At 39.6% G+C, this 72,089-nt stretch overlaps 2 protein-coding genes and 2 non-coding genes across 4 annotated transcripts in view; 2 read left to right on the top strand and 2 right to left on the bottom strand.

Annotated features, from left to right (window-relative positions):
* The window catches only part of LOC136151424 (chorionic somatomammotropin hormone 2-like), a 14,075-nt gene extending 1,231 nt beyond the window's left edge, over positions 1-12,844 (top strand). Inside the window, 4 exon segments of the mRNA XM_065912533.1 lie at positions 8,836-9,008; positions 9,958-10,065; positions 11,847-12,026; positions 12,653-12,844. Of these exon segments, the coding sequence (XP_065768605.1) occupies positions 8,836-9,008; positions 9,958-10,065; positions 11,847-12,026; positions 12,653-12,844 (653 nt within the window).
* LOC136152002 (U6 spliceosomal RNA) lies at positions 8,358-8,465 on the bottom strand. The gene has a single exon (XR_010660163.1). It is a non-coding gene; the product is annotated as a U6 spliceosomal RNA (small nuclear RNA).
* A 34,444-nt stretch (positions 12,845-47,288) lies between the features above and the next one.
* On the top strand, positions 47,289-61,906 carry LOC136151485 (chorionic somatomammotropin hormone 2-like). The gene is made up of 5 exons (XM_065912661.1): positions 47,289-47,463; positions 57,911-58,083; positions 59,035-59,142; positions 60,904-61,083; positions 61,715-61,906. The coding sequence occupies exons 1-5, from the start codon at positions 47,289-47,291 to the stop codon at positions 61,904-61,906; spliced, it is 828 nt and encodes a 275-aa protein (XP_065768733.1).
* On the bottom strand, positions 57,434-57,537 carry LOC136151999 (U6 spliceosomal RNA). Its single transcript, XR_010660160.1, has one exon. It is a non-coding gene; the product is annotated as a U6 spliceosomal RNA (small nuclear RNA).
* Positions 61,907-72,089: the final 10,183 nt, after the last annotated feature.

Here is a 72,089-nt window from a genome sequence, read left to right as displayed (position 1 = left end):
ATCCAACTCTCACATCCATACACGACCACTGGAAAAACCATAGCCTTGACAGGACATACCTTTGTTGGCAAAGTAATGTCTCTGCTTTTAAACATGCTATCTAAGTTGGTAATAACTTTCCTTCCAAGGAGTAAGTGTCTTTTAATTTCATGGCTGCAATCTGCATCTGTAGTGATTTTGGAGCCCCAGGAACAAAGTCTGACACTGTTTCCACTGTTTTCCCCATCTATTTCCAATGAAGTGATGGGACAAGATACCATGATCTTAATTTTCTGAATGTTGAACTTAAAGCTCACTTTTTCACTCTCCTCTTTCACTTTCATTAAGAGGATTTTTAGTTCCTCTTCACTTTCTGTCTCAAGGGTGGTGTCATCTGTATATCTGAGGTTATTGATATTTCTCCTGGCAATCTTGATTCCAGATTGTGCTTCTTCCAGCCCACGTTTCTCATGATATACTCTGCATATAAGTTAAATAAGCAGGGTGACAATATACAGCCTTGATGTACTCCTTTTCCTATTTGGAACCAGTCTGTTGTTCCATGTCCAATTCTAACTGTTGCTTCCTGACCTGCATACAGATTTCTCAGGAAGCAAGTCAGGTGGTCTGGTATTCCCTTCTCTTCCAGAATTTTCTACAGTTTATTGTGATCCGCACAGTCAACAGGTTTGGTATAGTCAATAAAGCAGAAGTAGACTTTTTTCTGGAACTCTCTTGCTTTTTCGATGTTCCAACAGATGTTGGCAATTTGATCTCTGGTTCCTCTGCCTTTTCTAAAACCAGCTTGAACATCTGCAAGTTCACGGTTCACATATTGCTGAAGCCTGACTTTCAGAATTTTGAGCATTATTTTCCTAGTGTGTGAGATGAGTGCAATTATGCCGTAGTTTGAGCAATGTTTAGGATTGCCTTTCCTTGGGAATTGCAATGAAAATTGACCTTTTCAAGTCCTGTGGCCACTGCTGATTTTTCCAAATTTGCTGGCATATTGAGTGCAGTACTTTCACAGCATCATCTTTCAGGATTTGAAATAGCTCAACTGGAATTCCATCACATCCACTATCTTTGTTCCTAGTGATGCCTTCTAAGGCCCACTTGACTTCACATTCCAGGATGTCTGGATCTACGTGAATGACCACACCATTGTGATTATCTGGGTTGTGAAGATCGTTTTTGTACAGTTCTTCTGTATATTCATGCCACCTCTTCTCTGCATCTTCTGCTTCTCTTAGGTCTATGCCATTTCTATGCTTTATCGAACCCATCTTTGTATGAAATGTTCCCTTTGTATCTCTCATTTTCTTGGAGTGATCTCTTGTCTTTCCCTTTCTGTTTTCCTCTATATCTTTGCATTGATCACTATGGAAGGTTTTCTTATCTCTCCTTGCTATTCTTTGGAACTCTGCATTGAAATGGAAATATCTTTCCATTTCTCCTTTGCTTTTCACTTCTCTTCTTTTCACAGTTATTTGAAAGGTCTCCTCAAACAACCATTTTGCCTTTTTGCATTTCTTTTCCATGGGGATGATCTTGATCCCTGTCTCTTTTACAATGTCATGAACCGCTGTCCATAGTTCATCAGCACTCTATCAGATCTAGTTCCTTAAATCTATTTCTCACTTCTACTGTATAGTCATTACGGATTTGATTTAGGTCATACCTGAATGGTCTAGTGGTTTTTCATACTTTCTTCAATTTAAGTCTGAATTTGGCCATAAGGAGTTCATGATCTGAGCCACAGTCAGCTCCTAGTCTTGTTTTTGCTGACTGTATAGAGCTTCTCCATCTTTCGCTATGAAGAATATAATCAATCTGAATTCAGTTTCAACCATAGGTGTTTTCCATGTGTAGAGTCTTCTCTTGTATTGCTAGAAGAAGGTGTTTGCTATGACCAGTGTATTCTCTTGGCAAAACTCTATTAGCCTTTGTCCTGCTTCATTCTGTACTCCAAGGCCAAATGTGCCTGTTACTCCAGGTGTTTTTTGACTTCCTACTTTTGCATTCCAGTCCCCTAGAATGAAAAGAGCATCTTTTTTTGGGTGTTAGTCCTAAAAGGTCTTGTAGGTCTTCATAGAACTGTTCAACTTCAGCTTCTTCAGTGTTACTGGTTGGGGCATAGTTTTGGATTATCATAATTTTTAATGGATTGCCTTGGAAATGAACAGAGATCATACTGTCATTTTTGAGATTGCCACCAAGTACTGCATTTTGAACTCTTTTGTTGACCGAGATGGCTACTGCATTTCTTCTAAGGGATTCCTGCACACACTAGTAGATATAATGGTCATCTGAGTTAATTTCACCCATTCCAGTCCATTTTAGTTCACTGATTCCTAGAATGTCGACATTCACCTTTGCCATCTCCTGTTTGACCGCTTCCAATTTGCCTTGATTCATGGACCTAACTTTCCAGGTCCTATGCAATATTGCTCTTTATAGCATCAGACCTTGCTTCTCTCACTAGTCCCATCCTCAAATGGGTATTGTTTTTTCTTTGGCTCCATTCCTTCATTCTTTCTGGAGTTATTTCTCCACTGATCTCCAGTAGCATATTGGGCACCTTCCGAGCTGTGGAGTTCCTCTTTCAGTATCCTCTCATTTTGCCTTTTCATACTGTTCATGGGGTTCTCAAGGCAAGAATTCTGAAGTGGATTGCCATTCCCTTCTCCAGGGGACCACATTCTGTCAGACCTCTCCACCGCGATCCATCCATCTTGGGTGGCCCCACACAGCATGGCTTAGTCTCATGAGTTAGACAAGACTGTGGTCCTGTGATCAGATTGTCTAGTTTTCTGTGATTATAACTTTAGTGTGTCTGCCCTCTGATGCCTTCTTGCAACACCTACCGTCTTACTTGGGTTTCTCTTACATTGGACGTGGGATATCTCTTTATGGCTGCTCCAGCAAAGCCCAACCACTGCTTCTTATCTTGGACCAGGGGTATCTCCTCATGGCCGCCCCTCCTGACCTTGAACGTGGAGTACCTCCTCTCGGCCCAGCCGCAACACTTTGGCCGTGGGGTTGCTCCTCTCGGCCACAGCCCATGACCTCGGTCGTGGGGTACCTCTCTCTGATGCAATCCCTGACCTCGGAAGTGGGATAGCCCCCTCAGCCGCCGCCTCTGATCTCAGACCTGGGGTAGATCATCTCTGCCATTCCTACACTGTTGCAACCTGGTGCTCTCTGTCACGACCCCTGACCTTGGGCGAGTGGCTGCTCCTCACGGCCACGCTTCTGCGCAGTCCATCATGCAGAATCCAGAGTCCGGGTTGGGACATTTTAGGGACTGGGGAAGCATTGGTTTCTAGAGATTTGCTCAGCACGCCTCCTTCTGCATCCTCTTCTGATGACAGAGCCTGTCGTTGATGGGTCTAAATTAGAACCTCAGAACATATTAATTTTTTATACATGAGAATATGTAACTTTAAAAATCACTACCTATTTGTCCTACCCTCCAGTCTTTGGCAATCATTTTTCTACTCTGAGTTCCATCTTTTTTCCTGAGATTCCTTATAATTGCGATCATAGAGTATTTTTCTTCCTCTGACTTAGTTAACTTGGTGTAATACCCTCCAGTTTCATCCAAGTAGCCACAAATCGAAGGACTTCTTTCTTTTTCTAATGGCTAAATAATATTTACCTATATATGTCACATCACATTGCTTTAATACATTCACCTATTGAAAGATACTCAGTTTGTTCCTATACCAAGGCTACTATGAATACTGCAATGAACTTGGGAATACAGATCTCTCTTTGAGACAATGATTTCAATTCCTTTGACTATATATCCAGAAGTCGGATAATGGATCACATAACAGCTCTCTCTTAAATTTCTTGAGGAACCACCAGGATATTTTTCCATGACAGTCGCACTGGTACACATCCCTACAAACAGTGCATCAGTTCAGTTCAGTTCAGTCGCTCAGGCATGTCCGAGTCTTTGCAACCCCATGCATTGCAGCACGCCAGGCCTCCCTGTCCATCACAGTCTCCTGGAGTTTACTCAAACTCATGCCCATCAAGTCAGTGATGCCATCCAAGCATCTCATCCTCTGTCGTCCCCTTCTTCTCCTGCCCCCATCCTTCCCAGCATTAGGTTCTTTTCCAATGAGTCAACTCTTCGCATGAGGCGGCCAAAGTATTGGAGTTTCAGCTTCAACATCAGTCCTTCCAATGACCACCCAGGACTGATCTCCTTTAGGATGGACTGGTTACATCTCCTTGCAGTCCAAGGGACTCTCAAGAGTCTTCTCCAACACCACAGTTCAAAAGCATCGATTCTTTGGCGCTCAGCTTTCTTCACAGTCCAACTCTCACATCCATACATGACCGCTGGAAAAACCATAGCCTTCTCCAGACGGATCTTTGTTGGCAAAATAGTGTCTCTGCTTTAATATGCTATCTAAGTTGGTCATGACTTTCCTTCCAAGGAGTAAGCATCTTTTAATTTCATGACTGCAATCACCATCTGCAGTGATTTTGGAGCCCCCAAAAATAAAGTCTGACACTGTTTCCACTGTCTCCCCATCTATTTCCCATGAGGTGATGGGGCCAGATGTCATAATCTTAGTTTTCTGAATGTTAAGCTTTAAGCCAACTTTTTCACTCTCCTCTTTCACTTTCATCGAGAAGCTTTTTAGTTCCTCTTCACTTTCTGCCATAAGGGTCCCATTTTCTCTATATCCTCAATAACATTTGTCATGTCTTAATTTTTTGGCACTAGTCATTCAAACAGTTATGAGGTGATAACTCTTTTGCTTTTGATCTGCTTTTCCTTTGATTATTAGTGATGCTGAACATCTTGTCATATACCTCTTGATCATTTATATGTCTTATTTGTGGGAAAATGTCTATTCTTTCAAGACATAGCATACATTAGGTTTACTATATTCTGATATACAAAACTCAGTTGCCTACCTGTATATCAACAACAAACTTTCAGAAAGTGGAACAAAGAAAACAATCCCATTTACTATTGCATCACAAAAAGATAAAAAACTTAGAAATAAACTTAAGCAAGGTGTTGAAAGATTTTATACAAAACCTTTAAGACATTGACAAGAGAAGTTTAAAAAGCATTAAAGATATGTAAAGTTAGGTGGTCGTTTCAATGTGTTTCTTGAGGTAGGATTTGTATTACTTTAAACTTCCCTGTTAGAACTGCTTATGTTGAATCGTATAGGTTTTAGATCATCATGTTTTCATTGTTCTTTCTTTCTAGGACTGTTTCGATTTCCTTTATTTCTTCAGTAACATGTTCATTTTTAGAAATGGTTTGTTTAATCTTCATGTGTTTTTGGTCTTTAATTTTTTTTTTTTTAAATTCCTATAGTCGTTATCTAGTCTCACAGTGTTGTGTTCAGAGAAAATGCTTGATAAAATTTCAATTTTCTTAAATTCACTGAGGTTTGATTTGTGACCCAAGATGAGAAAAATGTTCCACGTTCACCTGAGAAGAAAGTGTATTCTGCATTTGGATGGAATTTGCTGAAGATATCTATTAGGTCTGTTTGCTCTAATAGTTCCCTTTAGGCTTATGTTTCCTTATTAATTTTCTGTTTTGATAATCTATCCATTGGTAGAGGTGGGGTGTTAACATGCCCTACTATTATTGTGTTACTGTCAATTTCCCGTTTTATGTCAGTTAGTGTTCACCTTATGTATGGAAGTGCTCCTATGTTGGGTACACAAATATTTAAAATTGTTTTGTCTTTTTCTTGGACTGATCCCTTGATCATTTTGTAGTGTCCTTCTTTATCCCTTATAAAATATTTATTTTAAGGTCTATTTTTTCTGATATGAAAATTGCCAATCTGGTTTTCTTGGATTTTCATTTGCATGGTATATCTATTTCCATCCTCACTTTCAGTCTGTATGAGTCTCTAGGACTGAAGTGTGCCTCTTGTAGACAGCATATATATGGGTCTTGTTTTTGTATCCGTTCAGACAGTTCGTGTCTTTGGATAAGAATGGGAGAAGATAATAGCAAATAAAACAACTGATAAAGGATTGCATTCTGGAGAACAAGTAGCTCAAACAAGTCAGTCATCAAAAACAAAGGCAAGAGTTGAAAAAATAAACTAGTGAGACCACTTCAAACTCAAAATCTTCTGCATAGTAAAAGAAGCCATCAAGAAAATGAAATGGTAAACTATGGAATGAAAAAAAAGTTGTAAATCACATATTTCATAAGGGCTTCATATCCAGGTATATATAAGAGACTCATGCAACTCAGTAGTAGAAGAAATCAAGCAACCCAAATTATTAAATGGGCAAGTAAGAATAAGATTTTTGAGAAATCTGAAGATTAGATGGTAGATGACAGACACTGTCAGTTTTTCCTTCCAAAACAGAAGCCTGTGTCTTCCTGATATTGTTTTCTTTATTTCCAGTCTCCTGTTTGGTGATTGCACTTCACAGTATGCAACCTTTACTCAATAGCAATCACCCTACAATGAGTTATATGTGCTAATAGCCCCACTAGATATAAAAAACTAATAATTACATACTAAACCTCGAGGCATCAGAAATCCAAGATGATTTTCAGAATTTTCCACTCCATTGTTTTCTACATTCTGTTTCATAATTGAAACACCTAGTATAGTCAAGTGAGTAGGGGACCTCAATAATACATGCATAGTAAGTCATTTAAAACTGGGAGCATTACTGGATTAAAATATTTAGGGAATGTATTATTACTAATACTATTGTAATTTTATTCCTTTAATTCTCTGATATACTAGGTTGATATTTATTTAAAATAATAATACAGCCACTATGGAGAACAGGGTGGAGATTCCTTAAAACACTGTACATAGAAGTGCCATATGACTGAGCAATCCCACTGCTAGGCATACACACTGCGGAAACCAGAACTGAATGAGACACGTGTACCCCAATGTTCATCACAGCACTGTTTATAATAGCCAGCACATGGAAGCAACGTAGATGCCCATCAGCAGACAAATGTCTACAAAAGCTGTGGTACATATACGCAATGGAATATTACTCAGCCATGAAAAGTAAAACATTTGAATCAGTTCTAATGAGGTGGATGAAATGGAACCTAACATACTGAGTGAAGTAAGCCAGAAAGAAAAACACCAATACAGTATACTAAGGCATATATATGGATTTTAGAAAGATGTTATCACATGTGACACGAATGGCCAGTCCAGGTTCAATGCATGATCCAGGGTGCTCGGGGTTGGTGCACTGGGATAAGCCAGAGGGATGGGAAGGGGAGGGAGGTGGGAGGGGGGTCAGAAAGGGGAACACATGTACACCCATGGTGGATTCCTGTCAATGTATGGCAAATCCACTAAAATATTGTGAAGTAATTAGCCTCCAATTAAAATTAACAAAATGAAATAAACTAATAATACCAACATAGAGACACTTAGTACTCAAGTTACAGTAGATTGAGAAAGACAAAGTTTATGAGGCAGTGAAATCACAGAAAATTAGCAGTGGTATCAAAAGAAGGGGCAGTATTGCCTAGAAAGAAAGCAGAGTTCTCTAATTTTTTGGAGACAACACAAACAAGCCAGGTGGGAGCCAAACAGCTTAAGCTGTATACCAGAAACTTCACCAGAAGGAAAATCCAGTTCATAAAAGTATGCTGATGCTAAACACCAAAATCCAAACAGTAAGGAAATACAGTAGGGTGTATGTAGATCCTGAAAACTACTCAGAAATGTAGACATGGAAGCAAATATAATAATGATCATCAGAAAAATCAAAGCACAAAAGGGTCTGAAAAGTCAATCGTAATGAGACTTGATAGTCTGATAAAAAGAATAAGAGAATCAAATTAGAAAACCAAAATAGAAAGACTTGTGCACATGATAGAACCAGAGAATGCTCAGGAGAGAAAGTTTCGCACCTAGTGGACCAGCGAACAGAATCCTCAAGCATCAGGAATAAAAACCCTGACTGTGGGCTTCTGGGAACAGCCTCAGTTTCAAAGTTGGGGCACTATACCACCTAAAAGCGAATGCAGACAAGGATTATAGCTTGCTGTGACACTGAATCACAGACAATACTGTTTGTTAGTTGACTTTTCTCGTTCAACTATAAAGTTAATGAATCACAAATCAATGATAACTGACACCATCAGTTTCCAGTCAGATCATCTTTAGGCATACAATGTACATCTGAACCTGTTATATGATCCCCAAAAACATTTTTATACTTAAATTTATTGATGTTTAATTGAAGGGTAATTCCTTTACAATACTGCACTGCTTTCGGCCAAACATCAACATGAGTCAGCCACAGTTTTACCTGTGTCCCCTCACTCTTGAACCTCCTTCACACCTCTCTTTCCGTCCCAGCCGTCGAACTTGTTACAGAAAAATATAGAAGCCTTCACAAATTTGTCTGTCATCCTAGGGCCAGGGCAATGCTAATATTCTCAGTATTATTCCAATTTCTAATATCTGTGCTACCAAAGCAAACACACACACAACTCTTTAACAGAAAAAATGATCATATATTTTAATACTGAGTCCTGGCATTAAACTGTCTTTAAAAAATAGCCTAAACACTCTGGCTCAGAATTAAGTTCCAAATGCTTGTAGAGCACAGAAGTACTTCTGGGAGCAATATAAAAATGCACGGAGTAACCTACTTCTCCAACTATCTATCTGTGCAAATATCATCATCCATCTATATCTACACAGAGGGTGCTCCTATTTCCCCCACCCCAACTTCTACAGCACCAACTCCTGCTCAGACCAACAGGGAAAGAGATGGCTAACCTCCATAAGACAGATTTGATAACCTCAGGTGACTAGATCATCAGAATGGCTCATGTTTTTATTTTAGCAGGGTCCTGCCTGCTCCTGCTACTGGTCCTGTCAAATCTGCTCCTGTGCCAAGGCAACCTATGCCCGTCCTGCAGTCCTGACACCCCCCTGAGATCCCTTACAGATCTGTTTATAGATGCTGCCTGGTTATCCCACGACATCCATAACCTTTCCACAATGATGTTCAAAGAGTTTGTAAGTACTGTGGTGGTGGTGGTGTAGTAGCTAAATCGTGTACGACACTTTCCACCCCATGCACTGTAGCCCGCCAGGCTCTCCAAAGGAAATTTCACATAAGTGACTGGCCTATGCTATCCTTTAAACAAGAAGGTTGCAATAACACACTCTCTAGGTACAAGATGCTGTCTGTTCATAAGATGGTGAAATCGAAAAAAGGATCAGTTTTGTGAAATCTCAAAGATTCCTAAGAAGTGTGATGATTTTTTCAATTTCCTTTCATTCATTATCTTTTTTTAAAATTTCCAAAATAAATGAATTTGTATTTGTCATCCAGGAATGCCATAAGAGAATACAATAGACTCAGTGGAATAAACACCAGAAATTTATTTCCTCACAGTTCTGGGAGTTAGAAGTCCCAGATCAGGGCAGTAGCAAGGTGAGGTTCTGGTAAGAATTCTTTCTTCCCAGGATGGCTTCTCCATGCGACCTCACACAGGGTGGGGGGTGGGGAAGACAGACAGAGGAAAGGACACACAGACACAGAGACAGAAGAGAAAATTCTCTGGTGTTTCGCTTCACAGAGACACTAAACCTATTGGATGAGTGTTCCATCCTAAGAACTCATTTAACATTAATATCTCCTGCATTAGCAGGAATGTTCTTTATCATTACCATCCCTGGGAAGCACCAACTATTGGTACATATGTACTATATTTGTACATACAGTTAAAAAAAAAAAAGGATAATAATAAACAGAGAAGGGAAAAGTTTAAACTTAGAAGAGTTAGATGTGAAATCATTTTTATAGAGACAATGTATAGAAAAAGTAGGAAAAGAATGAATTTCAAATTTTGCGATGCCCCCTGTTAAAAAAAATTACACATCTATCAAACATAAATGTTCTTGTAATGGGTTCATCTACTGAATGCCCAACAACCCTAACTAATTGCCTGATCACTTTTAGGATGAAAAATATGCCCAGGGCACACAGTACTATATCAATGCCACCAAGAGCTGCCACACAGATCCCCTCCATGCTCCTGAAGAGAGAGAAGAAGCCCAACAGATGAACGTGAGTCTTTCACCTGGGTTTTTCACCAGATTAGTGAGACAGTATGTAGGTTACCAGGCTTCAGACTATTAGAGGTCATGGTACCTGTACATGTAGAAAAAGATGGAGGAACTGTAAGTCATTGAAGAGGAATTATATTATTCATTTGATGAAGCATGAGTGAAATCAAGGGATAACTAAAGATCTGTAGGAGCAAAACCAAGAAGAGATCTATAAACTGTCCAAGCACACGTTAGTTCAACCAATGCATCCGACACAGGATTGCAGCTACTTATTCTGTATGAAAACAGGAAATGAATGGGAACTTCCATGTGTAAAATATAAGACTGCAAAATTCATGAATATGTAAGAAACACACCCTAGTCTTGAGTACTCCCTGTTACTAGTGACTCCTACTTGGGAGTCCTATACTGCACCATTCGAGCATCACGTCTGCCTTTCTAGGTTCTCCTGATTCTGCTTCTACTTCTCTGATACGTCCCTCATTCATCATTCTCAATCATTCCTCTGTCACCTTTTATTCTTAATTTGCAAGTCTCCCCCACAATGGCCTATAAAACATTGCTTTGCTTTTCATGGCCGCAACAATTGCCTCTGTTCTGAGGACAAAACTGTTTACATATCAAGCCTCAATCATTTATGGCAGCTCTAAATGTTGACCATTATAATCTCTCCTTTCTGATTTCCTGCATTATCCCTGGCCCTAACATTATTTAAAATATTTTCACATGCATCTCCCCTTAAAATTCTATCCTCTCTCTCTACAACCTTCTTAATGATATCAGGATTCTTTTCCTCTGCTAAGCTCATTAATAATGAGGATGATCAAGTAAAGGAAAAGTCAAAGAGCAAGAAGATGAAGGATTTTTCAATAATCTTGAATTTAAATTTTATTGATAGTTACTAAATGGCCATACATTTTACTAAGCACTTTATGTGCTTAGTACTATTCCTAGCACATTACTATATTTAATCCTATACAGTTCTATGTTCTTTACCACTAAAACAGTTCATGGATGTAAAGAAATTGAGCATATTAACTAGAGATCTTCAGCCCCCAGTAATTTCATGCTCAATTCTACTAGTAGTAGTGAACTAGGGGCGAAACTAGGGGCGAAAATCCTCCACTGTGAATTCCACGGATGCTGTCACTAAAGACAACGCTGTGCCATTATCTGCCTGGACACATGTCAACAAGTCAGACTCTTCTGATACCAGCATGGGGGCTGGTGTTGGGATCAACTGATGAAAGAAAGCCTGTTTACGAATGTCATGTCTTCTTCATTGTCTCTTTGTTGTAATATCATAAAACAAACTTCCAATCAAAAATCAATAAGAATGACTCATCTGATTCATTAATACGAAAGAATCACTGGGTGACAATGATTTGGACACAGGTAGAATGCCTTTTTCCTGGGTCAGGTGCTGCAGGTACATACTGTGTTGTCAAAAAATACTTAGATTTCTCTCACACAAATGTACAAACATAAAAGAACTCACTGAGCGGTGATAGAATTTCAGAGGGAAAAAGAAAATTCTTCATGGTATAAATTAGAACGTATCAGAAGAATTAGTTTCTAAAATAACCTAGATTTTTAATAATTCAGTGAAGTGTGAACTAATAGCTTACTTTAGCAACTTTTACTACCTTCAAAAATCTCTGCATACACATAGGAAAACCAATAGATTTTTTAGGTCAACTGCTCTGAGCAAAGATCACATTTTACCAAAACCACTGAATTATGATTATTTTAATGAGACCGTTTCTTATGGTTGCTTAGAATGAAGACCTTAGTAAGTTGATACTCAGCTTACTGTACACCTGGAATAAACCTCTGCATCATCTAGTCAACGAGCTGCAGAGTTTGAAAGAAGTCTCACAGTCTCTCCTATCAAGCACCATAGAGAATGAGAAAATGTCAGACAAACTTCAAGCATTCGTAGAGAGTCAATTCAGACAGGTGAGCATCCTGCGGAGGGATTTCTTGTTTTGTTTATGAATAAAAGAGGTGACCTCTGTAATGCATAAGGAGTTTTGAAATATCTCAGTTTGTAAGAATAAGATTCATGTCTTCTATATGCTAGACTGCTACTACATAAAGCAGGAGCCTAGTCATTCATAGAGATATATTCTACTGTAAAGGAATCAGATTTCACTGCAATTTTTTATATGTGTAGCCTTCCCTGTATTGTACACAATTCCACCAAAAGCTTGCCTCTTCCTGGGCACAGGTGGTTGACATATTATCAAGATTCAGAGAACTAGAGAACAGAATTTGCAAGCTCAGAATTTTCCTCAAAGTATCCCAGGACATCTGCTCTTGAAGTCCACTTGTCTTCTTTCTCTGTTCTCCTCAAATCAAAGGATGAGAGTGGGAAGGAAGAAGAGAGAAAATTAAAGCTAATCTTGAATTATGTTTCTACTTTTCAGATTCCTAGTTGTTTTCTCATAGGCTGGCTCCAAAATCCATATCTAGAGTGTTTTATATTTGTATGTGTTCCCCAAATCTTACTTTGATAATTAGAAGCAAAAAGATAAGCAAATTCTAATAAAACTCATAAAAGCCATTATCTTTTGGGTATTCAGATTATTGTTCCAGTCTTGCAGAAGCTGTTCAAGACTAACATTACCTGGTCAGGACTCTCATCCCTGATGTCCAGCGATGAAGATAGGCGTCATTCTGAATTTTATAACCTGTTCAAGTGCCTAAGCAGGGATTCACGAAAAGTTGACATTTACATCAAGATCCTGGCATGCCGAATGCTCAAAACGTGCTAAATCCACATCCACCCATCCAGATCTAAGTTGGTCATAATGATCTATCCCATAGCAAGCTCCTGTGAAATTTACAGCTTTTTAATGCATGCTCGAAGAAATGGGTCTTCTCTTAAAAAAATAAACACAGACTCTTTAGAGATGTCAAAATCTAAAAGTGAAATTTGTCAACATTTTTTATATTCATTTAATAGAAAATCAAATGAAAATCCACCCCTACAATTGAGAGAATGAAACCCCTATTAAAATTAGTCACAAATAGCAGATGCTGGTATTAGGAAGACCATTAAGAGATTATTTAAGAATCACAGCCAATTATTCTGTGTCAAGTTATTAGAATCAAAGAATTAGACAATTGTTCATGGTTCTGGTCATGCTACGAAAAAGACAGTATTCTCAGGTTACCGAATGGAAACAAACAAATGAAGAACCTTTGAAGTTCACTGACCTTATAGATTAGGAAATCACATGTCATGGATATAGTGAGGACTTAAACTGAGGTTTAAAAAAATCTCTATTTCCCAGAAGCAGGCCTTCAAGTTGTGGAGAAAGAGAGGGTGATATAAACACACAAATTGCTATATTACATGGTAGAATGAAGAAGAATAAGATGTGATGTCAACACAGTGCTACAGTAGATTGAAGTAAAGCTAGGAGCCATCTGAGTGTGTCATAGGAGTGACGCAAATGGTATTGCTTTATGATGGAGTTTTGAAAGGTTGATGGGATATTGATGTACAAAAATAGGAAAACAGTATATCTGTAAATTCATTTAGGGTCATCTTTTGAAGTAAGGATCTCCGACATCCTAGATCAAGGCAACTGAGATAGTAATACGTATAGCATCATAAGGTATCAGTGAATAATTAAGTTTGACAAAAACACAAGAAATGTTCATTGGTTATCATACATGCTGTATCTCTCATGATTATGCTCCCATGATATGCTGTATATATTATTGTAGGATTAGAATGGAGAAATGCTTGTATAGATTTTCATGCATTAGGGAGAATCATATATGCCAAAATGGAGAGTTTGTCTTTATTCTACAAAGCAACAGGAAACCAAGAACATTTAGCCCAAGAGAGTAGTATGTCCAGAATTAGAAAAGAGAAACTTTAATGTGGGTTGAGAAGTTGTGGGTGTTGGTGCTGGTAGAGAGAAAGAAAGACCAGAAAGAGCTGGGAATATTATGACACGAAAAATCAAAGAGGGCTCTGCCAGGTGATAAGATGCAAAGAATGTGAGAGATACAGGAAATGAAATAGACCTTGACCACATGCAAGGAATGAGGCAGACATGAGTCAGAAAAGGCATCCAACAATATGGGAGTGGTTGAGTCAATACATGACTGAAAAGTAGAAAGAAGAGAGGAGAAAAATTAAGGTTTTATCCAAAAGCACCTGAGCTCTCTTTTCCTGTATTTCATCAACTTAGTACCAGAAATCACCAAAACATGTTAAGGTTCTGCAGCAAATGATAGAAATAAGTACTCTACAGAACCTCTGCTAGACCCTGTGGAATACCAGAACCAAATCTCGAAGTACCCAGTGGTAACAAGCAGTAGTCACGAGTCATTTTTAACACTTAAATAAGACATAGATTGTAAAGCATAGATGATGAATGGAAATAAATTGGAAACAACACATTTCTTTACAGAACCAGCCTAAACAAAACCTAAAACCTAACAAAATAGAGGTGATGGTCCCCTTATTCATGTGTCCACTTTCTCCACGAGTTCCTCATTCTTTTGCCTGAATCCTCCATTGTTTACTAACCCTTCATTACCTTACTCTCAGCAGATGGTCAGCTAATCACTAATCAAATAAATAATTAAACAGTGTTGACTCCTGAGATATACTTGTATTGACGGACTCTTCAAACTGAAAAGCTTTCTAATGCCCTGAAAGTAAAATACTAATAATGGAAAGAATTCTTCCTAGACTCTTTCCAAAATGCCTTCAGTTCAATTACGTTCAGTCATTCTGTCATGTCCGACTCTTTGCGACCCCATGAATTGTAGCACGCCAGGCCTCCCTTTCCATCACCAACTCCCAGAGTTTACTCAAACTCATGCCCATTGAGTCAGTGATGCCATCCAGCCATCTCATCCTCTGTCATCCCCTTCTCCTCCTGCCCCCAATCCCTCCCAGCATCAGGGTCTTTTCCATTGAGTCAGCTCTTCACATGAGATTGCCAAAGTATTAGAGTTTCAGCTTTAGCTTCAGCCCTTCAAAATATCTAGTGGGCATCAATTTCGAGTCTAGCTATTTAGACATCTTCTGCTGTAATTATTACCTGTTTGGATAGTGAAGACAGGAGACAGATGAAGCACTGAAAGATCTCGAGAAAGAAATGCATGGACAAGTGGAAAAAATAATGTAAGCATTAAACACAGATTTATGCCTGCACACCACCCTATGTGTGATGGGAGCCAGGTTGGCCTAATGAGGGATGGATCTTTCAAGAAAGATCCATATGAGTTGGCACTGAGAAGTTTGATTCAACTCAAATATTTCAAGATGATTCTTTGATTCTAAGACTCAAAGCCACTTGTCTCATTTAAGTGCACTTAGTCTAAAAGGGAATATACTTATTGCCTATTTCAAAACTGCCAGTTCAGTTCAGTTCTGGCACTCAGTCAAGTCTGACTCTTTGCGACCTCATGAATTGCAGCATACCAGGCCTCCCTGTCCATCAGAAACTCCCAGAGTTTACTCAAACTTTGTGCATCGAGTCGCTGATGCCATCCAGTCATCTAATCCTCTGTCATTCCCTTCTTCGCCTGCCCCCAATCCCTATGAGAATCAGGGTCTTTTCCAATGAGTCAATTCTTCGAATAAGGTGACCAAAGTACTGGAGTTTCAGCTTCAGCATAAGTCCTTCCAATGAACTCCCAGGACTGATATTCTTTAGGATGAACTGGTTGGATCTCCTTGCAGTCCAAGGGACTCTCAAGAGTCTTCTCCAACACCACAGTTCAAAAGCATCAATTTTTCGGCACTCAGCTTTTTTCCAGATCAACACGCACATCCATACATGACCACTGGGAAAACCATAACCTTGACCAGACGGACCTTTGTTGGCAAAGTAATGTCTCTGCTTTTTAATATGCTATCTATGTTGGTCATAACTTTTCTTCCAAGGAGTCGGCATCTTTTAATTTCATGGCTGCAATCACCATCTTCAGTGATTATGGAGCCCAAAAAAATATAGTCTGACACTGCTTCCAATTTTTCCCCATCTATTTCCCATAATGTACTCTGCATATAAATTAAATAAGCAGGGTGATAATATACAGCCTTAACATACTCCTTTTCCTATTTGGTACCAGTCTGTTGTTCCATGTCCAGTTCTCTCTGTTGCTTCCTTACCTGCATATAGGTTTTTCAAGAGGCAGGTGAAGTGGTCTGGTATTCCCATCTCTTTCAGAATTTTCCTGTTTATTGTGATCCACACAGTCAAAGTCTTTGGCATAGTCAATAAAGCAGAAATAGATGTTTTTCCGGAACTCTCTTGCTTTTTCGATGATCCAGCAGATGTTGGCAATTTGATCTGTGGTTCCTCTGCCTTTCCTAAAACCAGCTGGACATCTGGAAGTTCACGGTTCATATATTGCTGAAGCTTGGCTTGGAGAATTTGAGGATTACTTTACCAGCGTGTGAGATGACTGCAATAGTGTGGTGGTTTGAGAATTTTTTGGGATTGCCTTTGTCTGAGATTGGAATGAAAACTGACCTTTTCCAGTCCTATGGCCAATGCTGAGTTTTCCAAATTTGCTGGTATATTGCATGCAGCACTTTCACAGCATTTTCTTCAGGATTTGAAATAGCTCAACTGGAATTCTATCACATCCACTAGCTTTGTTCCTAATGATGCCTTCTAAGGTCCACTTGAGTTCACGTTCAAGATGTCTGGCTCTAGGTAAGTGATCACACCACTGTGATTATCTGGGTCGTGAAAATCTTTTCTGTTCAGTTCTTCTGTGTATTCTTGCCACTACTTCTTAATATCTTCTGCTTCACTTAGGTCCATACAATTTCTGTCCTTTATCAATCCCATCCTAGCACGAAATATCCTCTTGGTATCTGTAATTTTCTTGAAGAGATCTTTATTCTTTACCATTCTGTTGTTTTCCTCTATTTCTTTGCATTGATCAAAGAGGAACGCTTTCTTATCTATCCTTGCTATTCTTTGGAACACTGCATTCAAATGGGAATATCTTTCCTTTTCTCCTTTGCTTTTTGCTTCTCTTCTTTTCACAGCTATTTGTAAGGCCTCCTCAGACAACCATTTTGCCTTTTTGCATTTCTTTTTCATGAGGATGGTTTTGAACCCTGTCTCCTGTACAATGTCATGAACCTCCATCCATAGTTCATCAGGCACTCTGTCTATCAGATCTAGTCCCTTAAATCTATTTCTCACTTCCACTGTATTGTCATAAGAAATTTGATTTAGGTCATACCTGAATGGTCTAGTGATTTTTCCTACTTTTTTCAGTTTAATTATGAATTTGACAATAAGGAGATCATGATCTGAGTCACAGTCAGCTCCTGGTCTTGTTTTTTCTGACAGTGTAGAGCTTCTCCATGTTTGGCTGCAAAGAATATAATCAATCTGATTTCAGTCTTGACCATCTGGTGATGTCCATGTGTAGAGTCTTTTCTTGTGTTGTTGGAAGAGGGTGTTTGCTTGACCAGTACGTTCTCTTGGCAAAACTCTTATTAGCCTTTGCCCTGCTTCATTTGTACTCTAAGGCCAATTTGGCCTGTCACTCCAGGTGTTTTTTGACTTCCTACTTTTGCATTCCAGTGCCCTAGAATGAAAAGGACCTCTTTTTTGGGTATATTTGTGACATTTTAAAAATATGCACAAAATATAAACTAAATTACAGTGAGATAAAAATAAATAGACATGGAATTGCTAACATTTTCTTCCCCAGGGAATGAGGCCACTCAGTTTTATGGCCACTGGATTAATGGATTCTAAATGTACAGACATAATGATATGAGTTGTTTAACTATCATAATAAAGTAATTTCTTTTACATATAGCTTCAATCAAAGTTCTAAGAACAACACAAGGAGCCAAGAAAAAATAACATGTGAATAACTCTGTTCATATGCATATGCAAAATTTTGGGAGCTCAATTAAGTAATCAACTTTAGTTCTTTTGTTATTCCATCAATTCATCTACTGGTAAATAATCCAACTCTTCAATAGATATCTTTTTTTCAGGGATTAAATCTCATGTCATAATAAAAGTGGAGCAATGGCCTAGAAGAATGAATAAAATGTCATATGGATATCATTATATATATGCATTTGTAAAGATAATGGATGAAAAAATACAGAAGACTTACAGTTTGCTGAAACTGAAAGTGTACTCACTCAGAGCTGTATATATATCACCTAGAAAAAATACTTTCTCAGCTTCTGATGACTTCTAAAGAAAGGGACTCCATGACTTTTATCTCCAGCCTACTGTGGACTCCTTTCCATTTTCTTCCTCAACTTCCCTCCATGAAATCTCTCACCTAGGTTATAAAACAATTCTTGGGCTTCTGGTTCAGCCAAGATGGCCTTGATCTCTTTGTGCCCACTCCTCTGTTTGTTCTGGGAAAAAGAAGAGACCACTAAAGGAGACATTGTATATTTGGTAAGAAGAAGGGGAACTAGTTTAGGGCCTGAAGAATGGAGGAGCAACGAGCAGCACCTAAGAGAAGACAACCCAGGTCCAAGATTCCTGACCTCCAACCTGGCATCAGAAGGCAGCCTGAGTGGGACTGTTCCTCCAAGGAATAAATGTGAAGGAACAGCAGGTAGTGGTTTAGTTGCCAATTTGTGTCTGACTCTTTGTGACCCGATGAACTGTAGCCGGCCAGGTTCTCTGTCCATGGAATTCTCCAGGCCAGAATCCAGATCCCCATGTCCTCCGCCAGGGGATCTTCCCAACCCAAGGACTGAATCCAGGTCTTCACAAGGCAAGTGGATTCCTTACTGCCTGAGCCACCAGGAAAGCCCAAGAAACTCAATAATGGCATGGCTATTTAGAAAATAAAAGGATGAAAACGTATGTTAATATTATATAAAGTCGACTTGAGAGCAAAGCAATTTCCATAGAGAAAGGAATACAAGAACATTACATAAAGGCAAAAAGAGTGGAATCCCTGGGTCAGGGAGATCCCCTGGAGGAGGGCATGGCAACCCACCTTAACGTTCTTCCCTGGAGAATCCCCATGGACAGAGGAGTCTGGCAGGCTATATAGTCCATGGGGTGACAAAGAGTTGAACATGACTGAAGTCACTTAGCACACATGTAAGAGAGGAAAACGTAAATGTCCTCACCAAAATGATCTTGAAAAGTATATATATGAGGAGATATTAATAGATATGTTAATTAAATCAATGAGGAAATCTATTAATAATGTATACCTATTTAAATTGTCTTGTATAAGTTAAATATCTTGCATATTATCAGCAAAATATACTTTTAAAAAACTGAAAAGAGAAAAATAGCAAAAATTTCAATGCTTTTTATATAATTTTGTAGGTATTTTAGACATTACACTTGATATGTAAAAGGGTTTTTTTCTTTTTCTTTATTCCAGATAATAACCAGTGGGATTCACTGGATATTCAGAAAAAGAAGAAACATTGGAAATTATCTAGGCAATCCTCCTATATTAAGGATATATAAGTAAATCCAGGGATGATTAAGTCACTTATCTAAGCTTATAAAACTGAGCACAAAAGTAGAAATAGAAACCCTGTTTCCTATGTTTAAGTGAATCTTTACCGAATAACCCAGCAAATGGAAATATCTCCTGTGCTCTGCAAAACTTGATCTTATCTCTTTCACAGAACTGATCATATTCCACCTTGTATTCACTGTCCAGTTAGCATCAGTTTTACCAAGTAAATTATAGTCATTGAAGGTTCAATCCTGGCATTTTTGTTCTTCACACTTATATTCTCACACGTGGCTAAAGCTCTTTATAAATGTCTTCTCCCTGGAATACCCTGACTGTCTTACCTTATTACCTCCTCAACATCTTTCAGATCTCAGTAAAAACCACTTCCTCAAAGCAGCATTTCCTGACTCTGACACAGCTCAGGTCTCCTTGTAATGTGGACATATGGAATTCCTGTGCTTTTCACTCTCGAATGTGTCCAGGTGTGGTGCAATATTTCACTTTCAAATTCCCTTCATTTCTGCCCATGAACTAAAACCATTGAGGTCTTTTCTTCCCATCCAAATCCTCATACATGATTTTTGGACATAATTACAGAACTAGAACTGTGGGGGCTTCCCTTGTGGCTCAGCTGGTAAAAAATCTGCCTGCAATGTGGGTGGCCTAGGTTTGATCCCTGGGTTGGGAGGATTCCCTGGAGAAGGGAAAGGCTACCCACTCCAGTATTCTGGCCTGGAGAATTCCATGGACTGCATAGTCCATGGGGTAACAAAGAGTGAGACACGACAGACCGACTTTCACTTTCACAGAACTGTGGATGCATTTGCTTTTAATTATCACCCTATTAGGTGGAAAGCAATGGATGCTCGGCCTTTTACTTCACACACACTCGCCCTCACAGCTTCCTGTCCTAAGATAATGTGGTAATCGTGTCCCTGACTAAAGGCTGAATAGGACAGAACTAGAGACAGTGTTGTGAAAGTGCTGCACGCAATATGTCAGCAAATTTGGGAAACCCATCAGTGGCCACAGGACTGGAAATGGTCAATTTTCATTCCAATCCCGAAGAATGCTCAAACTACCACACAATTGCACTCATCTCACACGCTAGTAAAGTAATGCTCAAAAATGTACAAGCCTGGCTTCATCAATACATGAACTGTGAACTTCCAGATGTTCAAGTTGGTTTTAGAAAAGGTAGAGGACCAGAGATCAAATTGCCAACATCCTCTGGATCATTGAAAAAGCAAGAGAGTTCCAGAAAAACATCTATTTCTGCTTTATTTACTATGCCGAAGCCTTTGACTGTGTGGATCACTATAAACTGAGGAAAATTCTGAAATAGATGGGATTACCAGACCACCTGACATGCCTCTTGAGAAACTTTTATGCAGGTAAGGAAGCAACAGTTAAAACTGAACATGGAACAACAGACTGGTTCCAAATAGGAAAAGGAGTACGTCAAGGCTGTATATTGTCACCCTGCTTATTTAGGTTATATACAGAGTACATCATGAGAGCCTCTGGGCTGGAAGAAGCACAAGCTGGAATCAAGATTGCTGGAGAAATATCAATAACCTCAGATATGCAGATGACACCACCCTTACAGCAGAAAGTGAAGAGGAACTTAAAAAAAGCTCTTGATAAAAGTTAAAGGTAAGAGTGAAAAATTTGGCTTAAAGCTCAACATTCAGAAAACTGAGATCATGGCATCTGTTCCCATCACTTCATGGGAAATAGATGGGGAAACAGTGGAAACAGTGTCAGACTTTATTTTGGGGGGCTCCAGAAAAACTACAGATGATGATTGCAGCCATGAAATTAAAAGACGCTTACTCCTTGGAAGGAAAGTTATCACCAACCTACAAAGCATATTAAAAATCAGAGACATTACTTTGCCAAAAAAGGTCCGTCTTGTCAAGTCTGTGATTTCCAGTGGTCATGTATGGTTGTGATCGTCAGCTTGTGAAGAAAGCTGCGGGCCAAAACATTGATGCTTTTGAACTGTGGTGTTGGAGAAGACTCTTGAGAGTCCCTTGGACTGCAAGGAGATCCATCCAGTCCATCCTAAAGGAGATCAGTCCTGGGTGTTCATTGGAAGGACTGGTGCTGAATCTGAAACTCCAGGACTTTGGTCACCTTATGCAAAGAGTTGACTCATTGGAAAAGACCCTGATGCTGGGAGGGATTGGGGGCAGGAGGAGAAGGGGATGACAAAGGATGAGATGGCTGGATGGCATCACTGACTCGATGGGCATGAGTTTGAGTAAATTCCGGGAGTTGGTGATGGACAGGGAGGCCTGGTTTGCAGTGGTTCATGTGGTCGGAAAGTGTCGGACACTACTGAGCGACTGAACTGACTGAGAGACAGTACCCTGAACCTTCACTTGAGTCTCCTTTTGACCATGGGATTCTTAACTTCACTAGAGGAGTTCAGTTACTTAGCTGTACTCTCTGATCATGACAGATGAAAATACTTCAAGGAGCATCTACAAATTAAATATTCTTACAATGTACACAAACGCCTAATCTCTCTTTGAATGTACAAAAAAATTCACCTCTTTACTGAAGTGTTACCTTCTTTTCCTAGATGAAAGTACCATCTTTCTCCTTATTGCTTCCTAATTTCATTCTCACCATTTTTATCTCACTGACCACACTCTGTCTTATAGTTACTTATCTGAACAACACCAATTCCCACTCCTTTAATTCAGTTTCCATGGATCTATAAAGGCTGCACCAACTACCCTGAAGTTACCATTTCCTGAATATCAGCCATGGCAGAAACTGGTATTTTTCACAGACCAGCTTATTTGTTCCTTTTGAGGTAAATATTACAACTAAAAGCAAAGTACTCAGCCTCTGGTATTTTGGGTATACTGAAAACTGGACAAAATTTTAACCGCTATTACAGATAAAACTTTCTTTTGTGTTACTTTTTTTTTCCTTTGAGGAAAAACTTGTATTAAGATAGCTTTCAGGTGAATAGAAACAGGACCAGTATATTAATTGGGAAAAACAATAAAAAACACTGTTGCAGAAAACAAAAGTAGACAAATAATGCATCTTCTGTATACGTGAAGACTCATTTTATTGGGAGCTGTTGGCTCAGGCAGCAAAGAGTCCGCCTGCACTATAGGAAAGTTGGATTCCATCTCTGGTCAGGAAGATCCCTGGAAGAGGGCATGTCAAATCAGTCTAGTATTCTTACCTGGAGAATCCACATGGACAGAGGATCCTAGTGGGTTGCAGTCCATGGGGTCGTCAGACCACGGGGTCATAAAGCATTGGACACGACTGAGAAATTACACATAGCAAAATTCCTCAAGGTGACATACTGACATTTAGAAAGTTTCTGTAACTAGTATGCTTAACTACAACTCCTGCTTTTCCAAAGAAAGATCGAAGATAAATGTAGTATTCCAAAACAATCAAGTAATGATTTCTATCAAGGAATTTTTCTTAAAGCTAAGTTAGAGAAATACATTGTGAGATAGAGCAGATAATGAGATGGAGAAGAGATCCAAACATGGAAGCTGCATAACCAATCGATAATTTTCTTTTCAAGAAAAGGAATAAAACCTCAGTTTGGGATCATGCTTTATACTGAGATTTGCATAATCTTTGGAAATGTAAAGGATTTTCTACTCTAATTTCCTTGTTTAGTTGAGAAAACCAAGACCTAGTAAAGTAAAGATAAGTTATCTAAGTTAAAGAGCAGTTATGTTAGGATTCTTATGAGAGCCCAGTGATAGGCCTTAGGGTCCAGTTGCTTCATCTTTAGGCTGACAGGCTGGTGATTGAGGTTCCAGTAATGGTCTTGACTTCAGGCTGAATTGCTTTTACTTTGGGAAACCTCTGTCTTTGCTCTTAACACCCTCAACTGATCCCATAAAAATCCACTAACTATTTATTTAAATGTTAATTACATCCAGGGAAATGTTTTCCCAGGTGAGCACGTCAAAGAACTACAATTTTAAAGAAATGTACAGTTCTATGGAGTATGTTACCTCGTGCCACAGGAATTCAATATCCATGCTACCTGTTCCAAATTCATGATCTTCAAAAGGAAAACATGATTGAGAGATTTCTTTTTTCCCATTTAATCATGTCCAGTGTTTTAGTGCATGCAGGCTGCTGTTACAAAATGCCAGAGGCTGGGTGGTTTATAAACCATGTTATTTATCACTGTTCTGGAGGATAGAAGTCCAAGATCAGGGCGCCAGCATGGTTGAGTGAGTGAGGGCCTCTTCCAGGACATATCTCTAAATAGAAGGGATGAGCAAGTATTTCAGGCCTCTTTCACAAGAGCCCTAATCTCATTCATGTGGGCTCTGCCCTCATGACCTAATTATTTCAAATGGTCCCACCATCTAAAATCGTCACTTTGGGGATTAGGTTTTCAGCATAGGAATTTTGGGGGAACACAAGCATTAGGCCATGGTACCCAACGAGGAGAATGACTTGTCTAAGGTGACCCAGTGCCTCATGCTACTGAATGCTCTGTGGTACTGATAGGGAGCCGAGGACTAAGGAACGATAGATTTCTCCTGGTATATAGCCAGGGGATTGCAGAGTTTGAAAGATACAGATAAAAACTGCCCAGGAAAAAGGCATATAGGGCAGGGTCAAAGACAGTGTGAGCATGGGACTTTTGGTTTCCCCTTCCCAGGGTGTCCTAGGCAGCTCTGTGTTCCCAGCACCTATGTGCCAGCAGTGAGCACTGCAGACACGGGAGCGCACTCCAGGCTCTGTGTCCAGTGGTTTTACTGGGGCTTCACCTCATAGGCATGACTGACTGTCCACACAGCTGATCTCAGCTTCAAACCACTCTAGAGGTGCAGCTGATACTGCATGACCAAAACCCCCATCCTGAATCATGTTGTTCAGGTGGCCCAAACTTTTTACTCTAAATCAGTTAATTTGCATCCATACCAGGCTGTCCCAAGACCCTCACAAAAACAAAGGCACTTTTCTCAGTGTCAACCTTTGACACCTTTAGTCACCCTTTTTCAGAGAAAACAACCCTAGGGTTTAGAGCGGAGCTACCAGGAAACAAGTGCAAAGCCCAGACTTCCCTTTGGATGAGGCTGAGCCCTTCACTGCACAGCTGGGTGGCTGGTTTTCCCTGAGGAGACTCCCCTGTTGTAACATCACATTAAGAAAATGTGAGGTGACGAACATTGGTCAGGCGTTTATCTTCTGGTCTTTCTCTGAAATGCTTTTCCTGCTTTATCTTCATTAATTCTTTTGCAACTCCATGAGGTGGACACTAGTTTGAATGGAATTATGGAGAGAAGTAAAATAAGGCTTGCTTAAAGATTCAGAGCTAGTGAGTGGTGGTGTGGGAGTATGTACAAAGGATACAGGAGCGCAAGGTTCATACTTAAAGCCACTATGTGGCAAAGATACCAACATTTCTTTTTTTAGCATTTTTATTTACTTGCTTCCCTGTGTCTTATTTGTAGCACAGCCGGATCTTCCACCTCTCTTGTGGAATGTGGAATCTAGATCTGTGAGCGGGATTGAACCCCAGGCCCCCTTCATTGGGAGCACGGATTCTTAAGCACTGGACAGTCGGGAAAGTTCCAACACCGTTTCCGTTTGGAGTAAATGTTCACATGCAAGTGCATATCCAAAGAGGATTGTTGAATCAATACTGTCCAGTCCTGTCTTTCTGTTCCACAGTATATGTGAAATAAGGAAGTTACAATATTAACTCTCCTTGCTATCCATTTAACAGAAATAAATACAAGACAGAAAGACATGAAGACCATAACCTCATGACGCCATGATCAAATAAGGCTTAGGTGACAAGAGCATTTCATATGGTCTTTTCTCTGGCATCCCAGAAATCTATACCCCCTGGGGCATCACACATTAATAAAATTCCAGATAGGGAAAGGCATCCCTTTCTTTATAAAACCGGACCAGGGCAATTCTGAAAAGGGAGGAGGAAAGAAGACCAGTATTTAAGCCTTCACATACTAATGCTTTCTCAGAGAGAATAATTTAGAAAAGAATTCATATGAATGTTGAGAGTCTGAAAATTGTTTCCATTAAAACTCTCCCCATGAACACATGACATGTGAAACTTCAAGTACCCCAGAATACCCTGGTTTCTTACCACAGTCTGAGTGAACCTGTATTTTAATGATTTTCTTAATTTTGGGTGAAGCTTTCATTAACTTCCCATGTGACCAGTGGTGTTGATAATTGATGAATCAATTGGAATGGCGTTCCTGAAAATGGAGTGAACAGATTAGAAATGTAATCTGAAGTCTAAGTGAAGGGAGTTCAATACACAGAGGGAGAAAGGAATTTTAAATTTTCTGAGGAATACTGGTTGGTGAGATGTAGTCCTCAAGGTTCTAAGTGAAAGAGTCCACTCCCTGTATCAACTGAGGACAGGGAAAAGGATGGAGTCTAAGCTCTGGTGGCAAGACAGAAGTGTTTCAGCCCACAGGCCTTCATTATAGACAGAGTGAGCTGTCTGTAGGCAATGGTATCCAAAATAGGATACCAGCAACAGCAATACAGATGACCAAGTGATGGAGGAGCAACACAGCCTTGTTCTAATCAACCCAAGGTGTTCTTAGTGTGAAAATATTAATGGCCTCCTGACCATTTACTTTTTAGTTCTACTTTTGTCTGAGAGAAAAGTTCCTTCAAGAAGGATAGTTCACACTCGTTCCAGGAAGTCAGCTGGTGAGTCTAAGCCATGGAATTAACATTTGCATCTAGAATCAATTTTAAAACAATACTCTGTCTCCCACCATTCAAGTGGGTGGCCATGGAAACAGCATTTACATTCGTGATTTTAAAGAAATATTAAATACAATTGTTCATCTCTTGTTCTGCCTGTAAACTTTAGAAACAGGTAATTGTGAAATTATTTTTCAAAGATGGGACAGCTGCCTGCTTTTTAATTACCTTGATTAATGTAGAATATGCCCCAAGGTTAAAATTTCTTTTGCTGAGAAAAGTGACTTTTTTCCTACCACACCTAAACTGTTATCTTCTTCACTAAAATTCTCGTAGCAATATAAGTTCTAATTTTATACCCACTGTCTAATTTTTATAATATCCACTGTCACCAGGAATCGTAGCAAAGAGTCGGACATGACTAAGTGACTGAACTGAGCTGAACTGAACTGAATATCCACTGTCCACAGGAAGTAGAAGCTTTATGGACAAATGAGTACCCTGTCTTAATATAAAATGTCCCCGTATGGCTATTGTTCTTAAAGACCCAGATGGCCACTCTTTCCTACCACCCAGAACTTTATTCAGTGCACATTTTTACATTTATTTGTGGTTCTCTACTTTTTCTCCAATTTCAACTTTAAGCACCTAATTTTTGTTTTTATTTTATTCCCCAATTGTGTCACTAACCACAGGATTTCTTAGTGAACATAGTAGATTCAGTGTAAATTTGAGTCATACTCTCTGATAAAGAATACAACTTTGAGATTTAAATCAGAATCATTAAAGAAACACGGTTCAGTTCAGTTAAGTTCAGTCACTCAGTCATGGCCGACTCTTTGCAAACCCCATGAATCACAGCATGCCAGGCCTCCTTGTCTATCACCAATTCCCAGCGTTTACTCAAACCCATGTCCATTGAGTCGGTGATGCCATCCAATCATCTCATTCTCTGTCATCCCCTTCTCCTCCTGCCCCCAATCCCTCCCAGCATCAGAGTCTTTTCCAATGATTCAACTCTTCGCAAGATGTGGCCAAAGTATTAGAATTTCAGCTTCAACATCAGTCCTTCCAATGAACAGCCAGGAATGATCTCCTTTAGGATGGACTGGATGGATCTCCTTGCAGTCCAAGGGACTCCTAAGAGTCTTCTCCAACACCACAGTTCAAAAGCATAAATTTCTCAGTGCTCAGTTTTCTTTGCAGTCCAAATCTCACATACATACATGACCACAGAAAAAAAATAGCCTTGACTAGACGGAACTTTTTTTGCAAAGTAATGTCTCTGCATTTAATATGCTATCTAGTTTGGTCATAACTTTCCTTCCAAGGAGTAAGGGTCTTCTAATTTCATGGCTGCAGTCACCATCTGCAGTGATTTTGGAGCCCAAGAGATAAAGTCTGACACTTCCCAGTGTTTCCCCATCTGTTTCCCATGAAGTGATGGGACCAGATGCCATGATCTTAATTTTCTGAATGTTGAGCTTTAGGCCAACATTTTCACTCTCCTCTTTCACTTTCATCAAGAGGCTTTTTAATTCCTCTACACTTTCTGCCATAAGGGTGGTGTCATCTGCATATCTGAGTTTATTGATACTTCTCCTGGCAATCTTGATTCCAGCTTGTGCTTCTTCCAGCCCAGCATTTCTCATGATGTACTCTGCATAAAGTTAAATAAGCAGGGTGACAATATAGCCTTAATGTACTCCTTTTCCTATTTTAACAAGTAATCGCAAACTTGAAGAGCTGTGGAAACAGGAAGGATTCACACTGTGGGAGCAGAGAGCAAGGGAACTCGGCTTCTAGGCAAAAGGTTTAGGAGTCACTGTCCAAGGAACTGGTGCAGAAGCTAAAACTCTAAAAGATATATGGGAGGAAGCTGAACAAACTAAAGAAAAAACGTTCTAGGCAAAGCAAAGCAAGGCAAGGAAGATGGTACAGGATCATGGTATGTTCAGGGAACTGATCAGATCTGGTGTAGCTGGACTGGAGAGAGGAGAGAACAGGGCAGGAGTGAAGCTGAAGCCCAGACAAGGGCCAGATCTAGGAGAGACCCAGGGCAGTGGGAAGAAATGTAGGCTCTCTTCTAAGGAAAAGGGGTAGTCATGCAAGAGTTTAGGTAGTGAAGACACAATTATACTTGTATTTTTAAAGCAAAGTCCCACTAAAGAACAGAGCCAGTATTAGAGGGAGCAGAAGGGGATTCCAGGGATATTAATTCATGGACTGGGGATCACCCAGGAGATTGATGGAGCAGTTTGTGGTAGAAGGTCTGAAAAGAAAATAAATCTTTAAAAGATTTAACTAAAAGAATGTTTAAAACTTACGACAAAGTCTAATATGTAGGAGGGAAAAGCAAAGCAGGAGAGAAAGAAGTTCTCTAGCTATAAAATAACTAGGGAATCATCCCTGCCATGTATCATCATGTGAATAAAAATATGAATGTGATAATGTAGACTGCATAAGCATCTCTTAAACTGCCTAATGCATATAATAAACTCAAAAAAATAAAATGGCTATCTTTAGAATGAAATAACAATTCACACTTCTTACAAGTGATGTGAGGTTGAATTTTTTCCTGGGTCAAATCCCTTATCTTTGCACTCTACCACTACGGAAAGAAATGTGACAGGAGACTTTGTACGAGGAAAGAGTCTACACTGTGACCTCCAGATTATGAATACTCCACCTTTACATACTGGCAGCCAATAAAAAGTGTTACTTGAGAATATATATCAAACAGTTTGGTGATATTTTTCTCTTAAATTTATGTAGATGTTCAAGACAATGATCTTGGTCATGGTTTGTGTTCTTTTCCAGGCTGCCTGTTTTGACTCCTATGGATTATACCTTTCTGATGAATCCTTTAGGATAGAATGAAATCTTGTGACTCTGTAGTTTTCACCTCCAGTGGCCAAGACAAAGTTCTTGGCAGGGGTGCTATAGAACTGTGGTTGGCCCCCACACAAGGTCCGCATAGATGGAGATGGCCACACACAGACCTCTCTGGTGGGCAGGGCACAGGAGAGCCATCCCACAGCAGAAGAAGCCTGTGTTGCTTCCCTAACTATAGACACTGCAGTCACGAAATTAAAAGATGCTGGCTCCTAGGAATGAGTGTTACGTCCAACCTAGATAGCATGTTAAAAAGCAGAGACATTACTTTGCCAACAAAGGTCTGTCCTGTCAAGGCTATGGTTTTTCAGTGGTCATGTATGGATGTGAGAGTTGGACGGTGAAGAATGCTGAGTGCTGAAGAATTGATGCTTTTAAAATGTGGTGTTGGAGAAGACTCTTGTGTGTCCCTTGGACTGCAGGGAGATCCAACCAGTCTATCTTAAAGGATATGAGTCCCGGGTGTTCATTGGAAGGACTGATGCTGAAGTTGAAGATCCAATATTTGGCCACGTCATGGGACGAGTTGTCTCACTGGAAAAGACCCTGATCCTGGGAAAGATTGGGGGCAGGTGGAGAAGGAAACGACCGAGGATGAGATGGCATCACTGACTCGATGGACACGAGTTTGAGTAAACTCCGTGGATTGTTGATGGACAGGGAGGCCTGGCATGCAGAGATACATGGGATCGCAAAGAAGTGGACATGATTGAGCGACTGAACTGAACTGAACTATAGACACAGACCATCACTATCACCAAGGAGGAAGGTGGTGTTTCTGCATTGTAGGTTAACACGCATACATTTAGATTTCGTAACTACAAGGATGCAGTTATAACATAGAACAGGAATTGAACAGGCTTTTTTCTAAATTCATAAGATTTCCATATCTTTATTCAGAACTATTCTTTCTGAATATTTCAAAAGACAGGGGAGTCTGCGTGCTGCAGTTTGTAGAGATGCAAATAGCTGGACACGATTTTGGACTGAAGAACAGCAACTCTAAATATTCTACTGTGCAATTACAGTGCAGCTGTATCTTACTTAGGAATTAAATAAGTGGGGGAAATTTGTGTGGAGAAAAACTTACACTTGAACATTCTTGAATCACCCACAAAGAATGGTTCGGATCAGTTCAGTCACTTAGTCGTGTCCAAATTTTGCAACCCCAGGAACCGCAGCACACCAGGCCTCCCTATCCATCACCAACTCCCAGAGTCTACACAAACCCTTGTCCATCGAGTCGATGATGCCATCCAGCCATCTCATCCTCTATCATCCCCTTGTCCTCCTGCCCCCAATCCTTCCCAGCATAAGGTTCTTTTCCAGTGAGTCAATTGTTCGCATGAGGTGGCCAAATTATTGGAGTTTCAGCTTCAGTATCAGTCCTTCCAATGAACACCCAGGACTGATCTCCTTTAGGATGGACTGATTCGATCTCCTTGCAGTCCAAAGGACTCTCAAGAGTGTTCTCCAACAACACAGTACAAAAGCATCAATTCTTTGGTGCTCAGCTTTCACCATCATGGTATATGTTGTTTTATACATCCTTTGTGATCTTGCAATAAGCCTAACATAGTCAGGTTTTCTCAAGCATTTAGACAAATTCCTACCTTGTTAGAGGAGAAACCAGATGAAACAGTAGGCCTCCGCTTAGTGGTTAGTTTTTAAAAATAAATGTTAGTCTGTTTTCTGTTTTATTTAAAAATATACACAATGTTTAAAGGTTGCTTTCTATTTATAATTACTACAAAACATTGGCTATATTAAGCATGTTGTACAAAACATCCTTCAGCCTAACTTATATCCAATAGATAGTACACTCACCGTCACTAAATAACCCCCCACCCACTACTAACCACTAGTTTGTTCTACACATCTGTAAGTTTACTTTTCTGATTTTTTTAAAGCACATTTAGATGAGTAAGTTAAAGCTATTCAACTCTACTGCAAAGAAAAGCACTTTTCTAAATCTATATTGAAAATCAGTACTGAAAGTCCTATTCTAATTTTTAAAAGCAACGTTCAAGAAAAATTTGAATGAATTTATTTTCCTATTTAACTAGTAAATTATCTAACTCTTTTGCCTGTCACGTGAAACTGTAAAACACCATTGGCCTAATAAGTCATGCTTTCAATGAACTGGAATATTAAATGTGCAGAAAAGACGGGGAGTAATGTAAGATTTCCCTCTTCTTTGCTCATTCATATGTGTACATTAATCCAAACAAATCCCAATGTCATGTCATTCTAGACTTTTATTCATCCTCATTTTATTTTAGAACTGAAAGACAAGTCCAAGATTATCTGCCAGGCCAGATACCTTCTCTTTGCCCTTCTGGATATACTTTCTTCCTTCTCCACCATGTTTATGGCCTCTGTGGGATTGCCTAGGGACCCCATCAACAGGTCGCCTTACTTTCTGTCTTCCTATTGGGATCAACAAATGGGAAGCCATGGTAGGAGATGGATGGAAGGAAACAAAATGAGATCAGTGAACATCTTCCCCTGGCTCCCTCCTCTTAAATTGTCCAGATACAATCACAGTTCTTCAAGGTTTCCTCCCCTGGAAAACTCTCCTTAAGTTCCACAGATGCCCCCTTCTTTGGATCTAGATTGATAACTCATTTAATATCACCCAACTCCCATAACTTGATAACACTCCTGAAATATTTTCATTTCTATATACTGTTTGTTTGATTTCTAAATACTACAATTTAATAATTTAATTTTACACATGAAAACACTGAACGTGAGGAAACATGACTGTAAAGTTCAAGGTCACACAACTTCTAGCCAGCCAGTGAATGGCGGTGGGAAGAAACCAGAAGATTCCATTGCCAGGAACAGAGGCTTCTCTGAAGCAAATTAAACAGACAAAAACATGGAGATGTTCTTTGGACCACAGAGCAGGGAGTTCAGTGGGACTGAGTTGGAGAATGGGAGGAGGAAGACTCCAACCTTTTTTATCAGGAATGTGTCTCTTTTGTCCATCCCTCTCCTCAGCTCCAGGTTGACAGGCAGGCTGTCCCCACAGAACAGAAAATGCAGCTACTAGAAGCTGTATCCTTACTCATCCCAAAAGTTCTAGCCAAGTCCCAGAGGCAAGTATAGTTAAGTTAGCACTACTCACAAGCCCACCATGAACAAACTAGGTGAATCCTGAGTTGTCAGATCAAGACAGCTGGCCATCCCTAGAGTGAGGAAATACGGTCAGCCCCATCCTCAAATTGCAGACTCAGGTGGGGAATAGATGATTTCTAAGAAAAAGAGACAGAGATAAAGCAGAAGAAAGTAACATTGCCTACAAATAGGGGTAGAAGGGGTCTAGAACCAACAGAAAACTGGTATACCAAAGCAAGAACAGAATCAGTTATGTGAACCTAATTCAATTTATGTTTCACTATGACATACAGAAACCAAATATCTGACCTAACCTAAATGTTATTCCATGGAACCTAAAGAAAATAATCAAGCTGTCCATACCAATGATCAACATTAGTCGTGTAGGTACAAGTCACAGAGAATTATCACATACATTATCTCATTTAATTCAGTTTTTCCAGATTCGACATTCCATATACTCTCCCTGTGGCCTTTCTCAAAGTCAGACAAATGTTTGTGAACTTTGAGAATCCAAAGATTATTTATAAATGCTTCAATGGTGTTCACGTGTGGTTAAGAAACTACAGTGTAAACATTTCCGAAAAACTCATGGTTGTCAGTTTTATTGTGCTAAGTATCACTGTGGAAATTCAGCCAGAGACCCATTAGGATATATTTCTGGGTCAAAGGCCAAAGTTCTTGGAATGGTCATATCTTCTTTTCTGCAATCTGCATTTTACCCAGGCCCCAGGGTAACTCTAGTACTAAAAATAGTACTAAAACTAGTACTAAAGCTAAAAATAGTACTGAGCTTCCCCATTCCCTGTGAAATCCACTGACCAAGGCTTTCGCCATAATATTGCAGAAAAGCATGGATATGTGCGCCTACATACCCAGAAATGTGTCATTAGTATAAAAATCTCAAGCAAATGAACAAGAGGCCAAGGCTGGCAGACTCTCATGAGGTTTTGAGGCAAACTGTGGGTTTGCTCTGGTGAAATTTAGAGGTCAGAAAATACATAAAAATGACCCCTTGATGAAGTATTTAATAAGCCTGGGGAGAAAACAAACTTGGTGTGGATTCCACTCAATTTAGAGTGAAAACTTGAACCTGATTGAGAAGGTTAAGAGGAAAGATCAAACACAATAACATGAAAGTCTGAATTTGTTTTTCCCTTTCTTGATAAAGGTAAAAAGTATTTAATACAAATAATCTTTGCTAGCTATATATACACACACACAAACACATATTTAAGTTGACATATATATAAACTATATCTAATGTAAAACAGTATATAAAATTGCATATATACAGTTTCAGACATTTTCTAAATTTCTCAGTTATGACAACAGATGGATTGAAGATTCCCAAAATTTGCAACTGAACCACACATCATGTGGTATTTTCATATGTACTTTTCTAAATTGTGAAGGCAACCATGGATCAATCCCAGTTGGTGGACATGAGGTCAGTAATCCCCATGTCAGAATTCATTTGGTGCTCATACTTAGAAAAACAGAAGTTGATATGTCTGTCAAAGGTCAAAACTATTTTTAGTGCATTTCACATCAGAGGCAGGTGGAAACGCCCACTCTCTGGAGGAATCATCTAGGAATATCTAGTGGCAGATGCGAAATGAGGAAAGGAAAGGAGAAGTGAGTAAGCAAAAGGTGACTCTTAAGTCTTGAGCCTCTAGCTCTGTATTCACTCAAGTATCGCCAGTGCAGGTTGGATGCATAAGACAAGTGCTCAGGGCTGGTGCAGTGGGATGAGCCAGAGGGATGGGATGGGTGGGAGGAGGGAGGGGGGTTCAGGATGGGGAACACATGTAAATCCATGGCTGATTCATGTCAATGTATGGCAAAAATCACTACAATATTGTAAAGTAATTAGCCTCCAACTAATAAAAAGAAATGGAAAAAAAAATATATGCTTCAGTTCAGTTCAGTTCAGTCACTCAGTCATGTCCAACTCTCTGTGACCCCATGAACCACAGCACGCGAGGACTCCCTGTCCATCACAAACTCCTGGAGTCTATCCAAAATGATGTCCATTGAGTCAGTGATGCCATCCAACCATCTCATCCTCGGTCGCCCCCTTCTCCTGCCTTCAACTTACCTGCATCATGGTCTTTTCAAATGAGTCAGCTCTTCACATGAGATGGTCAAAGTATTGGAGTTTCAGCTTCAACATCAGTCCTTCCAATGAACACCCAGGACTGATCTCCTTTAGGATGGACTGGTTGGATTTCCTTGCAGTCCAAGGGACTCTCGGGAGTTTTCTCCAACACTACAGTTCAAAAGCATCAATTCTTCATCACTCAGCTTTCTTGATTGTCCAACTCTCACATCCATACATGACCACTGGAAAAACCATAGCCTTGACTAGATGGACCTTTGTTGGCAAAGTAATGTTTCTGCTTTTTAATATGCTGTCTATTTTGGTCATAACGTTCCTTCCAAGGAGTAAGCGTCTTTTAATTTCATGGCTGCAATCACCATCTGCAGCAATCTTGGAACCCCGGAAAATATAGTCAGCCACTGTTTCTAGTGTTTCCCCATTTTTTGCTACGAGGAGATGGGACCAGATGCCATGATTTTAGCTTTCTGAATGTTGAGCCTTAGGCCAACTTTTTCACTCTCCTCTTTCATTTTCATCAAGAGGCTCTTTAGTTCATCACTTTCTGCCATAATGATGGTGTCATCTCCATATCTGAGGTTATTGATTTTTCTCTCAGCATTCTTAATTCCAGCCTGTACTTATTCCAGCCCAGCGTTTCTCATAATATACTCTGCATATAAGCTAAATAAGCAGGGTGACAATATACAGCCTTGACATACTCCTTTTCCCATTTGGAACCAGTCTGTTGTTCCATGTCCAGTTCTAACTGCTGCTTCCAGACCTGCATACAGGTTTCTCAAGAGGTAACTCAGGTGGTCTGATATTCCATCTCTTTCAGAATTGTCTATAGTTTATTGTGATCCACAAGTCAAAGGCTTTGGCATAGTCAATAAAGCAGAAATAGATGTTTTCTGGAACTCTCTTGCTTTTTCAATGATCCAGCAGATGTTGGCAATTTGATCTCTGGTTCCTCTGCCTTTCCTAAAACCAGCTTGAACATCTGGAACTTCACTTTCACATACTGCTGAAGCCTGACTTGGAGAATTTTAAGCATTACTTTACTAGAGTGTGAGATGGGTGCATTTGTGTGGTAGTTTGAGCATTATTTGGCATTGTCTTTCTGTGGGACTGAAATCAAAACTGACCTTTTCTAGTCCTGTGACCACTGCTGACTTTTCCAAATTTGCTGGCATATTGAGTGCAGCACTTTCACAGCATCATCTTTCAGGATTTGAAATAGCTCAACTGGAATTCCATCACCTCCACTAGCTTTGTTCATAGTGATGCTTCCTAAGGCTCACTTGACTTCACATTTGGGCCTCCTCAGACAGCCATTTTGCTTTTTTGTTTCTTTTTCTTGGTGATGGTCTTTATCCCTGTCTCCTGTACAATGTCACGTACCTTCATTCATAGTTTATGAGGCTATCTGTCTATCAGATCTAGTCCCTTAAATCTATTTCTCACTTCCACTGTATTGTCATAAGGGATCTGATTTAGGTCATACCTGAATGGTCTAGTGCTTTTCCCTACTTTCTTCAATTTAAGTCTAAATTTGTCAATAAGAAGTTCACGATCTGAGCCACAGTCAGCTCCCAGACTTGTTTTTGCTGACTGTATAGAATACAGTCCTTGGCTGCAAAGAATATAATCAGTCTGATTTCGGTCTCAACCATCTGGTGAGGTCTACGTGTAGAATCTTCTCTTGTGTTGTTGGAAGAGGGTGTTTGCTATGACCAGTATGTTCTCTTGGCAGACCTCTATTAGCCTTTGCCCTGCTTCCTTCTGTACTCCAAGGCCAAATTTGCCTGTTACTCCAGGTGTTTCTTGACTTCCTACTTTTGCATTCCAGTCCCCTATAATGAAGGGACATCTTTTTTAGGTTAGGTGCTCAGCGCCCTCTGCATTTCTACTGACTACAAAACAGTAGGCAAGAAAAGAGCCCAAGTTAGCCTGCTTTCTTACACCACTCAGTCAGTGAGCAATACAAGAAGTACTCATTTTAGGGGGTGCAATTTCATTCTTCAGTGTGTTGGGAGGTTCCCCCTGGTCTATAAACTGAGTTTAAGAGGATTGTTGCTGCTGATGCTAAGTCCTTTCAGTCATGTTCGACCCTGTGCATCCCTATAGACGGCAGCCCACCAGGCTCCACTGTCCCTGCGATTCTCCAGGCAAGAACACTAGAGTGGGCTGCCATTTCCTTCTTCAATGCATGAAAGTGAAAAGTGAAAGTGAAGTCACTCACTCCTCTCCGACTCTTTGCAACCCCATGGACTGCAGCCCACCAGGCTCCTCTGCCCGTGGGATTGTCCAGGCAAGAGTACTGGAGTGAGTTGCCATTGCCTTCTCTGCTAAGGGGATTAACTAAAAGTAAATTCGAAAGAACCTGATCAAAATCTCTGAAGCACTTTCGGAGTTTTAAGTAGAAATGAAACGCAGGTCGAGTAACAAATATTCAGTCACAGATGAGTCAGATTCAGAACCAGTTTAGACAAATATCTGTGTATCATATCTTTTCAATCAGGAGTCTCCCCGTTTTCCAAACAAATGACTCTGTAGTATCATGTAAGATCCACCATTCAGTTTTACTCTCATCTACATATGAATTTTGACATGTTAGCACTGTGTTGGAAAGAGGATGCAAACAAGTAGATTTATCAGAGGTTAAGAAGCAAAATAAGAGTTACTGTTGTGGAAGGAAAAATATTGCCTTGCTAACTGCTGACCTAATGTCTAAAGGCTTAAGGCAATGTTAAGGAACAGATCAGACCTCAAGATTCAATCTCTGAGTCTCATGTTTTGAGCTGTAAATTCTTAACATAGAGTTCCACAACATTATAGTTTACAATCATCATTTCAGGAAAGAATAAGGGGAAAGAAAGAGTTGTCAGGAGAGTTCATTTTCATCACAATATGGTTAATATTTAGTTTCTGGCAAATCAGATAATGTATGCAAGGTACTTATGTCAAGTAAGTACCGATATAATACGCTAAAACTTTCGCATGCATAGATGCACACAGAAGACTTTTCTAATGTTATCATAAAGTATGTTGAACATGCAAAGAAAAAAGTAAAGAGCCCTATGCCTAAAATGTTGTGTAATCTAAAGATACAATTACACTGTACCCAAGAGACTGGCAGACACCCATAAGTTGGGTACTCAACAAATACTATAACAAAAACAGAAACAAATCCTATGGACACAAGTGATTTCCTGGAAAGAAAGGTATTTAAGGGGCTATCTCTGTTTCTCATTTTAACTTCTTCCCTAAAATGCTATACTTTTAATAAAGTGTAACTAATCTGCATTCAAAAAGGGTGAGGTAGATAAAAGTTTGTCACCCTTTTAAACTAAGTGTACAAGATTATCACAGGTACAGGCAATTAATAAGCAGATTGCCCGACACCCAGAGTCCTTGGGGACCCATCACTAGCAGTAAAGGGATAGTCGAGATTTCATCTCAGTTACAAACAGAATTAGGCAGAGAAAACTTATAAACCCTGTTCTCATGTTCTTCATTTTCATTTGAAATTGAGATAAACTTGAGATACTTTGAAGTGATATTTTTGACTTGCATACTTCCTTTTTGTTCTCCAATGTGAATGTGCATTTTTCAAATAGCAAGCCTTTGATCTGAGTTGCTCCGCCAGAACACTCTATAGAGACTGGAAACCATTTCTATATAAGGGTTTGCTATGCTGAGAGGAAGACTACTCTAGCTTGGCAGAGGTTGAAAATATCCCATCTTGAACCTTCTTTCAGTCCTCCTCAGCCTAAACACCTTACTGAGAGGGGTCAAAAGTCACCAACTGCTCAAACAAAACCCAAATTATGCAGTGCTTCCATAAGGAAGCTAAGCTAAGTGGAAACTCAGAGGTCACCAACTAGACTCCAAAATGCAGCAAGGGACAAACAGTAAAAATGCCCTTAAAAAGCAACAGATACATTCTTCTAAGTTCTACTGATTTTTACAAGTTGTCCAATAAGTTTAAAAGACTAGCCTCTTAGGTATCAATGTAGAAACTAAATTGAACTATTAAAGAAGGAGGAGGGAGTGGTAGCAGTAGTGGTGTGGTCAGTCCAAACTTTGAACTCTCAAAGCAGCCAGCCTGCAAACTATGAAGTGCCAGATGGTTTTATAAACCTGGAGGTCCATAAATCTTCCCTTAAATTTTCCAAAAAAATACCAGGTTGTTTTCTTTGTGGGATTGGGGAAAATATTTGCCATTGGGTATCTGAGCCCCCCAAATCCTAACAGCTTTTTAAGTTTTCCTGCTCCACATGCAGGAGACAAGCAGGACAGAGGCCAAGAGAACAAGCTCAGAGAACAGCGTCATCTGGCAGCTGTCTTGCTGGGGAGAGAAGGCTGAGCTTCTCTTTCTCAACCTTGACTGTCTCACTGTAGTCATCACAACTTAATGAAGTTCTAAGATTTTAAGCATTCATAGAATGAGTTTACAGATTCCTCCCTCAATTGGAAAAGTAATATATATTTCTGATTTTCAATTACAACTCCAAATTTCCAGTTTTTAAATCACATTCAGCAGTGGCCAGAGAGAGGGAATGATGGGGGAAAGACTTCCTTGATTTTGTTATTTAGTCACTGATTTGTGCCTGATTCTTTTTGAAACCCCATGGACTGTAACCAACCAGGCTCCTTTGTCCATGGGATTTCCCTGGCATGAATACTGGAGTTGCCGTTTCCTTGTCCAGGGGATCTTCGCCACTCAGGAAATCGACCCCAGGTCTCCTGCATTGGCAGCTGGGTTCTTTACTGCTGAGCCAGCAGTGTACCTTTAACTTGTAATGGAGTCAACTTCATCCCTACAACTTTTAACGTGTGTGTTTGAGCTACCCATTTCCCACATCCTACCCGGAAGAACATGCAAGAAGAGTAGAGAAAATTGGAGGGAAAGAGGGGCAGACCAAAGAGCGATTGGTGGCCACAATGCAAATCGGCTCATTTCACTCGTCAACATCTGTGTACACACCTGTGTGCGGACCATCTGTGTGCCAACTTTGTCAGGATGGGATTCAATCAGGTAAGAAACTGCAGAAAATATGAGGCTTTGATTTTGCTTCAAAAACTAGTGAATCAGAAAAGGGCAACTGTTCTTGGCAGATGAATCTATATTACATAGTTTGGCCAATGAAATACGTAAGCATCCCATTATTTCATGTTCTTACATCCATTTCCTGCTCTATTCAACCCTTCATTACACAGCACCTTAACTTCCTTCCCAGATTTCTTTCTTCACTAAGTGCATGAAACCCTTGTCTCCTTGCTTATCACAATGAGACTAAGACCAGCATGGATATAAAAATTGCTTTGTAAATAATGAAATTTTGAAACAATCTCAATCATGATTATTTATTCATATGCCAAAATATACAAAAGAGTGCAAAGGAAGACATGAGAAATGCTAAATGCTTAAGATGGCTTACCTTTAGAATATTATGTTCAAGATCATGTAATAATCACATCAAAGTGTATTAGGAATTATTAGACTAGAGAGGTTTCAATTTCCATAGAGAATGGAAAACAAAACATGGAATGACTTCGAGTTTTAAGGTATATATAACACGAAATTTCAACAATCTGAGCTGTTGAGTCCTGGGGTGGATGGATCATTAAAGGAAACTGTGGACTGACTTCCAGGAATTGTTTAAGGAGCAGAATGGTCACCATCTGATGTAGATTCCACTCTGTAACCAAAAGGACTGAGAGAAATCAGGTCACCCTGATCCTGTTTTCTAGTTCCAAAATTTGATCAAAGCATTAAGTTTTAAAGATTGTTATGCAAAGTTCCTATAACTTTAACACAAACACTCAGATTTAAAAATGGAAAACTTCCTACAGAATGGAAAAGTAGTCGAAAATTCCAATGTTATGGTAACAAATAATAAAAACTTTATTTTCAAATGCAACACATCGACATTTTGACAGAAGCCATTTCAGACGAGACTTCTGTTTATAAGACACCCCCAGAAGTTCAAAAATCTGAGGTGGTGATAGGAAAACAAGAGCAAGTTTCTCGGTTTTTGCGTGTAGCCCCACAAAAGCTGTATGATCTGAAGTGTCCAGAAAAAATATATTTCAGCCACATGAAAAATGTCTAACATTTCAGGGACTAGTCATCATAAACACTGTCACAGACCTTCCACACCAAAGTTACTGACATCCTTGTTAGAAGATCCTTCAGCTACCCTTTATGAATATCTATATGAATATATTGATGTCTATGCATTTGTATTTATTTGAATACTTTTATTTTAAAAAGATGAAGGAAGAATGCTAAAATTCTCTTCTGATTTGAAGGTTTTGTGTGGGATTTTCACTTTTTTCATTCACATATTACTCTGAAGATAAGAGAATTAGGGCAGCAAGATAAGGCTAAATTTTTTATCTTCAGTCACTGGAAAATGGAAACATGACTTTCCTTTGCATGCCAATCATTTATTATGTGGGGAGAGTGTGTGTGTGTATCTGTGTGTGATGGGCATATGTATACAAGCATAAGACAGCCACTGCTGCTCAAGCAGCCTGAAAAATGTCATATACCACCAATCTAGTCCTGACAAGAGGAGTCCAGCCTGGAAAACAAAACCTCTCCCACAGCCTACCTTCAGCCTTTTAGATCTACTTTAAAAACACAAATGATACAGGGGAAGGCTTTTATTTCACACAAGAAGCATCAAGTGATAAGGGACTTTGTCACCTCTGGGGACTAAGCACCCAGTTATAACATTTGTTTGGAAGCTGACTTGTTAAATTTGCCCTCAAAGATGAGGAATCTACCAAAGCACTAGAAAGAGGAGAAGCAGGAGAAACTGGACTTGAAGGGTCCAGTTAAAAGAGAGGCCAGAGGCTGAGGGGCTATTCATCCACTGATAACTACCTAATTATTAATCCTTTTCCTTAAGTGATATTTAAACATCGAAAAAGTCTCCATTTTGCCTTTGTCAGTAGATAGTGCAAAGTTCTTTGCTTTCCTTTGGAGACACAAACATATATAAATCATGTCATGAATAGTGATTAGCAAGCAGAGTATTGTTTGAGACAGATTTGGCAAATAAAACTGTAAGATATTTAAATATATAACATGAGAATTTGATAGATGTATATATTATTTCTTAAATTTACTTGTAACTGGAGTATAATTTCTTTACAGTGTGTTGGTTTCTGCTGTACAGCCATGTGAGTCAGCCCTAAGTGCACATATCCCCCCTCCCTCCTGAGTCCCCCGCTCGCACCCCGCCCCGCGTCTCCAGGTGGTCACACAGACGGGGTGAGCTTCCTGTGCCACACTGCCCGCCAGCTGTCTGTTAACAGTTTACACGTGGTAATGTACTGTGTTTCAGTGAGACTCTCTCAATTCAATTTGCCCTCTCCTTCCCGCATTGTATCCACAAACCCGTTCTCTGTCTGTGTCTCTCTTCCTGCCCTGAAAACAGGTAAATCAGTGCCATTTTTCTAGATTCCTTAAATACTCATTAATATAGAACTTTTGGTTTTCTCTTTCTGACCTACTTCACTCTCCACAATAGGCTGTAGGTTCATCCACCTCAGCTCAAGTGACCCAAATTCACTTCTCTTTATGGTTAACTCAAATTCCCTTGTATAGATGCACCACAACTTCTTTATCCACTCCTCTCTCAGTGCACATCTAGATTGCTTCCATGTCCTGGCTATTGTAAACACTGTTGCAATGAATTTTGGGGTACACGTGTCTGTTTGAATTATGGTTTTCTCAGGGTATATGCCCAATTGTAGAATTTCTAGGAGATATGGTAGTTTTGTTAGGACTTCCCTGATGACTCAGCAACTAAAGAATCTGCCTGCAATGAGGGAGACACAGACGATGGTTCAATCCCTAAGTCGAGAAGCTTTGCTGAAGGAGGAAATGGCAACCCACTCCAGTATACTTGCCATTTCCACCTACCCCTCTGCCATAGTGCTGACCCTCATTTACATATGTATTAGAAAAGAGTTCCCCTTTCTATTAACTTAAGTAACATACCTATCATCTGATATGTTTACCTTTTACTTTTTGAAGAGAACACAGGCAAGTTCCACTCTCTTAGACAGCATCTATTATACAACACAATTTTATCAGTTATTGCCATCATGCTATACATTAGATCCTCAGACCTTATAATTTTAATATGTTAAAAAGTATAACTTTTTACAAACCCGTCCCTATTTCCCCCACCCTCCAGACCTTGGCAATCATTTTCCTACTCTGTTTCCGATTTCCATTTTTTTTTTTTAATTCCTTACAATTGAGATCATACAGTATCCGTCTTTCGCTCACTTTACTTAGCATGCTGCTGCTAAGTCAGTTCAGTCGTGTCCGACCCTGTATGGGATTGTGTCCGACCCCATAGATGGCAGTCCACCAGGCTGCCCCGTCCCTGGGATTCTGCAGGCAAAACACTGGAGTGGGTTGCCATTTCCTTCTCCAATGCAGGTAAGTGAAAAGTGAGCTGAAGTCGCTCAGTCGTGTCCGACTCTTCGCGACCCCATGGACTGCAGCCTACCAGGCTCCTCCGTCCATGGATTTTCCAGGCAAGAGTTAGCATAAGGCCCTCCAATTTAATGCATGCTGACCATATGGAAGAATTTCTTTCTTCCTTAATGGCCAAATAAAATTCACATATATATATCACATCACATTGTTTTAATCTCTTCACCTGCTGACAGATACTCAGATTGTTCCTGTAATAGTTTGTTTCTAGGCTACTGTGAATATAGATGCAATGAATACGGGAGTACAGATTTCTCTTTGAGATAATTATTTCATTTCCTTTCAATATATATTCAGAAGTGAATGTATATCCAGAAGTGGAATTAATGGCCACATAACAGTTCTTTTGAAATTTTGTGAGAAACTTCCAGAAGGTTTTCCATGGAAATTGCACCAATATACATTCCTACCAATAATGCATTAAGACCCCCATTTTCTACACATCCTCAATCACACTTATTTCTTACTGTTTGGTGAAAGCCATTTAAACAAAATGATCTGGTATATGTTGTACTTTGGATTTGCTCTTCCCTGATAGTGATGTTGAGCATCTTGTCATATAATTCTTGGGTGTTATGTATGTCTTAATGGGGGGGGGGTGTGTGTGTGAATTGTCTACTCTGTAAAAATAGCATGCATTTTGTATACTGTATTTGAATATATAAAACTCAGTTACCTATCCATACACAAAAACAAATTACAGAAATACAAATAATCCCACTTACAATTGCATCAAAAAAAAAAAAAAAGAAATAAATTTAAGCAAGGTGTTGAAAGATCCATGTATGAAAACATTCAAGAGACGCATGAAAGAAATGTTTATAAGACACAAAAGGAAACATATTTCATATTTATTGACTAGAAGAATTAACATTGTTAATACAACCATACTACCCAAACCTATATACATATTCACTGCAGTCTCATTCAAAATTCCAAGGCAATTTTCACAAAACAGAAAAAAAAAATTCTACAACTTGTATAAAAATGTTGTTGTTTCTGTTCAATTGCCAGGTCATGTCTGACTCTTTGTGACTCCAGGGACTGAAGTATGCCAGACTTCCCTGTCCCTTACCATCTCTTAGAATTTGCCCAAGTTCATGCCCATTGAATTGGTGATGCCAGCCAACCATCTCATCCTCTGTCAGCCTCTTTTTCTTCTGCCTTCAATCTTTCCCAGCATCAGGGTCTTTTCCAGTGAGTCAGCTATTCACATTAGGTGGCCAAAGTATTGGAGCTTCAGCTTCAGCATCAGTCCTTCCGAAGAGTATTCAGGGTTGATTTCCTTTAAGGTGGATTGGTTTGATCTCCTTGCTATCAAAGGGACTCTCAAGAGTCTTCTATAGAACCACAGTTCATAAATATAAGTTCTTCAGTACTCTTCCTTCTTTATTGTCTGTCCAGCTCTTTCATGCATACATGACTACTGGAAAGAGTATATCCTTGACTGTACAGACTTCTGTCAGCAAAGTGATGTTTTTGCTTTTAACACACTGTCTAGTTTTGTCATAGCTTTCCTGCCAAGAAGGAATCATCTTCTAATTTCATGATTGCAGTCACAATCCACGGTGAGTTTAGACGCCAAGAAGAGGAAATCTGTCACTGCTTCCATCTTTTCCCCTTTTATTTGCCATGGAAGTGATGGGACCAGATGCCATGATTTTTGCTTTTTTGGTATGGAGTTTTAAGCCGGCTTTTTCACTCTCCTCTTTCACCCCATCAAGAGCCTCTTTAGTTCCACTTCCCTTTCTGCCATTACAGTGGTATCACTCACATATCTGAGGTTGTTGATATTTCTCCCAGCAATCTTGATTCCAGCCTTTAGGACTCATCTAGTCCAGCATTTCTCATATGCTCTGCATATAAGCAAAATCAGCAGGGTGACAATATACCGTGTTGACGGACTCCTTCACCAATTTAGAACCAGTTTATTGTTCCTTGTCTGCTTCTAACTGTTACTTTTTGAACTGCATACAGGTTTCTCAGAAGACAGGTATGGTTGGTCTGGTAGTCCCATCTCCTTAAGTGTTTTCCACTTTGTGATCCACACAGTTTGGTGAGGTCAATGAAGCAGATGCTTTTCTGGATCCCTTGCTTTCTCTATGTTCCAGCAAATGTTGGCAATTTGATCTCTGGTTCCTCTGCCTTTGCTAAACCGAACTTGAATATCTGGAATTTCTATGTTCACATAATGCTGAAGACTAGGCTGGAGGAATTGAGCATAACCTTACTAGCATGGGAGATGAGTACAACTGTTCATTGGCTTGAATATTCTTTAGTACTGCCCTTCTTGGGAACTAGGATGAGGATTGACCCCTTCCTGTCCTCGGGTCCCTGCTGGCTTTTCCAAATTTTCTGACATATTTAGCGGGGAACTTTACTAGCATCATCTTTTAGGATTTTAAGTAGCTTTGCTGGCTTTCTATCATCTCCACTAGCTTTATGGGCAGCAGTGCTTCTTAAAACCCATTTGACTTCACATTCCTGAACGTCTGGTTCTGAGTGAGAAAATACACCATTGTGATTATCTGGATCATGAAGTTCATTTTTTTTTCGTATAGTTCTTCTGTGTCCTTTTTCCATCTCTTCTTGGTCTATTCTGCTGTAATAGATCACAAAATACCAGAGTCAAAGTGATCTTGGGCAAGAAGAACAACGTTCGAGACTAGGGTTGCTGATTTCAAATTGTATTAGAGAGCTATAGTAATCAAAACAGAATGATTTGCTTCTGGCACGAAAGCAGACACATAGATCAACAGAGCAGAACAGACAAGCAAGAAAGGAACACACACCCATATATTGTCAGTTAGCTTATGAGAAAGGAGCCAAGACTATCAAATGGGAAAAGGAGAAGCTTTTCAAATATTGCATGGGGAAAACTGAATAATGCTATGGAAAAATGAAACTGTGCCCCTGTCTTTTACCATACACAAAAATCAACTAAACAGGGTATAAAAAATTGAACATAAGGTTTGAAGCAATTAAACCCCTAGAAGAAAACATTGAGGCAATCTTCTTGCCTTCTGTCTTTGCAATGAGTTTTTGGATTTCACACCAAAAGCCAAGGCAACAAGGCAACAACTGCTAAAACAAACAAGTGACACCACATCAAACTCCAAACAAAGGAACATCAACAAAATCAAATGGCAATTTACAGATTGACAGAAGGTATTTCCAAATCATATATTTCAGTTCAGTTCAGTTCAGTCGCTCAGTCATGTCCGACTCTTTGCGACCCCATGAATCGCAGCATGCCAGGCCTCCCTTTCCTTCACCAACTCTTAGAGTTTACTCAAACTCATGTCCATTGAGTCAGTGATGCCATCCAGTCATCTCATCCTCTGTTGTCCTCTTCTCCTCCTGCCCCCATATATTTGATAAGAGCTTAATATCCAAAAATACATGAGACATACAACTCAAGGGCAAAAAACACCAAATAATCCAAATTTTTAATGGTGCTTAAGAAAATTAAGAGTTTCAATAAACCTGAAGATTAGACTGCAGATGAGAGACACAGCAAGATTTTCCTTCTAGAACAACAAAAACTTGTGCTTTCTTGGTATTACTTTATTCATCTCCACTCATTTGTTTGACAATTACAGTTCAAAGTGTACATTCTTCAGTCAATAGAAATCACCCCACACTGAGCTATAATATGTACTAAGAACAGCCGCACTGGGAAAACAAACAAACAAACAATTATTTGCATATCTACTATGAGACCTATAAAAGGCAAGGTAATTTCCAGAGTTGACCACTCCATTGTTTTCTATATTTCATTTCAAAATAAAGCCACTAAGCAAGGACAATGAGTTAAGAGCCCTCAATGATATATACATAGATAATCAGTTTCAAATGGGAGCATTAATGGATTATAATTTGGAGGTAATCTATTACTAGTGTTGTAACTGTAGTCCTTTTGATTCTCTACTGCATCAGGGTAATACTTCATTATAAAAATTAATACCAACAAAGGTCACATACCACTAAAGTGATAGTGAATAGAGAAAGACATAGAATATATTAGGCAAGAAGTGAAAACATGGGAAGTCAGCAATGGTAGTAAAGTAAAGGGCAGTATTGCCTTAAGAGGAAGGAAGGTTCTCAAAGTTTCTTGAAACACCAAGAATGAGTCAGATGTGAGGAATTAGCTTAATTTGTAAACCAGAAATTCTGCCAGAAGAAATTTAATTTCATAAAAATATTACGGTGTTAAAACCCACAATTTAGGCAGAGAATAGGGTAGGGTAGGGTATATAGACATTCAAATTCTCCATTGCTTAGTGCATCAGACACTCAAGGACCACCCTCACTGAAGTCTTTCTGTATTGCTCAACCTACAGGTACCACCATGGAGAAAGAGATAGCTCTCCTCCACGGGAAGCTGTACCCTACACTTATGGCCTCGTGGCTTTCCTTAAGAAGCATTGGATGCAGCAGATTTCCTCCATCCCATCCCATCCGGCTGACTCCCCACGGTCAACAGAAGTCCTCATCCTGGAATCATTCTGCAATCCCCATGGCCTCAGCTCCCAGCTTCCGTGGACACCAGTGGACTTACAACCCTGTCCAAGGTATGAAAGGCAGCAGCATGGCTTGTCTATGTGGTTCTCACTCCGTTCAGATGGTCACGGGTTAGTTAGTTCACTCCCCAACAGCCTCAAATGACTTCCCCATTCCAGTGGACGGCCATGGATGTGGGGATCTCTCCCCTGCGCTTCAGCTCCCTCAACGCCAGGTGCAGGCTGCTCCCACTTATTCTCCTCCTTCTTTCCCCTTCATCCTCGACCCTTCTCTCCTTTGTCCTACCGAGTTCTGTGTGGCCCCTAATATTCCTCCTCAGTAGTCTGGGCATCCCGCCAGTATTCTCCTGGTCTTCTGTGAGAATTGCTGTGTCTTTAGACCTTCTTGATGCATCGGTGGAGAGAGGTGTACCCCACTTCCTACTACTGCTCCGTCATCTTGTCCACCCCCATTTGTGAATCTATTAGAAATGAGTTTCCCTTTCTTTTAAGTATCATTGCCATCACCACACATGTTAGACTTTTGCTTTTTGAGGAAAACACAGGTAAGTTCCACTCTCTTCAGTTGAGTCAGTCATTCAGTTGTGTCCAACTATTTTGACCCCATGGACTATGGCAACACAGGCTTCCCTGTCCATAACCAACATCCAGAGCTTGATCAATCTCATTATTAGATCTCATGATTAGATCATGACTCTCAAATATTAGAATCTCAGTTCAGTTCAGTTCAGTCATTCTGTCAAGTCTGAGTCTTTGCGAACCCATGAATCGTAGCACGCCAGACCTCCTTGTCCATCACAAATCACGGAGTTTACTCAAACTAATGTTGATCTAGTCGGTGATGCCATCCAGCCATCTCATCCTCTGTCGTCCCCTTCTCCTCCTGCCCCCAATACCTCCCATCATCAGGGTCTTTTTCAGTGAGTCAAGTTTTTGCATGAGGTGGCCAAAATATTGGAGTTTCAGCTTCAGCATCCTTCCAATGAACACCCAGGACTGAGCTCCTTTAGGATGGGCTTGTTGGATCTCCTTGCAGTCCAAGGGACTCTAAAGAGTCGTCGCCAACACCACAGTTCAAATGCATAAATTTTTTAGGGCTCAGCTTTCTATACCGTCCAACTCTCACATCCATACACGACCACTGGAAAAACCATAGCCTTGACAGGACATACCTTTGTTGGCAAAGTAATGTCTCTGCTTTTAAACATGCTATCTAAGTTGGTAATAACTTTCCTTCCAAGGAGTAAGTGTCTTTTAATTTCATGGCTGCAATCTGCATCTGTAGTGATTCTGGAGCCCCAGGAACAAAGCCTGACACTGTTTCCACTGTTTTCCCCATCTATTTCCCATGAAGTGATGGGACCAGATACCATGATCTTAGTTTTCTGAATGTTGAACTTAAAGCTCACTTTTTCACTCTCCTCTTTCACTTTCATCAAGAGGTTTTTTAGTTCCTCTTCACTTTCTGTCTCAAGGGTGGTGTCATCTGCATATCAGAGGTTACTTATATTTCTCCTGGCAATCTTGATTCCAGCTTGTGCTTCTCCAGCCTAGCATCTTTCATGATATACTCTGCATATAAGCTAAATAAGCAGGGTGACAATATGCAGCCTTGATGTACTCCTTTTCCTATTTGGAACCAGTCTGTTGGTCCATGTCCAATTCTAACTCTAGCTTCCTGACCTGCATACAGATGTCTCAGGAAGCAAGTCAGGTGGTCTGGTATTCCCATCTTTCCAGAATTTTCCACAGTTTATTGTGATCCGCACAGTCAACAGGTTTGGTATAGTCAATAAAGCAGAAGTAGACGTTTTTCTGGAACTCTCTTGCTTTTTCGATGTTCCAACAGATGTTGGCAATTTGATCTCTGGTTTCTCTGCCTTTCTAATACCAGTTTGAACATCTGGATATTCACGGTTCACGTATTGCTGAGGCCTGGCTTTCAGAATTTTGAGCATTACTTTACTAGCGTGTGAGATGAGTGCAATTATGCCATAGTTTGAGCACCCTTTGGGATTGCCTTTCCTTGGGAATTGGAATGAAAATTGACCTTTTCCAGTCCTCTGGCCACTGCTGATTTTTCCAAATTTGCTAGCATATTGAGTGCAGTACTTTCACAGCATCATCTTTCAGGATTTGAAATAGGTCAACTGGAATTCCATCACGTCCACTAGCTTTGTTCCTAGTGATGCCTTCTAAGGCCCACTTGACTTCACATTCCAGGATGTCTGGATCTACGTGAATGACCACACCGTTGTGATTATCTGGGTTGTGAAGATCATTTTTGTACAGTTCTTCTGTTTATTCATGCCACCTCTTCTCTGCATCTTCTGCTTCTCTTAGGTCTATACCATTTCTATGCTTTATCGAACCCATCTTTGCATGAAATGTTCCCTTGGTATCCCTCATTTTCTTGAAGTGATCTCTTGTCTTCCCCATTCTGTTTTCCTCTATTTCTTTGCATTGATCACTAAGGAAGGCTTTCTTACCTCTCCTTGCTATTCTTTGGAATTCTGCATTGAAATGGAAATATCTTTCCATTTCTCCTTTGCTTTTCACGTCTCTTCTTTACACAGCTATTTGTAAGGTCTCCTCAAACAACCATTTTGCCTTTTTGTATTTCTTTTCCATGGGGATGGTCTTGATCCCTGTCTCTTTTACAATGTCATGAACCTCCGTCCATAGTTCATCAGCACTCTATCAGATCTGGTTACTTAAATCTCTTTCTCACATCTACTGTATAGTCATTAGGGATTTGATTTAGGTCATACCTGAATGGTCTAGTGGTTTTACCTACTTTCATCAATATAAGTCTAAATTTGGCCATAAGGAGTTCATGATCTGAGCCAGAGTCAGCTCCTGGTCTTGTTTTTGCTGAAGGTACAGAGCTTCTCCATCTTTGGTCGCTAAGAATATAATCAATCTGAATTCGGCTTCAACCATCTTGTGTTTTCCATGTGTAGAGTCTTCTCTTGTGCTGCTGGAAGAAGGTGTTTGCTATGACCAGTGTTTTCTCTTGACAAAACTCTATTGACTTCCTACTTTTGCTTTCAAGTCCCCTAGAATGAAAAGGACATCTTTTTTTTGGGTGTTAGTCCTAAAACATCTTGTAGGTCTTCATAGAACTGTTCAACTTCAGCTTCTTCAGTGTTACTAGTTGGGGCATAGTCTTGGATTATCTTGATTTTGAATTGATTGCCTTGGAAATGAACAGAGATCATACTATCGTTTTTGAGATTGCCACCAAGTACTGCATTTTGAACTCTTTTGTTGACCAAGATGGCTACTGCATTTCTTCTAAGGGGTTCCTACCCACAGTAGTAGATATAATGGTCATCTGAGTTAATTTCACCCATTCCAGTCCATTTTAGTTCACTGATTCCTAGAATGTCGACATTCACCTTTGCCATCTCCTGTTTGACCGCTTCCAATTTGCCTTGATTCATGGACCTAACATTCCAGGTTCCTTTGCAATATTGCTCCTTATAGCATCAGACCTTGCTTCTATCACTAGTCCCATCCTCAAATGGGTATTGTTTTTGCTTTGGCTCCATTCCTTCATTCCTTCTGGAGTTATTTCTCCACTGATCTCCAGTAGCATATTGGGCACATTCCGACCTGCAGAGATCCTCTTTCAGTATCCTATCATTTTGCCTTTTCATATTGTTCATGGGGTTCTCAAGGCAAGAATTCTGAAGTGGTTTGCCATTCCCTTCTCCAGTGGACCACATTCTGTCTGACCTCTCCACCATGACCCATCCATTTCTTCAGTGGCCCCACACGGCATGGCTTAGTTTCATGAGTTAGAGAAGAGTGTGGTCCTGTGATCAGATTGGCTAGATTTCTGTGATTATAGTTGCAGTGTGCCTGCCCTCTGATGCCCTCTCGCGACACCTACCATCTTACTTGGGTTTCTCTTACCTTGGACGTGGGATATCTCTTTACGGCTGCTCCAGCAAAGCGCAGCTGCTGCTCCTTATCTTGGACCAGGGGTATCTCCTCATGGCCGCCCCTTCTGACCTTGAACGTGGAGTAACTCCTCTTGGCCCAGCCACCACTCATTAGCTGTGGGATTGCTTCTCTCTTCCCCAGCCCATGACTTCAGCATAGGGTAGCTCTTCTCTTGCTGCCGTCCCTGACCTCGGAAGTGGGATAGCTCCCCTCAGCCGCCGCCTCTGATCTCAGACCTGGGTTAGATCCTCTCGGCCACTCCTACACTGTTGCAGCCTGGTGCTCTCGGTCACCACCCCCGACCTTGGGCGAGGGGCTGCTCCTCACGGCCACGCCTCTGTGCGATCCATCATGCAAAATCCAGAATCAGGGTTGGGACATTCTAGGGACTGTGGAAGCATTGGTTTCTAGAGGTTTGCTCAGCACGCTTCCTTCTGCATCCTCTTCTGATGACAGAGCCTGTCGTTGATGGGTCTAAATTAGAACCTCAGAATGCATTAATTTTTTATACATGAGAATATGTAACCTTTAAAAATCTCTACCTATTTGTCCTACCCTCCAGTCTTTGGCATTCATTTTTCTCCTCTGAGCTCCATCTTTTTTGTTGTTGTTGTTGTTCTGAGATTCCTTATAATTGAGATCATATAATATTTTTCTTACTCTGACTTAGTTAACTTAGCGTAATGCCCTCCCGTTTCATCCAAGTAGCCACAGATGGAAGGACTTCTTTCTTTTTCTAATGGCTAAATAATATTTACCTATATATGTCTTGTTTTAATCCATTCACCTGTTGAAACACACTCAGTTTGTTCCTATACCAAGGCTACTGTGAATAATGCTGCAATGAACTTGGGAATACAGATCTCTCTTTGAGACAATGATTTCATTTCCTTTGACTATATATCCAGAAGTCGGATAATGGATCACATAACAGCTCTCTTTTAAATTTCTTGAGGAAGCACCAGAATATTTTTCGATAACAGTTGCACTGGTACACATCCCTACAAACAGTGCATCAGTTCAATTCAGTTCAGTCGCTCAGTCATGTCCAAGTCTTTGCGACCCCATGAATCGCAGCACGCCAGGCCTCCCTGTCCATCAAAACCTCCCGGAGTTTACTCAGACTCATGCCCATCGCATCCTTTATTTCTTCAGTAACATGTTCATTATTTAGAAATGTTTTGTTTAATCTCCATGTGTTTTTTGTCTTTAATTTTTTTTTTATTCCTATAGTCGTTATCCAGTCTCACAGTGCTGTGTTCAGAGAAAATGCTTGATAAAGTTTCAATTTCTTTAAATTTACTGAGGTTTGATTTGTGACCCAAGATGAAAAAAATGTTCCACGTTCACCTGAGAAGAAAGTGTATTCTGCGTTTGGATGGAATGTGCTGAAGATATCTACTGGGTCTGTTTGCTCTAATAGTTCCCTTTAGGTTTATGTTTCCTTACTTATTTTCTGTTTTGATGATCTATCCATTGGTAGAGGCGGGTGTTAACATGCCCTCCTACTACTGTGTTACTGTCAGTTTCCCGTTTTATGTCAGTTAGTGTTCACCTTATATATGGAAGTGCTCCTATGTTGGAAACATAAATATTTTAAATTGTTTTGTCTTTTTCTTGGACTGATCCCTTGATCATTTTGTAGTGTCCTTCTTTATCCTTTATAATAGATTTTATTTTAAGATTTATTTTTTCTGATATGAAAATTGCCAATCTGGTTTTCTTTGGATTTTCATTTGCATGGAATATCTTTTTCCATCCTCTCACTTTCAGTCTGTATGAGTCTCTAGGACTGAAGTGGGCCTCTTGTAGACAGCATATATACAGGTCTTGTTTTTGTATCCATTCAGCCACTTTGTGTCTTTTGGTAAGAATGGGAGAAGATAATAGCAAATAAAACAACTGGTAAAGGATTGCTTTCCGGAATACAAGTAGCTCAAACAAAGCAGTCATCAAAAGCAAAGGCAAATAGAAAACTATAAAACACTGATGAAAGAAATCAAAGAGGACACAAACAGATGGAGAAACATACCGTGTTCATGGATTGGAAGAATCAATATTGTCAAAATGGCTATTCTACCCAAAGCAATCTATAGATTCAATGCAATCCCTATCAAGCTACCAACGGTATTTTTCACAGAACTAGAACAAATAATTTCACAATTTGTATGGAAATACAGAAAACCACGAATAGCCAAAGTAATCTTGAGAAAGAAGAATGGAACTGGAGGAATCACCCTCCCTGACTTCAGACTCTACTACAAAGCCACAGTCATCAAGACAGTATGGTACTGGCACAAAGACAGAAATATAGATCAATGGAACAGAATAGAAAGCCCAGAGATAAATCCACGAACCTATGGACACCTTATCTTTGACAAAGGAGGCAAGGATATACAATGGAAAAAAGACAACCTCTTTAACCAGTGGTGCTGGGAAAACTGGTCAACCACTTGTAAAAGAATGAAACTAGAACACTTTCTAACACCATACACAAAAATAAACTCAAAATGGATTAAAGATCTAAATGTAAGACCAGAAACTATTAAACTCCTAGAGGAGAACATAGGCAAAACACTCTCTGACATAAATCTCAGCAGGATCCTCTATGACCCACCTCCCAGAATATTGGAAATAAAAGCAAAACTAAACAAATGGGACCTAATGAAACGTAAAAGCTTTTGCACTACAAAGGAAACTATAAGTAAGGTGAAAAGACAGCCCTCAGATTGGGAGAAAATAATAGCAAATGAAGAAACAGACAAAGGATTAATCTCAAAAATATACAAGCAACTCCTGAAGCTCAATTCCAGAAAAATAAATGACCCAATCAAAAAATGGGCCAAAGAACTAAACAGACATTTCTCCAAAGAAGACATACAGATGGCTAACAAACACACGAAAAGATGCTCAACATCACTCATTATTAGAGAAATGCAAATCAAAACCACAATGAGATACCATTACACGCCAGTCAGGATGGCTGCTATCCAAAAATCTACAAGCAATAAATGCTAGAGAGGGTGTGGAGAAAAGGGAACCCTCTTACACTGTTGGTGGGAATGCAAACTAGTACAGCCACTATGGAAAACAGTGTGGAGATTTCTTAAAAAACTGGAAATAGAACTGCCATATGACCCAGCAATACCACTTCTGGGCATACAAACCAAGGAAACCAGATCTGAAAGAGACACGTGCACCCCAATGTTCATCGCAGCACTGTTTATAATAGCCAGGACATGGAAGCAGCCTAGATGCCCATCCGCAGATGAATGGATAAGGAAGCTGTGGTACATATACACCATGGAATATTACTCAGCCGTTAAAAAGAATTCATTTGAATCAGTTCTAATGAGATGGACGAAACTGGAGCCCATTATACAGAGTGAAGTAAGCCAGAAAGATAAAGAACATTACAGCATACTAACACATATATACGGAATTTAGAAAGATGGTAACGATAACCCTAGATGCAAAACAGAAAAAGAAACACAGAAGTACAGAACAGACTTTTGAACTCCGTGGGAGAAGGTGAGGGTGAGATGTTTCAAAAGAACAGCATGTATATTATCTATGGTGAATCAGATCACTAGCCCAGGTGGGATGCATGAGACGAGTGCTCGGGCCTGGTGCACTGGGAGGACCCAGAGGAGTGGGGTGGAGAGGGAGGTGGGAGGGGGGATCGGGATGGGGAATACGTGTAACTCAATGGCTGATTCGTGTCAATGTATGACAAAACCCACTGAAATGTTGTGAAGTAATTGGCCTCCAACTAATAAAATAAAATTAAAAAAAAAAAGCAAAGGCAAGAGCTTTTCGAAAAAATAAACTAGTGAGACCACATCAAACTCAAAATCTTCTGCATAGTAAAAGAAGCCATCAAGAAAATGAAAAGGCAATTTATGGGATGAAAAAAAAAATTGCAAATCACTTATTTCGTAAGGGCTTCATATCCAGGTATATATAAGAGACTCATGCAACTCAATAGTAGAAGAAATCAAACAACTCAAATTATTAAATGGGCAAGGAAGAATAAGTTTTTTGAAAATTTTTTAAGATTAGACGGTAGATGACAGACACTGTCAGTTTTTCCTTCCAAAACAGAAGCCTGTGTCTTCCTGACATTGCTTGCTTTATTTCCAATCTCCTGTTTGGTGATTGCACTTCACAGTATGCATCCTTTACTCAATAGCAATTACAAAGTGCTAAGAATAGCTCCACTAACTATAAAAAACTAATAATTACATACTTAACCTCAAAGCATCAAAAATCCAAGGTGATTTTCAGAATTTTCCACTCCATTGTTTTCTACTTTCTGTTTCAAAATTGAAACACCTAGTAAGGTCAAGTGAGTAAGGGACCTCAATAATACATGCATAGTTAGTCATTTAAAACTGGGAGCATTACTGGATTAAAATATTGGGGGAATGTATTATTACTAATACTATTGTAATTTTATTCCTTTAATTCTCTGGAATACTAGGTTGATATTTATTTAAAATAATAATACAGCCACTATGGAGAACAGGGTGGAGATTCCTTAAAACACTGGAAATAGAAGTGCCATATGACTGAGCAATCCCACTGCTGTGCATACACACTGCGGAAACCAGAACTGAATGAGACACATGCACCCCAATGTTCAGCACTGTTTACAATAGCCAGCCCATGGAAGCAACGTAGATGCCCATCAGCAGACAAATGTCTACAAAAGCTGTGGTACATATACACAATGGAATATTACTCAGCCATGAAAAATAATACATTTGAATCAGTTCTAATGAGGTGGATGAAATGGAACCTATTATACAGGTGAAGTAAGCCAGAAAGAAAAACAACAATACAGTATACTAAGACATATATATGGATTTTAGAAAGATGTTATCACATGTGACACAAATGGCCAGTCCAGGTTCAATGCATGATCCAGGGTGCTCGGGGCTGGTGCACTGGGATAAGCCAGAGGGATGGGAAGGGGAGGGAGGTGGGCGGGGGGTCAGAAAGGGGAACACATGTACACCCATGGCGGATTCCTGTCAATGTATGGCAAATCCACTAAAATATTGTGAAGTAACTAGCCTCCAATTAAAATTAACAAAATGAAATAAACTAGTAATACCAACATAAAGACACTTATACTCGAGTTACAGTAGATTGAGAAAGACGAAGATTATGAGGCAGTGAAATCACAGAAAATTAGCAATGGTATCAAAGAAGGGGCAGTATTGCCTAGAAAGAGACAACACAAACAAGCCAGGTGGGAGCCAAACAGCTTAAGCTGTATACCAGAAACTTCACCAGAAGGAAAATCCAGTTGATAAAAGTATGCTGATGCTAAACACCAAAATCCAAACAGTAAGGAAATACGGTAGGGTATATGTAGATCCTGAAAACTACTCAGAAATGTAGACATGGGAGCAAATACACTAATGAGCATCAGAAAAATCAAAGCACAAAAGGGTCTGAAAAGTCAATCGTAACGAGACTTGGCAGTCTGATAAAAAGAATAAGAGAATCAAATTAGACACCAAAATAGAAAGACTTGTGCACATGATAGAACCAGAGAATGCTCAGGAGAGAAAGTTTCGCACCTAGTGGACGAGCGAACAGAATCCTCCAGCATCAGGAATAAAAACTCTGGGCAGGACTCATGACTGTGCAATTCTGGGACCAGCCTCAGTTTCAAAGTTGGGGCACTATACCACCTAAAAGCGAATGCAGACAAGGATTATAGCTTGCTGTGACACTGAATCACAGACAATAGTGTTTGTTAATTTACTTTTCTTGTTCAACTATAAAGTTAATGAATCACAAATCAATGATAAATGACATCATCAGTTTCCAGACAGATTCTGTTTAGGCATACAATGTACATCTGAACCTGTTCTATGATCCCAAAAAACATTTTTATACTTAATTTATTGATGTTTAATGAAGGGTAATTGCTTTACAATACTGTACTGCTTTCGGTCAAACATCAACATGAATCAACCACAGTTTTACCTATGTCCCCTCACTCTTGAACCTCCTTCCCACCTTCCTTTCCGTCCCAGCCGTCGAAGTTGTTACAAAAAATATGGAAGGCTTCACAAATTTGTCTGTCATTCTTGGGCAGGGGCAATGCTAATATTCTCAGTATTATTCCATTTTCTAATATCTGTGCTACCAAAGCAAAGGCACAAATAATTCTTAAACAGAAAAAAAAATCATATACTTTAATACTGAGTCCCAGCATTAAACTGTGTTTAAAAAATGGCCTAAACACTCTGGCTCAGAATTAAGTTCCAAATGTTTGCAGAACACAGAAGTACTTCTTGGAGCAGTATAATAATGCACAGAGTAACCTCCTTCTCCGACTATCTATCTGTACAAATATCGTCATCCATCTATATTTACACAGAGGGCGCTCCTTCTTCACCATCCCAGCTACTAGGGCACCAACTCCTGCTCAAACCAACAGGGAAAGAGAAGGCTTCCCTCCACAGGATGGATTTGATAACCTCAGGTGACTAGATCATCTGAATGGCTCATGTTTTTATTTTAGCAGGGTCCTGCCTGCTCCTGCTGCTGGTCCTGTCAAATCTGCTCCTGTGCCAAGGCAACGTATGCCCGTCCTGCAGTCCTGACACCCCCCTGAGTTCCCTTACAGACCTGCTTATCGATGCTGCCTGGCTGACCCACAGCTTCCATAACCTTTCCACAATAATGTTCAAAGAGTTTGTAAGTACTGTGGTGGTGGTGGTTTAGTAGCTAAATTGTGTATGACACTTTCCACCCCATGCACTGTAGCCCGCCAGGCTCTCGAAAGGAAACTTCACATAAGTGACTGGCCTATCCTATCCTTTAAAGAAGAAGGCTGCAATAACACACTCTCTAGGTACAAGAGGCTGTCAGTTCACAAGATGGTGAAATTGAATAAAGGATCAGTTTTGTGAAATCTCAAAGATTCCTTAGAAGTGCGATAATTTTTTCCACTTCCTTCCATTCATTTTCTTTTTTTAAAATTTGCAAAATAAATGAATTTGTATTTGTCAGCCAAGAATGCCATAAGAGAATACAATAGACTCAGTGGAATAAACACCAGAAATTTATTTCCTCACAGTTCTGGGGGCTAGAAGTCCCAGATCAGGGCACCAGCAAGGTGAGGTTCTGGTAAGAATTCTTTCTTCCCAGGATGGCTTCTCCGTGCGTCCTCACACAGGTTGGGGGGTGGGGAAGACAGACAGAGGAAAGGCCACACAGACACAGAGACAGAAGAGAAAATTCTCTGGTGTTTCGCCTCATGGAGACACTAAACCTATTGGATGAGTGTTGCTCCCTAAAAGCTCATTTAACATTAATATCTCCTGCATTAGCAGGAATGTTGTTTATCACTACTGTCCCTGGAAAGCATCAACTATTGGTACATATGTACTATATTTGGTTCAAACAGTAGAAAATAATAATAATAATAATAATAAACAGAGAAGGGAAAAGTTTAAACTTAGAAGAATTAGATGTAAAATCATTTTATAGAGACAATGTATAGAAAAAGTAGGAAAAGAATGAATTTCAAATTTTGTGATTCCCCTGTTAAAAAAATTACACATCTATCAAACATATAAATGTTCTTGTAATGGGTTCATATACTGAATGCCCAACAACCCTAACTAATTGCCTGATCACTTTTAGGATGAAAAATATGTCCAGGGCACACAGTACTATATCAATGCCACCAACAGCTGCCACACAGATCCCCTCCATGCTCCTGAAGAAAGAGAAAAAGCCCAACAGATGAACGTGAGTCTTTCACCTGGGTTTTTCACCAGATCAATGAGACAGTACGTAGGTTACCAGGCTTCAGACTATTAGAGGTCATGGTACCTGTACTTGCAGAAGAAGGTGGAGGAGCCGTAAGCCATTGAAGAGAAATTATATTATGCAGCTGATGAAGCGTGAGTGAAATCAAGGGATAACTAAAGATCTGTAGTAGCAAAAACAAGAACAGATCTATAAATTGTCCATGCACACAACTTTAGTTCAACCAATGCATTCGACACAGGGTTGCAGCTATTATTCTGTATGAAAACAGAAAAATGAATGGGAACTTCCATGTGTAAAACATAAGATTGCAAAATTCATGAATATGTAAGAAACACACCCTAGTCTTGAGTACTCCCTGTTACTAGTGACTCATACACGGAGTCCTATTCTGCACCACTGAGCCAGAGCGTCTGCCTTTCTAGGTTCTCCTGATTCTGCTTCTACTTCTCTGATACCTCCCTCATTCATCATTTTCAATCATTCCTCTGTCACCTTTTATTCTTAATTTGCAAGTCTCCCCCACAATGGCCTATAAAACATTGCTTTGCTTTTCATGGCCGCAACAATTGCCTCTGTTTTGAGGACAAAACTGTTTACATATCAAGCCTCAATCATTAGTGGCAGCTCTAAATGTTGACCATTATAATCTCTCCTTTCTGATTTCCTGCATTATCCCTTGTCCTAACATTGTTTAAAATATTTTCACATGCATCCCCCCTTAAAATTCTATCCTCTCTCTCTACAACCTTATTAGTGATACCAGCATTCTTTTCCTCTGTTAAGCTCATTAATAATGAGGATGATCAAGTAAAGGAAAAAGGTCAAAGAGCAAGAAGACGAGGGATTTTTCAATAACCTTGAATTTAAATTTTATTGAGAGTTACTACATGGCCATACATTTTACTAAGCACTTTATGTGCATTACTATATTTAATCCTATTCAGTTCTATGTTCTTTACCACTAAAACAGTTCATGGATGTAAAGAAATCAAGCATATTAACTAGAGATATTCAGACCCCAGGATTTTCATGCTCAATTCTACTAGTAGTAGTGAACTAGGGGAGAAAACCGTCCATTGTGAATCCCACTGATGCTGTTACTGAAGACAACGCTGTGCCATTTTCTGCCCGGACACATGTCAACAAGAGAGAGTCTTCTGATACCAGCATGGGGGCTGGTGTTGGGATCAACTGAGGAAAGAAAGCCTGTTTAGGAATGTCACGTCTTCCTCATTGTCTCTTTGTTGTAATATCATAAAACAAATTACCAATCAAAAATCAATATGAATGACTCATCTGATTCATTAATACGAAAGAATCACTGGTGACAATGATTTGGGCACAGGTAGAATGCCTCTTTCCTGGGTCAGGTACTGCCAGGCACATACTGACTTGTCAAAAAATATTTAGATTTCTCTCACACAAATATACAAACATAAAAGAACTCACTGAGTGGTGATAGAATTTCAGAGGGAAAAAGAAAATTCTTCATGGTATAAATTAGAACGTATCAGAAGAATTAGTTTCTAAAATAACCTAGATTTTTAATAATTCAGTGAAGTGTGAACTAATAACTTATACTTCGACTTTTGCAACTTTTACTACCTTCAAAAATCTCTGCATACACATAGGAATAACCAGAAGTTTTTTCTAAGTCAGCTGCTCTGAGCAAAGATCACATGTTATCAGAACCACTCAATTATGATTATTTTAATGAGACCGTTTCTTATTGCTTAGAATGAAGACCTTAGTAAGTTGATACTCATCTTACTGTACACCTGGAATAAACCTTTTCATCATCTAGTCACCGAGCTGCAGAGGTTGAAAGAAGTCTCACAGGCTATCCTATCAAGCGCCATAGAGAATGAGAAAATGTCAGACAAACTTCAAGCATTCATAGCAGGTCAATTCAGAAAGGTGAGCTTCCTGCAGAGGGATTTCTTGCTTTGTTCATGAATAAAAGAGATGACCTCTGTAATGCATAAGGAGTTTTGAAATATCTCAGTTTGTAAGAAAAAGATTCGTCTTCTATATGCTAGACTGCTACTACATAAAGCAGGAGCCTAGTCATCCATAGTGATAGAGTCTACTGTAAAGGAATCAGATTTCACTGCCATTTTTGATATGTGCAGCCTTCCCTGTATTGTACACAATTCCACCAAAAGCTTGCCTCTTCCTGGGCACAGGTGGTTGACATATTATCAAGATTCAGAGAACTAGAGAACAGAATTTGCTAGGTCAGCATTTTCCTCAAAGTATCCCAGGACATCTGCTCTTGAAGTCCACTTGTCATCTTTCCCTGTTCTCCTCAAATCAAAGGATGACAGTGGGAAGGAAGAAGAGAGAAAGTTAAAGCTAATCTTGAATTATGTTTCTACTTTTTATATTCCTAATAGTTTTTTCATAGGCTGGCTCCAAAATCCAAATCTAGAGTGTTTTATACTTGTATGTGTTCCCCAAATCTTAATTTGATAATTAGAAGCAAAAAAGATAAGTAAATACTAATAAAACGCAATGACTAAGAAGTCATTATCTTTTGGGTATTCAGATTATTGTTCCAGTCTATCAGAAGATAACCAAGACTCGCATTATCTGGTCAGGACTCTCATCCCTGACGTCCCGCAATGAAGAGAGGCGTCTTTCTGAATTTTATAACCTGTTCAAGTGTCTAAGCAGGGATTCACGTAAAGTTGACATTTACACCAAGATCCTAGCCTGTCGAATACGCAAAACGTGCTAAATCCACATCCATCCCATCCAGCTCTGAGATGGTCAAAATGATCTATCCCATAGCAAGCTCCTGTGAAATTTACAGCTTTTTAATGCATGCTGTGTGAAATGGGTCTTCTCTTAAAAAAATAAACACAGACTCTTTAGAGATGTCAAAATCTAAAAGGGCAATTTGCTAACATTTCTTATATTCATTTAATAGAAAATCAAAAGAAAATCCACGCCTACAATTGAAAGAATGAAGCTCCTATTAAAATTAGTCACAAATAGAAGTTAGCATTACGAAGAAGACCATTAAGAGATTACTTAAGGATCACAGCCAATTATTCTGTGTCAAGTTATGAGAATCAAAGAATTAGTCAATTGTTCATGGTTCTGGTCATGCTACCAAGAAGACTGAATTCTCAGGTTACCAAATGGAAATAAACAAATGAAGAACCTTTGAAGTTCACTAACCTTATAGATTAGTAAATCACATGTCATGGATACAGTGAGGACTTAAACTGAGGTTTAAAAAAATCTCTATTTTCCAGAAGCAGGCCTTCAAGTTGTGGAGAAAGAGAGGGTGGTATAAACACACAAATTGCTATATTACATGATAGCATGAAGAAGAATAAGATGTGATGTCAACACGGTGCTACAGTAGATTGAAGTAAAGCTAGGAGCCATCTGAGGATGACATAGGAGTGACATAAATGGTATGGCTCCATGATGGAGTTTTGAAAGGTTGAAGGGATATTGATGTACAAAAATAGGAAAACAGTATATCTTCAATTCATTTAGGATCATCTTATGAAGTAAGGATCTCCAACATCCTAGATCAATGCAACTGAGATAGTAATACGTATAGCATTATAAGGTATCAGTGAATAATTAAGTTTGACAAAAACACAAGAAATGTTCATTGATTACCATACATGCTGTATCTCTCATGATTATGCTCCCATGATATGTGTATATTATTGTAGGGTTAGAATGGAGAAATGCTTGTATAGATTTTCATGCATTAGGGAGAATCACATATGCAAAATGGAGAGTTTGTCTTTATTCTACAAAGCAACAGGAAACCAAGAACATTTAGTCCAAGAGAGTAGTATGTCCAGAATTAGAAAAGAGAAACTTTAATGTGGGTTGAGAAGTTGTGGCTGTTGGGGCTGGTAGAGAGAAAGAAAGACCAGAAAGAGCTGGGAATATCATGACATGAAAAATCAAAGAGGGCTCTGCCAAGTGATAAGACGCAAAGGATGTGAGAGATACAGGAAATGAAATAGACCTTGAACACAGGCAAAGAATGAGGCAGACATGAGTCAGAAAAGGCATCCAACAATATGGGAGTGGTTGAGTCAATACATGAAAAGTCAGAGAGAAGGGAGGAGAAAAATTAAGGTTTTATCCAAAAGCACCTGAGCTCTATTTTCCTGTATTTCATCAACTTAGTACCAGAAATCACCAAAACATGTTAAGCTTCTGCAGCAAATGATAGAAATAAGTACTCTACAGAACCTCTGCTAGACACTGTGGAATACCAGAGCCAAATCTTGAACTACCCAGTGATAACAAACAGTAGTCACGAGTCATTTTTAACACTTAAATAAGACATAGATTGTAAAGCATAGATGATGAATGGAAATAAATTGGAAACAACCCATACCTTTACAGAGCCAGCCTAAACAAAACCTAAAACTTAACCAAAATAGAGGTAATGGTCCCCTTCTTCATGTGTCCACTTTCTCCAAGAGTTCCTCATTCCTTTTGCCTGAATCCTCCATTGTTTACTAACCCTTCATTGCCTAACCCTCAGCAGATGGTCAGCTAATCACTAATCAAATAAATAATTAAACAGTGTTCACTCCTGAGATATACTTGTATTGATGGACTCTTCAAACTGAACAGCTTTCTAATGCCCTGAAAGTAAATTACTAATAATGGAAAGACTCCTTCCTAGCCTCTTTCCAAAATGCCTTCAGTTCAATTCAGTTCAGTCACTCAGTCAATCTGACTCTTTGCGACCCCATGAATCGCAGCATACCAGGCCTCCCTGTCCATCACCAAATCCCGGAGTTTACTCAAACTCATGCCCATCGAGTTGGTGATGCCATCCAGCCATCTCATTCTCTGTCATCCCCTTCTCCCCCTGCCCCCAATCCCTCCCAGCATCAGGGTCTTTTCCAATGAGTCCACTCTTTGCATGAAATGGCCAAAGCATTGGAGTTTCAGCTTTAACTTCAGTCCTTCCAAAATGCCTAGTGGGCAGCAATTGCAAGTCTAGCTACTTAGACATCTTCTACTGTAATTATAACCTATTTGGATAGTGTAGACAGGAGGCAGATGAAGCTCTGAAAGATGTCAAGAAAGAAATGCATGGACAAGTGGAAAAAATATCGTAAGCCTTAAACACGGATCTATGCCTGCACACCACACTATGTGTGATGGGAGACAGGTTGGCCTATTGAGGGATGGATTTTTCAAGAAAAATCCATATGAGTTGGCAATGAGAAGTTTGATTCAACTCAAATGTTTCAAGATGATTCTTTGCTTCTAAGACTCAAAGCCCCTTGTCTCATTTAAGTGCACTTAGTCTAAAAGGGAATATACTTATTGCCTATTTGAACACAGGCAGTTCAGTGCAGTTCAGTCGCTCAGTCATGTCGGACTCTTTGCGACCTCATGAATTGCAGCATGCCAGGCCTTCCTGTCCATCACAAATTCCCAGAGTTTACTCAAACTTTGTCCATCGAGTCAGTGATGACATCCAGCCATCTCATCCTCTGTCGTCTCCTTCTTCTCCTGCACCCAATCCCTCCCAGCATCAGGGTCTTTTCCAATGAGTCAACTCTTCGCATAAGGTGACCAAAGTATTGGAGTTTCAGCTTCAGCATCAGTCCTTCCAATGAACTTCCAGGACTAATATCCTTTAGGATGAACTGTTTGGATCTCTTGCAGTCCAAGGGACTCTCAAGAGTCTTCTCCAACACCACAGTTCAAAAGCATCAATGTTTTGGCACTCAGCTTTTTTCCAGATCAACACGCACATCCATACATGACCACTGGAAAAACCATAGCATTGACCAGCAGACCTCTGTTGGCAAAGTAATGTCTCTGCTTTTTAATATGCTATCTATGTTGGTCATAACTTTCCTTCCAAGGAGTCGGCATCTTTTAATTTCATGGCTGCAATCACCATCTGCAGTGATATTGGAGCCCAAAAAAATATAGTCTGACACTGCTTCCAAATTTTCCCCATCTATTTCCCATAATGTACTCTGCATATAAATTAAATAAGCAGGGTGATAATATACAGCCTTGACATACTCCTTTTCCTATGTGGAACCAGTCTGTTGTCTCATGTCCAGTTCTCTCTGTTGCTTCCTGACCTGCATATAGGTTTCTCAAGAGGCAGGTCAGGTGGTCTGGTATTCCCATCACTTTCAGAATTTTCCTCAGTTTATTGTGATCCACACAGTCGAAGTCTTTGGCATAGTCAATAAAGCAGAAATAGATGTTTTATTGGAACTCTCTTGCTTTTTCGATGATCCAGCGGATGTTGGCAATTTGATCTGTGGTTCCTCTGCCTTTCCTAAAGCCAACTTGGACATCTGGAAGTTCATGGTTCATGTATTGCTGAAGCTTGTCTTAGAGAATTTTGAGCATTACTTTACCAGCGTGTGAGATGAGTGCAATGGTGCGGTAGTTTGAGCATTTTTGGGGAATGCCTTTCTTTGGTATTTGAATGAAAACTGTCCTTGGAATGAAAACAGTCCTTTGGCCACTGCTGAGTTTTCCTAATTTGCTGGTTTATTGCATGCAGCACTTTCACAACATTATCTTTCAAGATTTGAAAGAGCTCAACTGGAATTCCATCACCTCCACTAGCTTTGTTCATAGTGATGGCTTCTAAGGCCCACTTGAGTTCACATTCAGGATGTCTGGCTCTAGGTAAGTGATCACACCATTGTGATTATCTGGGTCGAGAAAATCTTTTTTGTACAGTTCTGTGTATTCTTGCTACCCCTTCTTAATATCTTCTGCTATTGTTAGGTCCATACAATTTGTGTCCTTTATCGATCCCATCTTCACATGAAATATTCCCTTGGTATCTGTAATTTTCTTGAAGAGATCTGTATTCTTTACCATTCTGTTTTTTTCCTTGATTTCTTTGCATTGATCACTGAGGAAGGCTTTCTTATCTCTCCTTGCTATTCTTTGGAACTCTGCATTCAAATGGGAATATCTTTCCTTTTCTCCTTTGCTTTGTGCTTCTCTTCTTTTCACAGCTATTGGAAGGCCTCCTCAGACAACCATTTTGCCTTTTTGCATTTCTTTTCCATGGGGATGGTTTTGAACCCTGTCTCCTGTACAATGTCATGAACATCCTTCCATAGTTCATCAGGCTCTCTGTCTATTAGATCTACTCCCTTAAATCTATTTCTCACTTCCACTGTATAATCATAAGGGATTTCATTAGGTCATACCTGAATGGTCCAGTGGTTTTTCCTACTTTTTTTCAGTTTAATTCTGAATTTGACAATAAGGAGATCATGATCTGAGTCACAGTCAGCTCCTGGATCTGTTTTTGCTGACTGTGTAGAGCTTCTCCATCTTTGGCTGTAAAGAACATAATCAATCGAGATTTCGGTCTCGACCATCTGGTGATGTCCATGTGTAAAGTCTTCTCTTGTGTTGTTGGAAGAGGGTGTTTGCTATGACCAGTGCGTTCTCTTGCAAAAACTCTATTAGCCTTTGCCCTACTTCATTTGTACTCCAAGGCCAAATTTGCCTGTCACTCCAGGTGTTTTTTGACTTCCTACTTTTGCATTCCAGTCCCCTAGAATGAAAAGGACATCTTTTTGGGTATTAGTTGTAAAAGGTCTTGTAGGTCTTCATAGAACTGTTCAACTTCAGCTTCTTCAGTGTTATTGGTTGGGGCATAGGCTTGGATTACCGTGATATTGAATGGTTTGCCTTGGAAATGAACAGAGATCATTCTGTCATTTTTGTATTACATCCAAGTACTGCATTTTGAACTCTTTTGTTGACCAAGATGGCTACTGCATTTCTTCTAAGGGATTCCAGCCCACAGTAGATATAATGGTCATCTGAGTTAATTTCACCCATTCCAGTCCATTTTAGTTCACCTATTCCTAGAATGTCGACATTCACATCTGCCATCTCCTGTTTGACCACTTCCAACTTGCCTTGATTCATGGACCTTACATTCCAGGTTCCTATGCAATATTGCTCTTTACAGCATCGGACCTTGCTTCTATCATCAGTTGCATTCACAGCTAGGTATTGGTTTACTTTTGCTCCTACCCTTCATTCTTTATGGAATTTTTTCTCCACTGTTCTCCAGTAGCATAGTAGGCTCCTACCACCCTGGGGAGTTCCTCTTTCAGTAACCTATCATTTTGCCTTTTTTTTACTGTTCATGGGGTTCTCAAAGCAAGAATACTGAAGTGGTTTGCTATTCCCTTCTCCAGGGGACCACATTCTGTCAGACTTCTCCATCATTACCGGGCCCTCTTGGGTGGCCCCACACAGCATGGCTTAATTTCATGAGTTAGACAAGGCTGTGGTCCTGTGATCAGATTGGGTAGATTCCTGTGATTATGGCTTCAGTGTGTCTGCCCTTTGATGCCCACTCGCAACACCTACCGTCTTACTTGGGTTTCTCTTACCTTGGATGTGGGGTATCTCTTCACGGCTGCTCCAGCAAAGCACAGCCACTGCTTCTTACCTTGGACCAAGGGTATCTCCTCACAACTGCCCCTCTTGACCTTGAACGTGGAGTGGCTCCCCTCAGCCCTCCTCTGCCCTGTGCGGCGGCTGCCCCTAACCTCAGACGTGGGGTAGCTCCGCTCGGCCGCTCCTGCGCTTTGGCAACCCGGCACTCATGGTCACCGCCCTGGATGAGGCGAGGGGGCAGCTGCCACCACCAGGCTTCTGCGCAGTCCTTCGCAGCCAGCGCGCTTCTGCTTGGTCCATCGCAGTCACCGCGCTTCTGCAAAAACATAGTAAAAATTTACATCACAATAAAATAATTGTAACTATTTCTAATGATGGATGTTCACCAGACTTATTGTGGTGATCATTTTGCAATATATATCAAATAGTTACGTTGCACTCCTGAAACCAAAATAATATTATATGTCAATATTATCTATGTATAATGATACCTGAAACTAAAATAGCATATTTGTCAATGTGACCTAGGTATAATGATCATGTAACATTATGTTACATACATAACACATATGCATACCTTCAGTTAAGTTCAATCAGTCATATCCAACTCTTAGAGCCCCCATGGACTGACTATACTACATCACGCTCCCCTGTCCTCCACCATCACCTGGAACTTGCTCAAACTCATGTCCATCAATAAGGTGATACCATCCAACCATCTCATCCATCTTCACCTCCTACCATCAATCTTCCCCAGCATCAGGGTCTTTTCCAATGAGTCAATTATTTCCATCAGGTGGCCAAAGTACTGGAACTCAGCTTAGGTATCAATCCTTTCAATGAATATTCAGGGCTGATTTCCTTTAGTATTGACTGATTTGATCTCCTTGCAGTCCAAGGGACTCTCAAGAGTCTTCTCCAACACTGCAGTTCAAAAGCATCAATTCCTCTGTGCTCAGTTTGCTTTGGTCCAGTTCTCACATCCATCCTGATTACTGGAAAACCGTAGCTTTGACTACATGGAAATTTATTTATATATATGTACACACACCTATGTAAGTAAAAGTTTTTGAAAAGGAATATAAGTCTATTTTGGATAAAGAAAACAAATAAACTAATATAATTTTTTTTAAAATGTGCGTTTTGGCTCTCATGTTTCGTCTAAAACCTTATCTTCAAATGTAGTTTATTTTTATGCTCATAAAAGAAACAGAAACGTGTCTTAATCTTGTATCATTAACTGTAATAACTTCTTTACAATAGCAAATCAAAACCACAAAAGTTTGAAACAGATAGGCCTGCCCAGTACTCTGTTATTGGTCATTTAACCAAGTGATCATTGACTTAATTCCTCCTTGACTCAGAAACTCTTACAGGTGCTTAGTTTACATCAATAAACAAAGGTAGACACTTATCCTCATGGAACAGGTTTTCCAGCTGGGGGAAGACAGATAATCTGCAATAAACATGAATCCGAGTATATTATATGGTATGTTAACAGGTTATCTGTACTATGGGAAAAGAAATAGTAAAGCAGCGAATGGGGTTTTGGGGGAAAATGGTGAAGAAAGGGAGGTGATTTAAAGAAAAACAACTTAGACCAAACTAAGGGGAGCAAACATACTTTCTTAAGATTTTAGTTTTCCCCTGTCTAGTCAGGTCAACTTCAAAAATGTTTCCGTCTCTGAAGCTCTGTGCAAACTCATGCAAACATGGATGTTCTGAACATTCTGACTCTCTTCAGTTGAACTGGTTTCATAAAAAATTTTTGGTAAACTACCCCAAATTAAGTAACATTTTATGCAGCAGATTTTGATAATTTTCTGTTTCCTGAGTAACTAACCTCCAAATTATTTTCTATTTTTCAACACACTGTCAGTGATCTAATTTTATTATTTAAAAATATTCTATATGCATTGCTATTCTAATATATTTGAGACATTTTAAAAATATACACAAAATATAAACTAAATGAGAGTGAGATAAAAATAAATAGACTTGAAATTGCTAACAATTTCTTCCCCAGGGGTGAGGCCTCTCATTGTTATGGCCACTGGATTAATGGACTCTAAATGTACAGACAAATGATATAAGTTGTTTAACTATCATATTAAAGTAATTTCTTTTACGTATAGCTTCAATCAAACTTCTCAGAATACCACAAGGAGCCAAGAATAAAATTATATGTGAATAACTCTCTTCATATGCATATGTCAAATTTTGGGAGCTCAATTAAGTAATCATCTTTAGTTCTTTTGTTATTCCATCAATTCATCCACTGGTAAATAATCTAAACTCTTCAATAGATATCTTTTTTTCAGGGTTTAAATCTCATGTCATAATAAAAGTGGAGCAATGGCCTAGAAGAATGAATAAAATGTCATATGGATATCATTATATATATGCATTTGTAAAGGGAATTAACGAAAAAATACAGAAGACTTACAGTTTGCTGAAACTGAAAGTGTACTCACTCAGAGCTGTATATATATATATATCACCTAGAAAAATACTTTCTCAGCTTCTGATGACTTCTAAAGAAAGGGGTTCCATGACTTTCATCTCCAGCCTACTGTGGACTCCTTTCCACTTTCTTCCTCAACTTCCCTCCATGAAATCTCTGTGCTAGGTTATAAAACACTTCTTGGGCTTCTGGTCAGGCAAGATGGCCTTGATCTCTTTGTGCCCACTCCTCTGTTTGTTCTGGGAAAAAGAAGAGACCACTAAAGGAGACCTTGTATATTTAGCAAGAAGAAGGGGAACTAGTTTAGGGCCTGAAGAATGGAGGAGCAACAAGCAGCACCTAAGAGAAGACAACCCAGGCCCAGCATTCCTGACCTCCAACCTAGCATCAGAAGGCAGCCTGAGTGGGGCTGTTCCTCCCAAGGAATAAATGTGAAGGAACAGCAGGTAATGGTTTAGTTGCCAAGTTGTGCCTGACTCTTTGTGACCCCATGGACTGTAGCCGCCTGGGTTCTCTGTCCATGGAATTCTCCAGGCCAGAATCCAGATCCCCATGTCCTCTGCCAGGGGATCTTCCAACCCAAGGACTGAATCCAGGTCTTCACAAGGCAAGTGGATTCCTTACTGCCTGAGCCACCAGGAAAGCCCAAGAAACTCAATAATGGCATAGCTATTTGGAAAATAAAAGGATAAAAACGTATGTTAATATTAGATAAAGTTGACTTGAAAGCAAAGAAAATTTTCATAGACAAAGGAATACAAGGACATTACATAAAGGAAAAAAGAGTGGAATCCCTGGGTCAGGGAGATCCCCTGGAGGAGGGCATGGCAACCCACCTTAACGTTCTTCCCTGGAGAATCCCCATGGACAGAGGAGTCTGGCAGGCTATATAGTCCATGGGGTCACAAAGAGTTGGACATGACTGAAGTCACTTAGCACACATGTAAGAGAGGAAAACTTAAATGTCCTCACCAAGATGATTTTGAAAAGTACATATGTGAGGAGACATTAATAGATATGTTAATTAAATCAATGAGGAAATCCATTAATAATATATACCTATTTAAATTGTCCTGTATACATTAAATATCTTGCATTTTATCAGAAAAATATATTTTTAAAAAACTGAAAAGAGAAAAAGAGCAAAAATTTCAATGCTTTTATATAATTTTGTAAGTATTTCAGACATTACACTCGATATGTAAAAGGATTTTTTTCTTTTTCTCTATTCCAGATAATAACCAGTGGGATTCACTGGATATTCAGAAAAGGAAGAAACATTGGAAACTATCTAGGCAATCCTCCCATATTAAGGATATATAAGTAAATCCAAGAATGATTAACTCACTTATCTAAACTTATAAAACTTAGTGCAAAAGTAGCAATAGAAACCAGGTTTCCTAGGTTTAAGTGAATCTTTACCGAATTACCCAGCAAATGGAAATATCTCCTGTGCTCTGCAAAACTTGATCTTATCTCTTTCACAGAACTGATCATATTCCACCTTGTATTCACTATCCAGTTAGCATCAATTTTACCAAGTAAATTATATTCATTGAAGATTCAATCCTGGCATTTTTGTTCTTCTCTTTTATATTCTCACACATGGCTAAAGCTCTTTACAAATGCCTTCTCCCTGGAATACCCTCTCTGTCTTACCTGATTAACTCCTCTACATCTTTCAGATCTCAGTAAAAAACCACTTCCTCAAAACAGCATTTCCTGACTTTGACACAGCTCAGGTCTCCTTGTCATGTGGACATATGGAATTCTGTGCTTTTCCCTCTTGAACGTGTACCAGTTGTGGAACAACACTTAACTTTCAAATTCACTTCATTTTTGCTTTTCTATTAAAATTTTTAAGTCCTAATTTACAAAGTCCACATGTATGCTCTTCACTATAGTCCATTCTTTGCATCCAACAGGACATTGTTATCTGTTTGTTCAGTAAAACACTTCTACTCATGTAGATTAAAATGTCAATGAAGTTTTGATGCTCACAGCATACAGTGAACTAACACCATTGAGGTCTTTTCTCACCACC

This window comes from Muntiacus reevesi, chromosome 20 (assembly GCF_963930625.1).
Source record: "Muntiacus reevesi chromosome 20, mMunRee1.1, whole genome shotgun sequence".
NCBI classification, from domain to species: Eukaryota; Metazoa; Chordata; class Mammalia; order Artiodactyla; family Cervidae; genus Muntiacus; species Muntiacus reevesi.
This window is presented reverse-complemented; position numbering and strand designations above follow the sequence as displayed.

What these genes read in the sequence shown, in the direction of transcription:
- LOC136151485 (XM_065912661.1), top strand. Translation starts at nt 47,289, where the DNA reads ATGGCCTCGTGGCTTTCCTTAAGAAGCATTGGATGCAGCAGATTTCCT. An exon ending in CAATAATGTTCAAAGAGTTT is followed by an intron (nt 58,084 to 59,034) that starts GTAAGTACTGTG and finishes GATCACTTTTAG; the next exon opens with GATGAAAAATATGTCCAGGG. An exon ending in AAAAAGCCCAACAGATGAAC is followed by an intron (nt 59,143 to 60,903) that starts GTGAGTCTTTCA and finishes CTTATTGCTTAG; the next exon opens with AATGAAGACCTTAGTAAGTT.